This window comes from Engystomops pustulosus, chromosome 4 (genome assembly GCF_040894005.1).
Source record: "Engystomops pustulosus chromosome 4, aEngPut4.maternal, whole genome shotgun sequence".
NCBI classification, from domain to species: Eukaryota; Metazoa; Chordata; class Amphibia; order Anura; family Leptodactylidae; genus Engystomops; species Engystomops pustulosus.
In genome coordinates, this window is record NC_092414.1 from 24402866 (window position 1) to 24474954 (window position 72089).

The 72089-nt window shown below is 44.2% G+C and overlaps 1 protein-coding gene across 2 annotated transcripts; it reads left to right on the forward strand.

Moving 5' to 3' along the window:
* The first annotated feature begins 5254 nt into the window (after nt 1-5254).
* LOC140126279 (LON peptidase N-terminal domain and RING finger protein 1-like) lies at nt 5255-37810 on the forward strand. Of its 2 annotated transcripts, none has more exons than XM_072145533.1 (11): nt 5255-5820; nt 12653-12771; nt 14163-14285; nt 14805-14963; nt 20518-20665; nt 23916-24018; nt 26249-26363; nt 26455-26576; nt 29457-29615; nt 31070-31382; nt 37569-37810. In XM_072145533.1, the coding sequence occupies exons 1-11, from the start codon at nt 5520-5522 to the stop codon at nt 37722-37724; spliced, it is 1818 nt and encodes a 605-aa protein (XP_072001634.1). In that variant the 5' UTR covers nt 5255-5519; the 3' UTR covers nt 37725-37810. The 2 variants fall into 2 exon arrangements, with proteins under 2 accessions (XP_072001634.1, XP_072001635.1); XM_072145534.1 differs by having other exon boundaries at nt 5257-5820; nt 20518-20644.
* Nucleotides 37811-72089: the final 34279 nt, after the last annotated feature.

Below are 72089 nucleotides of genomic sequence, written 5' to 3' on the forward strand. Positions count from 1 at the left end.
GCCAAAATATAAGGAAGGATGAAGGACAGGAGACCACAATATGAAGGGAATGGAGGTCCATGGCCATAAAATGAGATGGGGGAGAGGGGGGGGGGAGGAGTACAGAAATCTAGGGCATTATGAGTTTGGGGAGATATATAAAAGTGGGGAAAAAAGTAAAAAGAGGATCAAATTAAAGAGGGGGTTATATGTTGCTGAGTTGCATTAGGGGTATTATATATGTCCTTAGGGAGGCTGGCCACAGGAAGGAGGCATTGTACTATGTGTGGGAAATTATATTATGTTTGGGGGTGGTGCAAAGGGAGACAATTGGTGTGGTTCAGGAAAATAGAAGGGACATTTTGTCCCTCTAGCCCAAAAGTTGAAAGGTATATACAATGGGGCTCATTTACTAAGGGTCCGTGGACCGCACAAACGTCGGATATTCCGACGATTACCAATTTGCGCCGATCAGATTTTGGCGCAATTGCATAGGCTTTCATACGATACATGCGATCGGGGGGCGGGCCGTCGGACGATCTGACGCATTCGGACTGAGCGCGGGATTTAATATTTAAATTGTGTCACAAGATTGTGTTGCAAGACAATGCACTTACATGCACCAGGAAGAAGGTGAACTCCGGCGGACCTGAGCAGGGAAGCAACGCATGCAGGAAATCGGGCGAGTAATCTTAGGGAATCGTACCGGAGTCCATGATCATCAGACAACGCTCAGCGGGGATTGCGTCAGGACCGGGTAAGTAAATGTACCCCAATGTCTGCGCCATAGTATACTAGACACTGCACAGTATGTCCTCACTGTAAAATTCATAGCGGCCCACATTGATAAAAAAAACACTGCAAAGTGCACCCATTCTTCATGAATCTGGCGCCCCCTGCACTGCTCTGACAGAGGGCACTAACCTTTTTTGGTGCACCTTTAACATAGGGAGTGTGACACACTTCTGTCATACACTGCTTGATAAATGTGTTGCATGATCCGACTGCGCACCTGAACGCCCCTTTCAGGGGCATTGGGTATAATGCAGCCATTACATAAAACTCGAACACTTCATTAATACATGTACAAGCACTTTGCACGTGTAATATGTGCAAAATATGGCAGAAAACTGTCGCTGTGGCCCAGTATGTCCTCACAGTATTACAGCAAGGAACACAAACTGCCCCACATTTAATTAAGCTCTTGCACCATTTTTTTTGTCTAACTTTGTGCGTTCATTTTAGTGCAAACTGCTTGCATATGTATTTATAAAGTGTCCATGCCACATATGTGTCGCGGCTGTACTATACCCAACGTAACACAAAATTCTGCACTGAAAGGGGCATTCTGGAGCACCGTCAGATTGTTTATCATGCAATGTCCGACAGAATTATGTTGCATGCTACATGAAAAACATGCACCAAAAAAAGAAGTACACCCCGGCACTTGCCTTTACTTACCGTTAAGATTTTGATGGATTGGCAAACTCTACAGCGTCAGACAGCATCTTTCAGGTTTCGATGCAACTGCTATCTATAATTCTACAGCTTTTCAGATTCTGATGGAACGGCAAAGTATACTGATATTGTGCCTTTAAGACAGTATTATCAGAATTTACAGCATCATCCATCCTCAGTAGCTCAGTGCAATTCTTCACAGAGCCCTAAGAAGGGCACTTATTTCCGATTTCCACCTGTCATTTATCATAGCAGCCCCCTGCCTCTAAGTGCCCTGAAAAGGGAAATTGTATCATAGTATCATAGTATATAAGGCTGGAAAAAGACGCAAGTCCATCAAGTCCAACCTTTAAGAATTAAATAAATGTTTTATCCCCATAAGCGGTGATATTTTCTCTCTCCAGAAAGGCATCCAGGCCTCTCTTGAACATGTACATAGAGTCCGCCATAACAACCTCCTGCGGCAGAGAGTTCCATAGTCTCACTGCTCTTACAGTAAAGAACCTTTGTCTATGTTGACGGTAGAATCACCTCTCCTCTAGGCGCAGAGGATGCCCCCTTGTCCTGGTCACAGGCCGAGGTATAAAAAGATCTTCCGCGAGATCCTTGTACACAGGTATTTGTACATTGTAAAGAAGTCTCCCCTGTCAGTCTAATCCCCCATTCCCCTAATAATCCTGGTTGCTCTCCTCTGCACCCGTTCCAGCTCTACTATATCCTTTTTATACACTGGTGCCCAAAACTGTACACAATATTCCATGTGTGGTCTGACCAGGGATTTGTATAAGGGCAAAACTATGTCTTTATCATGAGAATCTATTCCTCTCTTGATACATCCCATAATTTTATTTGCTTTAGCAGCAGCCGCCTGGCTCTGGTCACTAAAATTAAGTTTACCATCCACCAATACCCCCAAGTCCTTTTCAGCTTCAGTTTTACTAAGTAATTGACCGTTTAGAACATAATTATACTTTGTGTTTCCATGGCCCAAGTGCATAACTTTACATTTATCTACATTAAACCTCATCAACCATTTCTCTGCCCACTCCTCAAGCTTCCACAAATCTCTCTGTAATGCTAAACTATCGACCTAAGTATTTATTACTTTACACAGCTTAGTATCATCTGCAAATATTGAAACTTGACTGTGTAAACCCACTACAAGGTCATTAATAAAAATATTAAAAAGAAGTGGCCCCAATACTGACCCCTGTGGCACTCCACTGGTAACGTCAACCCAATCTGATAATGTGCCATTAATGACCACCCTCTGTTTTCTATCACTAAGCCAATTACTTACCCAGATACACAGATTTTCTCCTATTCCCAGCAGTCTCATTTTATATACCAACCTTTTATGTGGCACGGTGTCAAATGCTTTTGAAAAGTCCAGATATACAACATCCACAGTGTCCCCCAGATCCAGTCTTGAACTTACCTCCTCGTAGAAACCAATCAGATTTGTCTGACAGGACCGATCTCTCATAAACCCATGCTGACGCTGGGTTATAAGGTTATGCACAGTGAGATACTCCAGGATAGCATCTCTAACAAACCCCTCAAATATTTTCCCCACCAAAGAAGTTAGACTCACAGGTCTGTAGTTTCCAGGATCGCTTTTTGATCCCTTTTTGTATATTGGTACCACATTTGCTATGCGCCAGTCCTTTGGAACATAACCAGTCCTCAGTGAATCTTCAAATATTAGAAATAACGGTCTGTCTACCGCGGTACATAGTTCATGCAGAACCCGGGGGTGTATGCCATCTGGCCCAGGTGATTTATCTATCTTAGTGGTTGCGAGGTGGCGCCGTACCTCTTCCTATTGTTGGTATTTAAAAAGGTCATGCCTATCTGACTGACACTATGAACAGCAGCAACCCTTTCGCTTGCACTGTATCGTTTGCATTATGACATGCTAAGTCATAAGAGTCACATGCTAGCCAGTCACAGAGAGGTGCACCAGCCGTGAGGCTATCTGAGAAAAGTGTGCAACTTGTTCCTTCACGAGCAGCCATCTTATAGACCACACTCTACACTGTGGTCATAACTGGAGCTGAACTGGCATCAGTTGTAATGTAACACCCGTGGCCGTAGTGCGACACGACCGCAACATTTAAATTCCAGCATGGAGATTCTTGGTCCCCCAAAGTATTGACATGGGGCGCCAATCATAGCTATGGCAACCCTGAGGTCTGATCTAAGACCCAAGGGCTGTCCATAGCAAATGCCTCAAGGGTCCTATCACAGACAGGTGACTGCATAGGAGTTTGCTAATAACATGCAATACTTCAGTATTGCAGTGTATTGTACTGAGCAGACAATCAAATGATCGCGTGTTTGTGTCGAAAAGTAAAAAGAAAAAAAGTTTTTTTTTTTTAAATTTAAACTAATAAATTATTAAAAATTACCTCCAAAGCATTTAAATCTGCATAACACAAAATAAGTGAAAATCACCATACAAACCCCACATACCAGCCTGATAAAAGCAAATAAAAACTACAGGTCCCCATACAACCACACTAACAAAAAAAATGTCAAAAGTTTTTTTCCCCCAAAAGAATTTCATGATACAAACGAAGGTCACTTAAAAAAAAAAAAAGATATGAATTTGGTATAGCTTAGGTATAGATTAGGTTCCCTAATAAATGCAGACTTTTTTATTAGAAAAAAAAAACATATTGGATTTGCCTTTTTTCGGATAAATTGCAAAGAAATTGCTAATAAAACAATAATGAAACCAAAAATTGTGCAATGAAAAACTACAGTGAAAAAAAAAAACTAAACAAAAAAAACACCCTATACAGATCTAGTAACCGGAAAATAAACAAAAAGTTACAGCTTGTTGAAGGCATTGACGAAAAAAACCACTCTGAAATATAGGGGCTCATTTACTAAGGGTCTGCGGACCGCATTTTCGTTGGGTTTCCCGATTTCTGCGTTACGCCACATTTAACAGAGGTTTTTGGGGCACGCGATTGGATTTTGGCGCAATCTTTCATGCGCCGCAAATCGGGGGGCGTGGCCGTCGGACAACCTGATGGATTCGGACAACGCGCGGGATTTAAAATTCTAATTGTGTCGCACTTACAAGCCCTGGGAATAAGAAGGTGAACTCCGGCGGACCTCAGCAACCCTCCGGATCGGGGATCGTGACAGGACCGGGTAAGCAAATGTGCCCCATAGTCTGGACAATAATGTGAAAAAGAGGTGCGGGATAAGGGGTTAAAAAAACTACTTTTTTATGAACTCATCTTAGGATATAGTCACCTATGATTACACAATGACCTTGACAATTAGGAAATATTGTGTTTCCCCATTTTGATCTTGTGTGTGTGTATATAAATATATATATATATACTGTATATATAATATATGCACTGTCCTTCTCCATAGTGGGGACAGAGGCTCAATCAGATTTTGGGTCTTTAACCCCTGTGGGAAGAGGCCACAGCATTGAAATACTTTGGTATCTACCAAACACAGCGCTGTGCATTGTATAGTGGCCACACCTAGTATTGCAGCCTTATGTAATAGATGAATGGATGCTGTTGGACCACCGTAGATTTCATATTGCTGATCACTGATTATAAAAAATTAAAATTTTTTGATCACCCAGCTTTCCCATGAAGGGATATGAATGAATCACATGACCTCCTACACCTGTATAGACGTGTATGTAATGGGGTTATTTTATTTTACGGGCGGGTGTGGTGACAGAGAGAGGAGGTAACTCGAGTGACAGGTCCCGATATGTCACGATAGACCCGGTTATGTGACCATTATGAAACACAGGCTGTTTCACAACAAGGGCAGGGAGTCCCCGCCGCAGCCAATGGGAGGGCGTCGGGCGCGTCATGTGACCGCTGGCTTTATGTAATGCAGCTCCACATGTTATATCACATCCATTGCTTTGTGTGGTGCAGGAGCTGCTATTATACTGGTACCCTATGGGGCACAGCAGGTATAACCCTGCTGCCCAGTCCTGCCCACACCTCTCCTCTGTACTACATGCCAGCTGCTGCACCCAGACTAAGGATATCATCCATTAAAGGGATTGGTGCCTTAAAGGAATCCTCATTATGGAGCTGCTGAGCTGCCCCTCCTGCCAGCAGACCCTCTGGGAGCCCATCACTCTCGCCTGTGGGCACACATTCTGTAAGATCTGCCTGAAAGCCGCTCGCAGGTGCCAAATCTGCAAACAAAGACTAAAGATCAGCGGCGCCCAGGAGCTCAGGTGTAACACGCTGCTCTCCAACCTGCTGGACAAGTGCCTGGACCTGGACACCAAAGTGAAGAGGATCACAAGGGACCTGGAGGACTTGGTCACCGCCCGGCAGTACGAGGAAGCGGCCAAGGTAGCCTGCAAGGGAATAGTCATGGGTAAGGAACAGTCACAAGTTGTGGAATTATGAAAGGGTTAAAGGGAGACGGTCAAAAAAAGTGATGTCGGGTAACTAAAAATCCATGTTTATGCTCACAAGTGCCCCGGAGGCGGTCCTTTTGTGTGCACTGATCACTGGCCCCTCCTTTTTTTGAGCTGAATGACAGTGGCAGTTCACACAACTCCGCCTCCTGGACACTTGAACAATTTGAAACACTAATTTTTTCGGCGAAGCAAGGTGGTCCACTATCACTCCAGGTACGTTCACCCAAGACCCGATACCAGAGGTGCAGAGATCCCCCTCTATATCTGGGATTCTGTCCCCATTGTGCCCGGAATGTTGGTAAACAATGAAAAATCTATGAATTCTTTGGTATTTCTTATGTAAATTGTAGCCCGATTGTGCGGCATAGATGCCTGTAGATGTGGGGGCACTATGTAGGCATCATGGAAGTAATATGACTTATGTTTTAGCTTTTTCATTCGGAATCTGTATATTGATAGGTAGAAACATGTAAAAGCGTCGCAGTAGTAGAATCACAAAGAAATAGTAACTCCACCAGCAGCGTCATGCTGACAGTTTCCATGTCCAATGTCATTGTCATTTTGCCATTGTCCATGTCATTGAAGTGAAAATATACAGATTTACTGACTGTTCGTCCAAAAGTTGGAGCTTAAATGTAAAGGGGTTTACAAAGTTTGGATGAGTATAAAAAACAGATTAGTGGGGGTTCGACTGCTGGTATCCCCACCGATCACGATGGAGGGGGTAGGTTAAGTGTCCTTACTGCCGCTCCATTCAGTTATATAGAAATTGTTGAGCTCAGCGCTCCAGTATCTTCAGCACTTTCATTTATTGTCTACGAGAACCCCGAGCGCTATGCTCAGCAATTTCCCATACTCCTAATCAGTAACATACTGGGGTGCCTTGGGCCCAAGTGTAAAATCTTTTATCCTAGCCTGCTTTTTAGCCATTGCCTTGGACTGTTATGGTCTTAGGAGCCCTGTCATTAACCTGCTGACTGGTTTTTGCCTTCAACTTCTTACCTCTGTAAACCAGAATTATATGCCCATAGCTCAGGGGTCCATCTGCTCATTGTATTGAATGGGGCAACAGTAGGGATGCTCGACCTACTGCTCCACCACTTAATGAGAATGTGACTCCCATTGGTGGTTGGTGTCGCTCCAGCAGGACCCCCCCCCCCCCATTCTTGTGATTGGTTGGAGTCCTGTTCTTGTGATCGGTTAAAGGAAATCTACCACCAGGATGAAGGTTTGTAAACCAAGCACACTTACTAGTTACCACTACTCACTACTTTTACCAAACAAGGCTTAACAATTTTGCAAATGAGCCTGAAGGGCCTCTGGGCTCCATAGCTGTCATTTAGGCTCCGAGCCCCTGAGGCTCGATTGCATAATTTTTTTCAACATGGGCATAAGAAGTTAAAATACGAGTGGCTCCTGCCAGAGAGGGCACACACCAGTATGTCAGTGTGCTTGGTTTACAATCCTTCATCCTTGTGGTAGATTTCCTTCAAGGTCTCAGCAGTTGTTTCCCCACCAATCAGATTGTTTTCAACAAGTAGATAATCAAACTTGGTTCATCCCCCCTCCCCTTAAAGGGAACCTCTCAGACAGTTTGGGTTCCTGAACCCTCTGTATGGAAAAGTACTATGGGTCTGGTGATATGATCCATACATGTGAAGTTGAGGGTAACACACATTGCTTCACTCACGTAGAACATATGACACAAGGGGGGTAAAATAAATAACCTTTAATTATTTTCGAGCCATGGTCGGGCATGTACATGCAGCTGACACTCACCTTGTGAAACCTTCCTATGTAGTAGATCACATCTCATTGATTGCTTCCCAGACATTGTTATGACTGACCGTATCTATTTTATAATAGCCTAGGAGCAGTGGCTGCCAAATCCTAATTTCACCGCTTATCTTGATGGGAGGACATTCAACGAAATCAGCCCTTGCTGAACCTGTCAGTACATGTTATGATATGCCTTTAAGTCTCCACCAACCCTTTAAGATCAGTGCGATCTTTAACCTGAGCACATAGTTACTGCAGTTCTGTCTATGTGTTATGAAACAACTTGACTCCATGAGGAAGCCGTCACCAGAAGTTTGAGACAGGGCCTTGCACCCCCTACTGGTGGTGGTGAATGTGTATGGAGGTAGAAAAAGTAATGGCTGTATGTAATAATAATAATTCCTTTATTTATATAGCGGACACAGATTACGCAGCGCTGCACAGAACTTGCCAAATCGCTCCCTGTCCCCAATGGGGCTCACAATCCAATCAACTACCAGTGTGTTTTGGATTGTGGGAGGAAACCGGAGGACCGGGAGGAAACCCCCACAAACACAGAGAGAACATACAAACTCTTTGCAGATGTTGATGTAGCTTGTGAAAGTCTGTAGGCACCTGGAGAACCTGCCATTAAGATTAATCCACCCAAAATAAATACGCTGTAAAAATTTATGATTAAAAATCACCGCTCTTATCCCTAAATGTTTCCTTTCTACGGCTGCAATGTTAAAAAATCACTTTGTAAACCTATATGCAACTTACCTTATGTGAGTCCATTGACGTGGCCTGAAAAGGCTCTAATAACCGGGGAATTTTAGCGAATTTTTTTATTTTTGGAGCGTTTATTTGGGGGGTGGGGGGGAGGGGCACATAGAACTTGTTAAAAAGAAATAAAAGTTTGAAGATTTTTTTTTTTTTTTTTTCCTTCATTTATAGTATTCATTGGGGTTAAAAGTGGAAAAGGAGCTTTTTTTTGGTAATTTAACAAAAAATGCACATTTTTAATGAATTCCCTATGTATGTTTTGGATAAAGAGCACATTCTTTTTCTATTCTAGGACAGGAGATATTTGGTGGCCCTCAGGGGTCTCGCATATTGATAGCCTTCTATAGAAAAGTCCTGCATGTGTTATGTGTGATAGGAGTCTCTAATTGCTCAGAGCTGTGGGACTCCTCCGCTTTCATCTTTCGACTCGTCTCTGAGACTTGTCACAACATCACCATTAATGGCTGACGGATGTTCTTTCCTGTCAGACAGTTGTAGTCGGCCATTTCTTTCTCCTCAGGTCATGGCTGTCCTCAGAAGTGGTTGTCGACATTTTCTTCTCTACTGAATGAAATATAGGCCTAGTTTGGCCGCATTCACACGACCGTAGGGGGACGTATGTATGGCCACAAACTTGAGGCCGTACATATGTCCCCCATAGACGGCAATGGCCGCACGGAGCGATATGGTGCCACACAGGCGCTTCACCATACTGCTCCGTACATGGGGAAAAGATAGGACATGTCCTATCTGTGCTCGTGTTACGGCCTGTACACTGTGCATTGCGATGGAGAGGTGACGGGTCACCCATCCTCCTCTCCATGGAGGCGGACGTATGCCCTCCCAACCATAACCAGGCGGGAATACGTCACAGTGAATTCGGCCTTGCATAGCAACACTAATAAAAAAAAAATTTTGGCAAATAATTTTTCTCATCTTTTGTGGAATGTCAGGTTCTGGAATGTTTTAATCTACCTTCCGCCTTCCTCCATAATTTGTCTTGAAGTGGGTTACCACTGTACACAGGGGTCAGCTGAGTTTTACCTCATATTGGGACCCTATTACCTATAATATATCTAATTAGGGGTATTGAGGACTAGCTGGGATATCAAGATGAAGACCCTTATTGGGTCCACCATCTCTTTGGTGAAGTGAAGAGAATTGTGAGGCTTTTTACACTGGTTATTTCGTTTTTATTTTAGGTGAATAGTATAGGAAGGAAAAAAAATCTTAAAGGGAACCTGTCAGCAGAAATTTACCTAGTAAACCACTGCCTGTATGTCATCAAGCAGCTGTACACCTTCTAGATCATGTCTAATTCCATGGTCCGGTGCGATGGCATTGTCCAGAAAATCTTCTTTGAAGTGATTTCGTTGTATAAAGTCAAGGAGGTGGAGAGTTTAACACTGAAGTCAAGCTCTCCTCACTTCAGAATGCCCTCTTCACTGTAATTGATGGTCCTGTATCCAGACGCAACAGAAACATGATAAGGAAAGTGTTAAGCTGCTTTACAACATACCGGTAACGGTTAATTAGGTCAATTTCTGAAATGATGCAGCCTCCAAAAGTGACTCCTCCCAGGGAAAAAAATGTCTCCTCTCAGCAAATTTGCATATGAATTTAGTGGAGGTTTTTTTTTTGTATTGTAAACAAGGGAAAGTTTCAACAGAAGAGAGAGGGTATTTTTATTACCATACCTGAGGACACTCTTGTAAAATCTGCTGACAGTGTCCCTTTGAGGGAACCTGTCAGTAAAGCCACCATGTTGCTGATGACCATGCACTAGACTCAGTCCTGTTACCATAGAGTTTTATCGATCTTTAGGTTTGAATCCCCTCCTGTATACTTGCTAATCCAACCCCAAATTCTTGGATTGTGTTTTTTTGTCACCTCAGAGGGTTACTGTTTAGATACTGTAGATTTTTTTTTTTTTTTTTATGCTTTATTTTAGTTGTCCCAGTTTTAGCTAGTTATGCTACAGTAATAGGGGTGATTGGGCAAGTAATTCATACACAGTAGTGAACTCTGGCGAGGCCTATCCATAGGTAGAATGTGGAACAGAAACAAAGACTTTGCTAAGAAGGCTTGTCACAAACGTCATCAGAAAACGTTAAGAAAAGGAAGGGTATTATTTAATTTTTTTTCCTTGGGCCTCTGGAAGTCAGAGTTAACCGCGGTGCAGACTTTGTACCTGAAATCAACAGTAAATTGATTGATTTACTATGGATACCCCTTGAAAGAGAACCTGTGACCACATTGTACCCCACTAAACTACTATCCCCCTCAAAGTCGGGCAAATATGACTCTTCTCATCCCATTTTCACAAGAGATGAGTCAAGTTTAGTGGTTTCAGCGGTAGTGTCAATTCAGAAGCACCTCTTTTCTTTTCTGTAGCACCTAGAAACCTGCTACTGGTGTCATATTAAAGATAAGTATCTAATCTTTCAGACCCCCAGTGGGATTTGGGTTCTGTAATCTACATATCTGGACCTACAGGCAGTTAAATATTAGGCAGGAACTGGGTGTTACCTTTCCATCCATGTCTTTAGCTGCCCGTATCTCTGCTGCTGTAGCCCACAAAGTGATAAGTTCTTTATATTTTAATATGACCCCAGTAGCATGTTTTTAGGTCCTACTGTACAAACCAAAACATGTGATGAGCTGTGGGTTTGTTGTGTGTGTGCATTGCTCGAGGGATCATGTACAAAACGTCGTCGTCAGCTGTTGTAGGACACGTTGTTTTCTTCCACACGTCGAACTGGTTTTATGCAAATATAGTTTTGGCGTATAACGAAGTTCTGCGAAAGTACTCGTAATACTTGGTGTTAGTTTCTTGTTTTCGGTGTCAACACATTTGTTACATCCATATTATATGAAAACTTGTACAGTCCTTGTTTTTGCGCACAGTCCTTAAAATTTGGCAGGATTGTTGAGGGACAAGCTTGGTCAGTTTTTTCCCCCGTTGGCTGGGGCATAATATCGGAATTTAACCACTAGCTATCACTGCACCACACCCATTTACATCCTAATTATTGGACCCTTTAAGATGTGAATAGGCAGCATGATTTGGGGGGTGAATCTACTCATACCCACTCCCTACGCTGGCATTGCAACCATGACTCCTAAATGAGTCACATTGTGGAGGTAAGTGCTTTAGATATCTATGCCCGCCCCCTTGGCCTGATTGTTTTGCTGTGCAAAGGAAGATATTAAAGATGAACAATGATAAAAAGATGCACCACAAAATGGTATCATCAAAAACTGCAAGTTATCCCCATCGGCAGAAAAATAACATTTGTATGAGTCTGGAGATGTGGTGACATGAGTATTTAAAGACATAGGGTTCAGAATTGTTACTAAACTCTTGTGACTTTTATAAGAGTCTTGGGGGTGGAGCTGCTCCACTGACGGGACTTCTCCCACGGGTCAGTTGTACCCGCAAGCTTACTTTTGTGGCAACCAAAGCCTTTGCATTAGCATGTGGGATATCAATGCAAAATACCAAGAGTGCAGTTGCCCATTGTGACTCCATGACTCCACCCCCATGACTCTTTACAATTCATATAAATAGTATGCAGTGTTTTCAAGTTCTTTTTGTTTCCCAAGGGTTGTGGGGTTTTTTTCTTTTCTTTTTTTTTTTTTTTTTTTTTAAAAAAGGTAAAATTTAGCAATTTTTCTGGGAAAAAACAAATCGGGGGTCATTTACTAAGGGCCCGATTCACGTTTTCCCGACGTGTTACCCGAATATTTCCGATTTGCGCCGATTTCCCCTGAATTGACCTGGGATTTTGGCGCACGCGATCGGATTGTGGCGCATCGGCGCTGGCATGCACGCAAACGGAAATCGGGGGCGTGGCTGAACGAAAACCCGACGGATTCGGAAAAACCGCCGCATTTAAAACAAAAAATCTGTCGCGGAGCTTGCACTTACCTTCACTCAGCCCGAGCCGGTGAACTCCAGCGCGTTCCGATGCTTTTCAGCGCAGCAGCGCCACCTGGTGGACGGCGGAGGGACTACCTTAATGAATCCCGGCCGGACCCGAATCCAGCGCAGAGAACGCGCCACTGGATCGCGAATGGACCTGGTAAGTAAATCTGCCCCATGGTGTCCACTTAAATAGAAGGTAAAGGTGGCTTTTGGGATAAACACCCCCCCCCCCCCCCAAAAAAAAATTATGGATTCTGTTTTCTTTTAAGTATTCAGCCGTTCTCACAGTATTATATAAAAAATGTATTTTTCAGCTCCGGAGGCCGTTCCCTTGAGGATCCTGCGCTCCCAGGTGTATCTGTGTTTAAAGCAATTTCCCGAATCCTTGCGGGAAGCGGAGATAATCTGTGATCTGCAGCCACAAGACCCGGAGGTGAGATACATCCGTCTGTACATTGTCCTAGTTTAACATGGGGACGTGTTGCTGGGTCTGGAGAAGAATGGGGAAGACAATGAGCAACTAAGTGGGACAGAATTGCTAATAATATCTTAAAGGGAACCTGTCACCAGACTTTACCCCATTAAAGTTCTAACTCTCTATGGTAGGGAATGAAATGTCTTCTCTAGAATTCCCTCTTTTGTCTGAAATGTCACCTGTTTTACCTATAAAGAAAAATCTCCTCTGAACTCATATGCAAATGAGCAGAGAAGAGTCACTTTTTGCCGGAAATGAGTCGCTTTTAGTGACACATTAAAGATAAGGATCTCATCTTTCAGATCACATCTCGTGGTTCCATGAGCTGTTAAAAATCCAATTGTTTCGCCTTTTTCTTGATCTTCATCTCACATCTGGCTGTATCTCTGTATCTTCTGTAGGACATATACGCTGCCTTTCCTTGTGCTGTAACTGATGAAACTTGATGATAAATCTCCCCCATTGTCTTTCACGCTTCCAAGTCTTATTTTAGGATTCTTTTGTCAGCTCTTGGCTGCTCCTTCTGTCCCGAAGTCCAAACTTGCTGATGTCTCCCTTCTTTTATGGGTCTGGGACACTGTGAGAGTTCAGTAATGAGCGGCAATAAACTAATGAATGGGGGAAGTGTTAGTGTTATCCTGGTGGATTAACCGGACTCATCGTGACAGGACGGAATGAAGTCCTATAGTAATCCTTTAAGAAGACCCTCCAGTTATTCCGATATATCTACTTTATACTTGTTTACTGAGAACTTTTTTCTTTGTGCTGACCCTCAGTTATGCTTCCAGTAAATTTATGAGTTAATGTCGCACATTTTTAAAGAAAAAACTCCCATCCAAATCCACCACGATAAACCAGGGACATTACTCATAGATCCAGTCACCAGGACTGTGGTATTCTTCTTATATTTGTTATCCTTCCTTCTTAAATCAACTTGAACCAAAAGGGCTCTGGGGGGCTGTTACCAGAGCCCCTCTGTGCTGTAGCTTCACAGGATGTTACACTGTGCAGGATCGCTTCTCCCTCCCACTGTGTGAGATTACATGAGGCAGAGGGAGGGCGGAAGTGCTGATGGATCTACAGGCTGTTACTGTAACCGCCTGTAAAACTACAGCATGGATGGGCTCTGATAACACCCTCCAGAGCCCTACAGGCTCATTATCATAATTGTAATAATTGATTATAGGACATTTCAGACAGTACCCCAGTCACAGTGATCTATGAGTAAGTGTCCCTGGTTTATCATGATGTATTTTGATGGGAGATTTCCTTTAAGATTGAGACCCCCTGTGGACCCTCTTATGTTCTTTTTCCAATGTTCTGATTTCCCATGGTGCTCTATTCTTCAGGGATACTACAGAAAGGGAACAGCTCTCCTCCATATGGAAAAGAAGGAAGAAGCTCTTAAGGAATATGGCCGATGCTTGGCCTTGAATCCACGTTTTGCCGCAGCCCGTTATGAGATGGAACAGGTAGGTGGGTTACAGGCCATTAGGCCTGAACTCTATAGATGCACAGTATGAACACCGGCTCTTAAAGGGAAGGTTTTCTGCTAGATATTTATGACATAAACTTATGTCTGATCCATGAAAATCTAGCACCAAGTGCCTTCCACTGATCATATTGGGAGCCACGGCCTCTGGCAAAAGCACAAAGTATGGAGGCGGAAGTAGACTCCCTACACTGTATAGTGGTTGTACTGGGGTACTGCATCTTGGCTCTCATTGACCAATAATTATGTCTTCAGATCCCAATGATCTGTTGCGATGGGACAAGTCTGATCCCCACCTGTCTTAATAAAGGATCCCTACTCTACTGATGTGGGATTCGGACCCACATTTTTTTTCCCCACAGTCCTGCTGCTACCAACACCACACACAGATCCGGTTCCACAGATCTCCAAGAACGATTCCTAACTATCTGCAGCTTTGTTTGATTAGAACCGCTGACCGTTTCCTTATCTGACTGTGTTGGACCATTATTTCTCTTAGATACTGCAGGACCTGCGCTGTTCTGTGCCTTCATCACTGAAGGAGTTAATGGATGAGGCGACTCGCATCTCGGATCGGACCACAATAGACACCACCGCCCTGATAGCGCCATTTGAAGCTGCAACCATCGGGTCACAAGATTGCGGCGCCAGCAATAAGGTAAGATGCCTTCGCTGTCTGTTATACGTGAGGAGATCCGAGTAAAAAGTGATCCTGGAAGAAAATAGTGCAATTAGCACAAGACCCTGAGCTGCCATTGCCATAATACATCTATATACAGCCCCCCCCCTAGTTATACATCCATATACAGCCCCCCCCTAGTAATACATCCATATACAGCCCCCCCCTAGTAATACATCCATATACAGCCCCCCCTAGTAATACATCCATATACAGCCCCCCCTAGTAATACATCCATATACAGCCCCCCCCCTAGTAATGCATCCATATACAGCCCCCCCCTAGTAATACATCCATATACAGCCCCCCCCCCTAGTAATACATCCATATACAGCCCCCCCCCTAGTAATACATCCATATACAGCCCCCCCCCTAGTAATACATCCATATACAGCCCCCCCCCTAGTAATACATCCATATACAGCCCCCCCTAGTAATACATCCATATACAGCCCCCCCCTAGTAATACATCCATATACAGCCCTCCCCCTAGTAATACATCCATATACAGCCCCCCCTAGTAATACATCCATATACAGCCCCCCCCTAGTAATACATCCATATACAGCCCCCCCCCCCTAGTAATACATCCATATACAGCCCCCCCCCCCTAGTAATACATCCATATACAGCCCCCCCCCTAGTAATACATCCATATACAGCCCCCCCTAGTTACACATCCATATACACCACAATAGACACCACCGCCCTGATAGCGCCATTTGAAACTGCAACCATTGGGTCACAAGATTGCGGCGCCAGCAATAAGGTAAGATGCCTTCGCTGTCTATGTTATATGTGAGGAGATCCGAGTAAAAAGTGATCCTAAAAGAAAATAGTGCAATTAGCATAAGGTCCTGAGCTGCCATTGCCATAATACATCCATATACAGCCCCCCCTAGTAATACATCCATATACAGCCCCCCCTGGTAATACATCTATATACAGCCCCCTATAGTAAAAACATCTATATACAGCCCCCAACCACTAATACATCTATATACTGCCCCCCCTAATAATACATCTATCTACAGAACTCCCAACCAGTAACACATGTGTATATACACACCTACATACAGCCACTCCCCCCAGATATACATCTACATACAGCCCCCAGTAATACATATATATTCAGCCCCCCCCCCCAGTAAAACATAGCCTCCTACCCCCCTCCCAGTAATACATCTATAAATACTGCCCCATTTAAAATAATTACATTGTACCTTCCAGTTGGCACCAGGCCGAAAGCCAAAGAAGAACATATGGTGGGCGATTCGGTGGCCACTACGACTGCCCTAACCGCCCACACTTAGAAACCTTGCATCAGAAATGTATCTAATAAACCACAACCGGTATGTTGTGAAGTAGATGAGCACTTCATGTTTTCTTAATGGCCCAGTGTGGTGGCATCATCTAGAAAATGTACTTTGAAGTGAGCACTGAAGTGAGCACAACTTTGAAGTCAAGGAGGCGGAGAGTTTAACACTGAAGTCAAGCTCTTCCCACCTCTGAATGCCTCCTCCTCTGTGATTGACATCATAAACCAGTCTTCAGGAGATCTGGTTAGTGATGTTTCTGGATGCAGGACTATCGATTACAGCATAGGAGGCTTTCTGAGGTGAAAAGAGCTTGACTTCAGTGTTAAACTCTCCGCCTCCTTGACTTCAAAGTTGATTTTCTGGATGATGCCACCGTACTGGGCCATGAAATAGTGGTAGTGGTTTATCCATGGCATTCTGGTAGTGGTTTATTAGGTCACTTTTTGCTGAAAGGGTCCCTCTAAGGGCCAAGTGATGGGGGACCTGGAGTGCACATCACAGAAGAGTAACGGGCTGTCACACTGACAGTCCAATCCTGCAGGTGTTTGGGATCAGAAGCACACGGGAAAAGCTCTGCACTGAGGCAGCTCACAGCTGATTATGTGACCGGAGCATTGGTGGCCTGCAGTGACAGTGCTCTTGTCACATGACCTTCCACCGGGACCACGGATGCAGCAGTTAGGGACATTAAGAGGCTGCAACACTATCCACATGTTACCTTTTTTCAAGAAGTAATATTGCTGATTGTCTATGACGCTTGTACAGGCGTTAATGCGACCATATACGGAGAGGGGAGTAATATATAGGAGACCCTACTGTAGATTTTGTATTGATGGTGGTCCTGTTTGCAAATCAGCCAACATATGACATCACGTGACTGTGATGATGTCACTATGTATGACAAGAGATCGTATTTATATGTGATACAGATTAGTACTATTACTAGTGATTAAATTCCCCTATTTTATCTATGCTAACTCGTTAAACAAACGCATCTCCCTGCTTTATGTGTCTCAAATTTTTTTAATTTTTTTTTTTTTTTTTAATTCACTAATTGCAGATGTTTAAATCCCACAGTAGAACGAGGATTCTTATAAATCGTTTATATGATTTGGCAATCTCAGGGCGCCCCCTAGTGTATAAACTGCGCTACTCCTGTGCTCGCTTCATGCTAATCCGGTGTTAATACAGAGGTTCTCTCTGCACAGTACAGAGTAAATACAGAATGAGGTTAGGGAAAGATTTACGGATCAGATTCCGGATTCTCCGGAGCTTTATGTATACAACGTTGTGTATAATAATGGGAGTCCTGGAGGAGGTTTATCAAAACTGTAATGAGGAAGAAGTGACATGTGCTAGTAATATACACTCACCGGCCACTTTATTAGGTACACCTGTCCAACTGCTCGTTAACACTTAATTTCTAATCAGCCAATCACATGGCGGCAACTCAGTGCATTTAGGCATGTAGACATGGTCAAGACAATCTCCTGCAGTTCAAACCGAGCATCAGTATGGGGAAGAAAGGTGATTTGTGGCCTTTGAACGTGGCATGGTTGTTGGTGCCAGAAGGGCTGGTCTGAGTATTTCAGAAACTGCTGATCTACTGGGATTTTCACGCACAACCATCTCTAGGGTTTACAGAGAATGGTCCGAAAAAGAAAAAACAACCAGTGAGCGGCAGTTCTGTGGGTGGAAATGCCTTGTTGATGCCAGAGGTCAGAGGAGAATGGGCAGACTGGTTCGAACTGATAGAAAGGCAACAGTGACTCAAATCGCCACCCGTTACAACCAAGGTAGGCAGAAGAGCATCTCTGAACGCACAGTACGTCCAACTTTGAGGCAGATGGGCTACAGCAGCAGAAGATCACACCGGGTGCCACTCCTTTCAGCTAAGAACTGGAAACTGAGGCTACAATTTGCACAAGTTCATCGAAATTGGACAGTAGAAGATTGGAAAAACGTTGCCTGGTCTGATGAGTCTCGATTTCTGCTGCGACATTCGGATGGTAGGGTCAGAATTTGGCGTCAACAACATGAAAGCATGGATCCATCCTGCCTTGTATCAACGGTTCAGGCTGGTGGTGGTGGTGTCATGGTGTGGGGAATATTTTCTTGGCACTCTTTGGGCCCCTTGGTACAACGCCACAGCCTACCTGAGTATTGTTGCTGACCATGTCCATCCCTTTATGACCACAATGTACCCTGTAACATCTGATGGCTACTTTCAGCAGGATAATGCACCATGTCATAAAGCTGGAATCATCTCATACTGGTTTCTTGAACATGACAATGAGGTCACTGGACTCAAATGGCCTCCACAGTCACCAGATCTCAATCCAATAGAGCAGTGATGGCGAACCTATGGCACTGGTGCCAGCGGTGGCACTCAGAGCCCTTTCTGTGGGCACTCAGGCCATCAGCCCAGGACAGAGTTCACCAAACAGGACCAAATCCATTAAATTTTCCCACAGTCACAGGCAACTTATAAGATGTTGCTCTCAGCACTATTTTACAGCGACACTTCATTGACTGTTTGGAACTGCTTGAAAAGTGAGAAGGTGTTGACAGAACTCCTTATCTTTGGAGCTCATCCTGCTGGACCTAACATTCTTCCTGTACAGAGATACCCAGGAGGGAAGCTACAATGATAGTCTGAATTTGCCCTCCTTCTTTCAACTGTATTGGCGGCCGATACAATTAAAGAAGTGGAAGAACAGGTAGCAATAAGTTACTGCTTAAAATGGCACGTTGGCACTTCACGGTAAATAACTGGACTTTGGTTGTAGTTTGGGCAATCTGTCTCTAAAAGGTTCGCCATCACTGCAATAGAGCATCTTTGGGATGTGGTGGAACGGGAGATTCGCATCATGGATGTGCAGCCGACAAATCTGTGGCAACTGTGTGATGCCATCATGTCAATATGGACCAAAATCTCTGAGGAGCTTCCAGCACCTAGTTGTATCTATGCCACGAAGAATTGAAACAGTTCTGAAGGCAAAAGGGGGTCCAACCCGTTACCAGCATGGTGTACCTAATAAAGTGGTCGGTGAGTGTAGACCAGCTCACCCTATACCTCTAATGCATCAACATGAGCCCCAGCCCCTGGATTGAAGAGTGGCATGTAAAATTGGGAATATTCTGCACTCATAGGGCCAAATCCAAAGCTTTTATCATGGATGCAACCTCCAAGTTAAAGGAAATCTATCATCAAAATCCCTCATGATAAACCAGGGGCACTTAGTTATCCATGGCCTACTTCCTTGTGACATCAACTTTTAAAATGATTCTAATAAGCCTGAGGGGCTACCCTAGCCCCTGTGTCATCAGACTTTACACTGTCTTACCTTGCAACCGTGATGAGGGAGATGTGCTCCTTGCACAGTGTAACAGCCTGTGATGCTGCAATATGGAGGGGCTCTTGTAACACCATCCAGAGCACTCATGGCTCATTAGCATAATTTTTAAAGTTGATTTTAGATGGAATGAAGGTCATGGATAACACATATAAGAAGATTACCACAGTCACGGTGCCTGGGTCTATGAGTAAGTGTCCCTGGTTTATCATTGTGATGGGAGATTTCCTTTTAGGATTAGTTAATGCAGCATTTGTTTGGGGTGTCGATTTTTTTTTTTTTTTTCGGCGGGGGCTCAGAATCCACCTCCATGTGAAATGAACGGCACATTGCTTCTAGTCGCAAGGTTTTATTTTCCATGTGTAATTTTTGTTTTTGGCATAAACTATACTTGCAAAAACATCCATTTATGAATAGCAACTCAAGGTCCACTGGATACCTGAATCACAAAATATTTTCTTTATAGGGGTTTACCACGTTTGATTGTTATCCCCTAGCCTGTGCATAGTAGATAATGAGCTAATCAGTGGGGGTCCGACTACTGGGATATTGAGAACAGGTTAAGTTTGTCGCTCCATTCACTACTAAGGGAGTGCTGTAATTGCTGAGCACAGCGCTCTGGTATCACCGTCACTCACATAGACCTTGAAGGGGAGTGCCGGCGCTGTGTCTGGCAATTTCTGATATTTTTTTTGTATTGAGTGGAGCAGCAGGCACATGCCCTCACCTTAATGAGTGAGAGTGGGACCCCCACCAATCATATTGTTATCCCTTATCCTTAATGGTGTGTAATCTATTCAGGGGTTATATGATGACCTAATCATTTTGTTGATATATTTTTGATTGCTTCTTCATCAGATTGATGGAGACCAGAAGATTCCTTCATTGGTCCAGCCTTCTGATGGGTCACACACTGCCTTAAACCCAGAGCCACGGAAGAGGAAGGATATGGATGAGGCGGACCCCCCAGACAAAGAAAGACTAAGTAAGCATTTAAGATTGACAGGTCAGTAATAGATATAGGGGTATGTATTGATAAGAGTGTGGTGTAGAACTGATGAGGGGTACTACTATTACTAGTACAGGGGCATCACTATGAGGGTAGCTGAAGTCTCCAGGCCCCGGTGTCTTTGGGGGTCCACAGGCCTCACTTCTATACAATGAGACACCACTATTATACTTGTCACATGTTAGATTTGGGACTTCAGTGCTTTGACTACAACTTCCATAATTGCCAACCAACCCAATTTGCGTATGGTTTTTAGAGATCAAACCACATTTTCACCAAAGTGGTCATTTTTGGAAGAGAAGACCTCCATCGGTCCCACAAAAGTAAGCAAGTCCCGCAGGAGTGCCTCACGTAGAGGGGTGAGGCCTGGACATCAGGTTTTCCCCTTAACCCTGCACCAAAAAGCTGACATATATCTGAACTTGAGTGCCAAAATGAGAGCCATACGTAAGCACAGGGCAAATTTTATCAAAAGCCTCTCAAAGTGTGCGATTTTTGCTCTGAGACTCCGCCCCTAATAGGACACCACACCCCTTTGTCGTACTAGATGTATAAGTGTCTGAAACCTTTAATTAATGTGGTTCAAGGCCTTTTAGACGCCATCATAAGCATTTTTGCATCATACCAATGCCTGTACATCACTGTCGTTTTTTTTTTTGTAGTTTTATATAAATAACTTATTATATGACAAAAAGCATTTGTTTAATTACGTTCTTAGTGAATTGTATTACTCATTATCCTGTCCTGATGTTGTCCAGCTTCCAGAGATGTGCCTGAGGACATAAGGAAATACTGTATTTGGGCATTAAAATGTGCCTTACCATAAAACGCACACCGTCCAATGCTACATCCACTTCCTCACACACAGCCCTGCTGCATCCATGTCCTCACACACACAGCCCTGCTGCATCCATGTCCTCGCACACACAGCCCTGCTGCATCCATGTCCTCGCACACACAGCCCTGCTGCATCCATGTCCTCGCACACACAGCCCTGCTGCATCCATGTCCTCGCACACACAGCCCTGCTGCATCCATGTCCTCACACACACAGCCCTGCTGCATCCATGTCCTCACACACACAGCCCTGCTGCATCCATGTCCTCACACACACAGCCCTGCTGCATCCATGTCCTCACACACACGGCCCTGCTGCATCCATGTCCTCACACACACGGCCCTGCTGCATCCATGTCCTCACACACACGGCCCTGCTGCATCCATGTCCTCACACACACGGCCCTGCTGCATCCATGTCCTCACACACACGGCCCTGCTGCATCCATGTCCTCACACACACGGCCCTGCTGCATCCATGTCCTCACACACACGGCCCTGCTGCATCCATGTCCTCACACACACGGCCCTGCTGCATCCATGTCCTCACACACACGGCCCTGCTGCATCCATGTCCTCACACACACGGCCCTGCTGCATCCATTCACTCACACACACGGCCCTGCTGCATCCATTCACTCACACACATTGCTCTTCTTCTCTGGCACTTCCCCCTATCTCCAGGACAGTGAACAGTGTGGTCTGGCAGTGCTGGATCCTCCTGACCTTCGGACTATAAGACACAGGGACTTAATAGCAAGACTTTTTCTTAAAGTCTGAAAAATATGGTAATCAGGACAAGATTTTAGTCTATGGGGGAAAAAAAACAACTGAATCAGTTCACTGATAGCAAGCCCAGATCTTGAAAACGGTCTTAAAACAAGATGGTCTATGCTGCCCATAGCAACCAATTACTTTGCAGCTTCCAAATTTTGAAAAGAATTCAAAATGAAAACTGCACTCTGATTGGTGGCTACAAAACTTTTTTGATTTCTTTCAGGCAGTTAATACATATTATTTTTCCTATGTTTTATTAGAAATTTTTTTAGACTATTCACTAGAAAACCCATTAAGGAGCGATGTTTAGCATGTGGAGGTTCTATAGGTAAAAGTTAAAGCACCTAAAAATAAACCCCTCGACTACAACGGAAATGAGCAAGATGGGACTTCAGACTAATGGAGGAGTCTATGTAGTCCAACTCTTGAGGGACATTATTATGGCCGCACCAAATCCTCTCTTGCCCTCTTGAAAACCTATTAGCTCCATATCTCTTACTGTAATCCCCCCCCCTTACCACACTCATCCCTGTCTGTAGATGCATAGAGATGGGAATCATGGAGGGTCTTCACCTGCTCCTTGGCCATTAATAGATCCTGTGTACAAGATGTTCTCCTAAATATAACATATCCTCAATGAATGTGAACAGGCAGCCATTTTACCAAAACCAGGCACAAATACAATTTTTGGGGCCATTTATTGCCATTTATGGTCATTCTGGTTGCCCAAATCATTGTGTTAGTTCCTAGTGCTATTACCACATCTTTTTTGTAACTGGGTGGGAGTTACAGTGGTCTAATATCTACTGATAGGACACAGGATTGTCACTATTGTCCCTCTCTTATCCGCCAAGTATATCAAAATAACCTTCAATGTTCATTTACTACAGGCTGTAAAGCGAGATTTTACACACTGTGTGTGTGTGTGTGTTAGCTGTTGTGCTGACATCTAGTGGGCAAACTTAGAAACTGCAGTATCTCAAATTTTACTTTGACATTGAACTAAAAATCAACAAGCTGTTTGGTTTATTCAGTTTCCTCATTAAAGGGGTTGTCCACTTTAAGAAAATAAGTGATATTGTTTGTGTGATGACAAGTTATACAATTTTCCAATTAACTTTCTGTATCAATTCCTCACAGTTTTCCAGATCTCTGCTTGCTGTCATGCTATGGAAAGCTTCTGTGTTTACTACTAGTGGATAGAAATGTGTCCATGGTCATGGGATGTCACACAGGCGCAAGAGTCGTTATAACACACGGCTCTGACTACTCTCCCTGCGATACTAACGCCTCGTGCACCTGTGTGACATCACATGACCATGAACAGGTTTCTATCCACTGGAAGTAAACACAGAAGCTTTCTGTAGCAGGACAGCAAGCGGAGATCTAGAAAACCAAGAGGAATTGATACAGAAAGTATATTGGAAAATTGTTTAACTTTTCATTGCGCAAACAATATCAATTACTTGCTGAAAGTGGACAACCCCTTTAACCCCCAGACCACAGAAATCACACATAATTGAGTATTTTGGGTTACATTTTGATTATATATAAATTTTCAATGCAGCTAGAACTTTATTCAGAGGCTTCTGGTAGATATAGAGGACGTCATGTCTTGTAATATGTCTTACAGACTCTGAGGAGGATAAGGAGAATCACAAGGATCACCTCACACCTCATCCTCCGCTGAAAGACTCCTTGAGCCTCTCCGATGTGGAATGTTCCTTGTGTATTCGGTGAGTTAGAAACAGATTAAAATCATGTATTTTATTCAGAAACTAAAGGGCTAATGACTTATTTGTTACCCCAGCAGGTAATGGATGTGGGGCCTATCTTTAGGCTATATCCTGAACATGGCTGCCATCTTGAAAGTCGCCATATTGGATCAAGGGCAAGGAAGGTGGTCGTGTAACTTTGCATAGAAGAGAAGAATTGTCTCAGAAACCAATCTCCACAAACAGATCTGTGATATCTCTTTCGCTTCAAAATTTTTTACCTCAGAGATTCTCCATGGATTCTCTTGTGGCTTCATTACTCCATGTTTATCGCCATCATCGACATCATATAGCTGTGTGAACCGTCCCTGTGCTTGATAACTTTTGAACTATAAGAGATATCGCAAATGTGATTGTGACAATTTCTGAGACCATTCTGATCTTCTGTAATGTTCCACATGACCACCTTACCATTGTAAAAACCAGTCCTAGATGCAATATGGCGGCTTTCAAGATGGCGGCCAGGTTCTAGACATAACTGAAAAGATCAACCCTGTCACCCATTACTTGCTTCAGCATCAGATATGTCATTTTCCCAATATTTAACTAAATAAAATGGAGTCCTGGAACTTTTGACTCCCCCTGAACACATGACCCTTGTGACCAGTTACAAATTATTAACCCCAAATATGGAGGAACACGTGATACCCGTGTTACGATGTTTGGACCCTTGTCATACTTGGTGACAGGTACCTATTAATAAAACCAAATTCTATAAATTTTGGCTAATCTGCGAATGTGATTCATGTAATCCCAGTTATGTGCAGAGCCACAGAATATGTCGCTGCTATATAAACCCTGGCAAATAATTGAGTTAATTCAGACGGTTGCAGCATTTCGGGGGTTAATAAAGTCCCAAGTTTCCATCGTCTTTATTTTTTTTTACACAATGTTCTCTGCCGTCTCTACTGAGCAGCATGACAGTCCTTCAGTCTATTTAGAGACCCATTTAGTGGGATTTGGAGAGGCTGACATGTTTCCCTGGAAACTGGATGCAGAAAGGAGTCTCATCGTTTCACAAAAAAAACAACCAGAACCCATGCAAAAAGCATAAAACGCAGAGACCGTGTCCTTGTAGAATGAAAGAGATCACTGATATGTCTTGTACATAACGTCACAGCCCAAACGACGCCTCTGCTATGTACTGTGGAGTCTCCCCCCGCAGGCGTCCTGAGTGCAGAGAAGTACAAGGTGCACAACGAAAGGGACAATAACATCTAATAACAACAGTGTCGTGCTGCTAAACTTAAAGTTGCCATAACCCTAGATGTTCCAACAAACACAAAAAGCCACCCCAGAAATTATAGTTTCCTCAGTACAGCAATAAATACAAACCCAAGCGACCAAATACTGCATTCGGATGAATACTAATATAGACCCCAAACCAGGCAATAAATAATAGTATAAACCCCAGAACAGGCAATAAGTAATAATATAAACCGATGACCAGGCCATAAATGATAATATAGACCCCAGACCAGGCCATAAATGATAATATAGACCCCAGACCAGGCCATAAAAGATAATATAGACTCCAGACCAAGCAATACATAATAATAATATAGACCTCTGACCAGGCAATAAATAATAATATAGTCCCAAAACTAGACAATAATATATATACACATATGGCTTGCGCCAGGAGCTGGTGCAGCAGGAGACGACCTGGGAGTGGTGAGTACTTATATGTACTCCCTGCTTCCTAGCTACCTGCAGCAAGGAGCGCTTTCATCTGTGACGGGATGTGCACCCTTTCTATATTGATTTATTCTCTACTGGCAACCATTAAAGTATATACCATAAAGCAAGTAATATATCTTATCAGAGCAAAGTGCTTCCTTCTCTACTTTGGCACTCTCTGCTTAATCCCATCTTGCTAGTTATAATTGTCAGATTACATAAAGGTTCTATGGAGAGGGGATGGAGGAGCTGAGTCACAGCAGCTAGGTCTCCTTCCACCAGCTCAGTGTCTATTGCATATTTACACACACAAAGTACATATGGGAAACACTTTTAATTTCCCAAGATCCCTCTGGTTGGTTACCCATTTACCATGTACAACATGCCCAACAGAAGTTTCTAATCGAGATTACATGTGAATAGATCATCAATTTTTACTCACTGGAAAGCCTTTTTTAAGTTTGGGTTGTATTTAACTGTGTTTTTTTTTTTCAATTTTGTGTACTGGCAGGATGTTTTTGGAGCCGGTGACCACCCCTTGTGGACACACCTTCTGCAAGGAATGCTTGGAGCGTTGCATGGACCATCAGCCATATTGCCCACTATGCAAGCAGTGCTTACGGGAGGTAATCTGAACACTTCACTTCATAGTCCTTCTTGTCCTACCGGCTATAAACCATTAGTTAATGATTTTATGGCGGGTTGTCTTCTTTTCAGTACCTGAGGGTGGGATCTTATCCAATCACGGCTGTGCTGCAGGATCTCATGATGGCCATATTTCCTACGGAAATGGATGAAAGGAAGCGGATTCATCTGACAGAAATTGCAGCGATGTCCAAGTAAGTCGTCAATCCATGAAATGGTCCAAAATTAGCGCTTTGAGTGAGCAGTTTGTTCAGTCCTTAGTATAAATCATCGTGGGGTGCAGCCCAACCATTCAGCTATTAGGGACCTATCCTACCCTCAGGTAATGAGCACCAACCAGAACACACTGGGGGCCCGATTCGCGGTTTCCCGACGTGTTACCCGAATATTTCCGATTTGCACAGATTTTCCCTGTATTGCCCCGGGATTTTGGCGCACGCAATCGGATTGTGGCGCATCCGTGCCGGCATGCACGTGACGGAAATCGGGGGGCGTGGCCGAACGAAAACCCAACTGATTCGGAAAAGCCGCCGCATTATGAAAAAAAAAAAAAAAGTGTTGCGGAACTCGCGCTTACCTTCACCAGGAATAGGCCGGTGAACTTGAGTGCATTCCAGCGGGCCTCGGCGGACTTCAGCGCAGCAGCGCCACCTGGTGGACGTCGGAGGAACTACCTTAGTGAATCCCGGCCGGACCCGAATCCACCACAGAGAACGTGCCGCCGGATCGCGAATGGACCAGGTAAGTAAATCTGCCCCACTGTATAAGTGAAAAAACCAATCTCTGCCAGAGATAACTAGCCCCAAGGAGGTTTTATAATAGGCTAATTGTGTACCTAAAACAACTGAGCAAAACTACTCAAGATTTTAAGAAAAAAACAGATGTAGATAAAACTGGAAGACTCTACACCATCTGGTTTTTGGGTGAGTTGCCTAAGATCACTTTCAGAAGTACAGGAGAGACAATGGCCTCAAGATTCAAACAGCGAAGAAGAAAAATCCTCCAGCACTTGAACAAATATAAAAAAACATATTCCTTTAAATTTTTGTTTTATGCAAATAAGTTTCTTAGTGCACTGGAGGCGGGGCACCTGTTAATATTAAATCTTCTAGGGGCCATATCTCTGAAATCGTTGGACAGATTTTTAAAAAATGAACACCAAATTGATCAGGAGCTCCGCGGTGACGCAGTGAGGTGCGTCTCTCAGCGTTTCGGTGAAATTTTTACCTCAGATATTGCATCATAAATTTTACAGCCCGACAAACATAAAACTGTCTGCCATGTTGATCTGCGACTGCTTTGACGATCTTCATAGTGAAGAAAGGATAATTACTATAGCAGGAGCAGGTTAACGGGATCACAAAGATCACTAATTGTGGCCCCCTCAGTAATTACTCTGCCGCAGGTGGAATTAGAAATCTGCCCTTAGAAATTCTGCTGTAATGAATGCACCTGTCATGACCGTCTGCTGACTTCAAGGCCCGAAAATGATGTTTCCTCTACCTGGGTGTAATTTACTTCCCCCTCACATCTGCGGTGAGGTGTAATCCTGCGCTCGCATGACAGACTTGCAGCTATATCGTCTTACGCCAATGTACATTTTGTACTACTACTTTTGTAATATAAATAAACATTTACAAAGCTAATTAGAAATTATCATCCTACATCGTTAAAATTTGTTTGACTTATTGTCAGTTATAATTGTCTGGTCATCCTTTCTGACTTCACCAAAGCTTTGATTGATTAAAAAAAAATGGTATCCTCAAAAAAAAAACCCTTAAGGCTGCGGTCACACGTGGCTTTTTGAACCAGTTTTTGCCCCGTTTTTAAAGGCGTTATCCGGGTTTAAAAATTTTTTTTATGGCCGGGCTGGGGAGGGCTAGTTAAACATAATAAACATGTACTTACCACCTCTGGCGCCGCTGATGTCCCGCGCCGCGGTCCCTTCGATCCGTGCCCCTGTTTGTTTATAGGGGCACGGAAGCCGCGCACAGGGAGCTTCCGGTCCGCGATGTGGACGGCTCCTCCCATCCGTCCCTATCTCTCAGCGTTGTAAGCTCTGGGAGATGGTGCGCATGGGAGCATCCGGCCGGCCGGAAGCTCCCTGTGTGCCGGTGTAATGAAACCGGCGCACCGAGAAGACCGGCCGCGGCGCGGGACATCGGCAGCACCGGAGGAGGTAAGTACATGTTTACTGTGTTTAAATAGCCCTCCCCAGCCCGGCCAGAAGAAATTTTTTAAACCCGGATAACCCCTTTAAGCAGTCCGTTAAAAACCTTTAAAAAAAAAAACAGATCTGTTTTTTGACAGGTTTTACCAATTATCTTAATTAAAACTGGTCAAAAATGGATGCGTTTTCAAAAAACGCATGCGGTTTTTAACGCATTCGTTTTTTGGTGGACTGCTTAAAAATGGGCCAAAAACGGGTTCAAAACGCCACGTGTGACCGCAGCCTTAGGAGTATGAGCACAGGCTTTGATTCTGGAGCATACGGAATCACAAACCTGATGCGATCTAAAAGGTGAGATTCTTAATTTTCAATATGACATTGGAAAAATGCTTCAATGTATTAAAGAACCAATAGGGGTTTTTTGAATGTCACTCCACCTGCAGCCTCCGAACTTCACTCATCTCAGACCAAATATGACTCCTCTCTGCTCATTTTCACTCATTTCACATATCATCTACCCCATTCACTCCTCCCTCAGGAATTCTCTTCAGCAGGTCACACAACTAGCGTCTCATTCCTGAGGGAGGAGGGAAAGAGGTGGAGGCGGCGGCTGAGCTAGGAAAACATGAATATGCTGGACTTCACTCAATGAAAAGACAATGAGTCATATGAGGTCTTTGCAAAAGTTGGTGATTCAGCTTTACATGCAGACTGTAACTTGGGGCATGGGGAATAACAATATAGGGATAGTTGTACTGCTGTATAATAGCAGTTTTCATAGATATGTTTAGTTACTGTGTGTTAGTTTAACTCACAGGTTCTCTTTAAATCTAGCACATAACACCCTGTATTATAAAGTCTATATAAAGGTTCCTGAATTATTGTTCATTTTGCTTTATTTCAGCCTGGTTAGCAATGTGCCAATCTTTGTCTGCACTGTGGCCTTCCCCGGAGTCCCCTGTCCTCTCCATGTGTTCGAACCACGTTATCGACTCATGATGCGTCGCTGTCTTGAAACCGGGACTAAGAGCTTTGGGATGTGTCTGTATGAGAGCGGCAAGAGGTACTGATCACACACCATGTCAAGTCATAGTCATATTTCTCTGAGACTTATTCCTACACACCCTTCTATATACACACTCGGCTCTGCCAAGCATCTGTGTCTTCTCAATGAAGGATTGCACAGACCACCACTTGTAGGAATGAAGGGGTGCAATGCTTACTTCCCACCTGTGGTGGCGATACAGGAAAACTGAATGCTCATTTTTGCCCTCAGATTTCACAGCATCTTGTGATTGGCTTGCTGTAAAGCAGGGGTGCACAATTATTTCTGGTACGAGGTCCTCGCTGTCATACCTCTCAATTTCAAGGGACCACACCAGAACCCTAGATGCAACAACAACCACAATACAACATAAAAAGCTGCCTCAAAATTACAAATATCACCTTGAAGCCATATATACCACCCCAGAAACCAAATACTGCATTCAGATAATAACTAACCAGACAAGGCAATAAATAATAATACAGACCCAAGAATAGCCAATAAATATAGCAATCAACTGAGAAAATTAATAATAGAGACCCCAGACAGATAAAGAATAATACTGGAGACCCCAGAGCAGACAATACTAGAGACAACATAGCAGATAATAATACTGGAGACCCCCTGAGTTGACAATAAAAATGGAGCCCCCCACCCAAGAGCAAACATTGATAATAAAGCGCATCCAAATACTGGAGAATCCAGAGCAGACAATAATAAAAATGGAGGTCCCAAGAGCTGCGTTATAACCTGTCCTGGCTCCACATACACCCTCCCTCCCCCCGTGCGTACTCTGCAGCTCCTATTCGGGGTACTGACGCTGGTTCTATGTATCGGCATCAGGACCCAGAGCAGAGCAGCGCCCCGAGCAGTAGAGGACCCGGAAAATATACTCCCTGCCCTAGGTCTTCTCCTGCTGCTCTGGATTCTAATGCTGGTTGTATATATCAACATCAGGACCCGGAGCGGTGCTGAATGCAGCCCGACCTCCTGCACCAGTTATCGCTTCCATCACTATTGAAGGCGCTCATCGGTCTCGGCCAGGCAGGGGGTGCTGGTCACCCCTGCTGTAAAGGTACTTGCCCCTCTCTGACTCCCAGTTCCCAGGGTTTTTGCAGGACCCGATTCATCCAATGACCTGGTCCCGTTGTACATCACTTCCGGTTTCTAGTGGACTTCACTTGTGTTGTCCCTTGGTCTGGGGAGGCCACTCAATGGATCCTGTGACCACCCTGGAACTCCAGATCTGGTGCAAGGTCTTAAAGTGGAAGTTCCGGAACATCACAGAATAGTGATGGTTAGGGAACTGCACCATAAAAGTGCATGGAGCATCTGGAGCTAAAGAAGGGACTTTTCACCCGCCCCCCCCTCCATGCCAATCACTTGACAGCCGATGAGTAATTAGTAGATAAGTTACTTCCTCCTGGCAACCCATTGGATCATTCATGATTTGTGATTGTTGATTTGTTCAGCTTTGCAGACTACGGGTGCATGCTGGAGATCCTGCACTTGGACTATCTACCCGATGGTCGGTCACTGGTGGAGACGATGGGTAAAAGACGTTTCCGGGTACTTAAGAGGGGCCTTCTAGATGGATACCACATAGCAGAGATTGAATACCTGGTGGACAAGAAGCTGGAGGGAGAGGAATTACAAGAAGTGCAGAGATTACATGACATGGTGTATCAGCAGCTGGAGGAGTGCTTCTCGCAACACAGAGGAAGCCTCCCCCGACGCGTCTTCATGCATCACGTCAGCCCACCTCCGAAAGACGACGACATACAGGTCAGTATTACCAGGAAGGCCTGCAGGTTTTATCATTGAAGATTACTGACTCCGAATTTCCCCTTTTAAAAGAATCTAAAGGAACTTTTCTGCCATATCCCTCTGTTATTCCCCTTGGAAGCCTATGAATACATTGATATCATGTTTTTTCTATTACCCTTGTCGATAGATTATGTCTTAAAATAGCCAAACTATGCTGACCGCGTCATTTTGGCTGAGCGGATACCTCATATTTCAACAAAACTTGCAAAAATCATGGTTTTTATGTGACTTGTCACTTTCTATGTCTGTGAATTTACAGCTAGTGAGTAGAGATAAGCAGACTCAAGGTTCAGGGTTCGGCCACGCGACCCGGACATCTTGCTGGTCAATCACAGTCATGGCTAGTTGCTAGGGGTGTCAATTTACCGGATTGGCTGGTCAGCCTTTAACACAGCAATATGTTCGGATCAAGTGGCCGGACATGAATGTAGAGTCCGCTCTTCTCTACTAGTGAGTGGAGAACTAGCTGCTGTGACTCACTTCTCCCCCTCCCCTCTCCATAGACTATATGTAATCTGACATTACAGTAAGAATCTGTCTTGCTAGCAGGAGTGGAAATAAGATTATGAAGAAAGATAATTGGAGCTAAGGAAAGTGGAGAAGGAAGCACTTTGCTCTTCTAAGTTCCTTGTAAGCACTATTGAGCGTGCAAACTTTGTTGAGTATTTGGTGACCATTAAAGGGGTAAATTAATCACCTATACATACAGATACGTCACACAAGGGGCACAAACAGCTTAAAGCTACACTACATTACAGTAACCTGCCCCCGGATCTACATTAGTAAGTAGATCCGTGATGGTAGGTTTCCTTTAAAAGTCGACTACAGAATTTTCTTGTCACTCTCCAAAAACTACAAGCCTCATTTATTCCAAAAATGAGCTCCTCACAAGCAGAAAACACACAGTTGTTCGGAATAATGTCAATGTTGCTCCAGACTGTTTTTATTAAATTACACTGGTAACGAGCCGACGCTGTAATGAGATTTGGGGGGGGGGGGGTGACGGAGCGGCCGGTTTTGCATCGCTGTTATCAGTGTGATTTTAAAGATTTCTAGTTATCTTTCACCCTCCTCTTCATAGCGGCCCGGTGACATCAATTTTGGTTGCTTCAGGGTTAACATAATGAATCTGGGATGAGAGATCAGGAAGCAGCACTTTTACATAGCGCTTTACATAGACCCTGACCCACACAGTATGTGATCAGTTGTAAACAGCGGGCAGCCACTTAGGGGGCTGGGTGTCTCCGGTACTGCAACATGAATCCCGCCCCCTCAGTCACATGATGCTATAATGTATTGTGACCTGGGGTCAGAGTGTCATGGTAAAGGCACTGCTTCCTGGTCCCTCAGACCCAGGGGCTTAACAAGGAGAGCCTGGGCCCCATAGCAGATTTCTGAATTGGGTCCCCCCTTCCCTCTTAAAAAAAGTAAAAAATTTTACACCCCTATAAGCTAACATTAATATACTTATATATACAGTATATAGATATATAGATATACAGCATAAACATATATACAGTATACACACCATATATACATACAATACCATATATACACATACATACAGTAATATAGTACCATATACACCCATGCAACATACACACAATACCATATACACACATACACACAATACCATATACACACATACACACAATACCATATACACACATACACACAATACCATATACACACATACACACAATACCATATACACACATACACACAATACCATATACACACATACACACAATACCATATACACACATACACACAATACCATATACACACATACACACAATACCATATACACACATACACACAATACCATATACACACAATACACACAATACCATATACACACAATACCATATACACACAATACCAGATACACACAATACACACAATACCATATACACACAATACACACAATACCATATACACACAATACCATATACACACAATACACACAATACCATATACACACAATACCATATACACACAATACACACAATACCATATACACACAATACCATATACACACAATACACACAATACCATATACACACAATAGCATATACACACAATACCATATACACACAATACACACAATACCATATACACACAATACCATATACACACAATACACACAATGCCATATACACACAATACACACAATGCCATATACACACAATGCCATATACACACAATACACACAATGCCATATACACACAATGCCATATACACACAATACACACAATGCCATATACACACAATACACACAATGCCATATACACACAATACACACAATGCCATATACACACAATACACACAATGCCATATACACACAATACACACAATGCCATATACACACAATGCCATATACACACAATGCCATATACACACAATGCCATATACACACAATACACACAATGCCATATACACACAATGCCATATACACACAATGCCATATACACACAATGCCATATACACACAATGCCATATACACACAATACACACAATGCCATATACACACATAAATAATATACAGCATAGACCCAATACATACTGAATACCCCAGATGCAGGGGCCCCCCTATTTCATCATTGTACCACAAGGTTTTAAGACTTGCATGACAAAAGAGGAGGAGCCTAACTGATGAGGGTGTGTCTTACCCTGAAAGGGGCTGTGGCATTTGTAGAAAATAAATGCTCCAAAATTTTATAAACTTTGTCTTAGGCCTCATGCACACGACTGCATTATGCGGAGGTCGTGAACTGGCTATAAAATTTGCTGCCAGATCACGGCCCCCATAGAGGTCTATGGCATCCGGAGTTAACCCTTCCTGCTCTCTCCCTGGCTGTAGTATGCTATGAGCACTATAACTATATTCCAACACACTTTTTTTTTTTTTGTGGGTCGCCTTTTCCCCAGCACGAGGCAGCGTCATCCATCCGATAATAAATTTCCACAGCGAGAGATGCCATAATACGAGGGGATGGTGGCTGTATGTAGCGTCAGGCAGGTGGATACAGGAACTTAAATCAGTATAATTACCGACACGTGTTATGGGACGAGGTATCGGATGGCGTTATTCTATTATTCATATCCATCACATTATCCGAGCTCCCAGCGGGGGGGAAGTAATTGCTGTGCTGTAAATCCCTACCTTTGTTTGGCAGGACTACACCGCAGCTGAAATCCCCGGGTAAGAGGGTCCGGGATTCTCGGAGTTAATATCCTGGTGTTTGTGAGCTCCGAGATATTATTCTACTGTACATCCTTCACTAAAAGACGTCCGTTTTATCATCTCTGTGTTTGTTGTTCCCTGTTATCAGCTGAACAGAAATGCCCCTTAAATTAGGGCGGTGCCCCAACTTATTGCCCCTGGCAACACAACACATAGAGACTCCCTTGATTTGCTCGTAACAGTGACATCCAATAGTCCTCATAAAGGTGGCACTGACAGTAACAGACCCACCTAAAGGTGATCCCTGCTGTGGGCCCATAATGGTGACCCCCCCCTTCCACGCTCATAATGGTTCTCCTTGCCCCAACTGCCACCATAACGGTGACCTCTGCAGTGCCCGCCCCAACTGCCACCATAACGCTGACCTCTGCAGTGCCCGCCCCAACCATCACCATAACGGTGACCTCTGCAGTGCCCCCTCCAACCACCGCCATAACGGTGACCTCTACAGCGCCCCCTCCAACCACCACCATAACGGTGACCTCTGCAGCGCCCCCTCCAACCACCACCATAACGGTGACCTCTGCAGCGCCCCCTCCAACCACTACCATAACGGTGACCTCTGCAGCGCCCCCTCCAACCGCCACCATAACGGTGACCTCTGCAGTGCCCCCTCCAACCGCCACCATAACGGTGACCTCTGCAGTGCCCCCTCCAACCGCCACCATAACGGTGACCTCTGCAGCGCCCCCTCCAACCACTACCATAACGGTGACCTCTGCAGCGCCGCCTCCAATCGCCACCATAACGGTGACCTCTGCAGCGCCCCCTCCAACCACCACCATAACGGTGACCTCTGCAGCGCCCCCTCCAACCACCACCATAATGGTGACCTCTGCAGTGCCCCCTGCAAACAAAACCATAACAGTGACCTCTGCTGAGCCCCCTCCAACCACCACCATAATGGTGACCTCTGCAGCGCCCCCTCCAACCACTACCATAACGGTGACCTCTGCAGCGCCCCCTCCAACCACCACCATAACGGTGACCTCTGCAGTGCCCCCTCCAACCGCCACCATAACGGTGACCTCTGCAGTGCCCCCTCCAACCGCCACCATAACGGTGACCTCTGCAGCGCCCCCTCCAACCGCCACCATAACGGTGACCTCTGCAGCGCCGCCTCCAACCACTACCATAACGGTGACCTCTGCAGCGCCGCCTCCAACCGCCACCATAACGGTGACCTCTGCAGCGCCCCCTGCAAACAAAACCATAACAGTGACCTCTGCTGAGCCCCCTCCAACCACCACCATAATGGTGACCTCTGCAGTTCTCTCCCCCCCCCAAACGTCACCATAACGGTGTCCTCCGCAATAGGGCCCCCGCATAACCGTGACCTCTACCACCACCGTGCATATGTGGACTGCACTATATCATAAAACCATCAACAAATATGCAAATCGAGGTGTCTATGAAGAGTTGGAAAAGTCCACCCCATGGGGCATTGCAGGGGGCCGGCGTGTATAATTTATTAGGTGTAAACATCCAAAGGTGATCTCTACATCTTGGTTGGGTCTAGATAATATGACTGTATATACTTGCTGTATAGCATCGTGACAGTCTATGAGGTGGCATAGAAGAGGTTAAAGGCAGTCGTTAGTGGACTGCACCGAGTCGTTCCCCCTGCCCGCGCCCCGCAGCTCCTCTCCTTGCCCACACCGCCGGCGTCTGAAGCGAGATTGATGCTGCTGTCCATTAAAAAGCCGCCAGGTGCTCGCAAGCAAATGACTGGAAAATGTTCTTCAAACCAAAATAGCTGATATAAAGACTCCGAGGGGACTCCTCCACCTAAACGGGGGGTTATAAATGACTGGTTTAGGAACAGGTTGTTTTTTTTTTTGTTTCCTTAATATTCCTGATTTAGAGAACTTACTTCACAGGTGGACGTCTGATCCCATATCTTAGGTTCTAGAATTAGAACACCAGACAGAGATGTGATTAGTGGAGGTCAGGCACCCGTACCCCGCACCCTGCACCAATCCGGTTGTTCTAGGTAAACAATACATTGGATGCAGATGGGAGCCATATTCGAGAGCTGTAGCTCTGTCCTACTTACAGTCCTACCAGAAGTTGACTCCCACCAATCTGATGCCGATTACCTATCCTGAGAGCCAACCAGAATCGAAAATGGCTCACCATTCAGAAAACCCCTTTTAAAGGGAACCTGTCATCAGGTTTTCACCGTGAAAGCGGTTCTCCGAGACCAAGTGATAAAAAAGAGGTGGCCAAGGGTGGGCTGCATAAAAAAACTAACTACTACTTACCTCGTCTGTCGCTCCCGGTGTCCCTCACCACGCTGATACATGATGATGGGCGGGTGTGCCGGCCGACTGGAAGCTGCAAGAGCGGAGCTTCCAAGCTCCTGTAAACAAACAGATGTTGACTGTGTGACTAATGAAGAGAGTTATTGAGGGGGGGGGTGATGAGGGAGGCGTTGACTGTGTATGACTCTGCCGATGAAAGTTAATGAGGGAGGGGGGATTAGGGAGAAGATGTAGATGTTGACTGTGTGACTTGGCTGAAGAGAATTATTGAAGGGTATCGATGAGGGAGACATTGACTGTATGTGACTTGGATGAAGAGAAATTTTGAGGGAGATGTTGGCCGAGTCATACCATGAAATGGCCACATAGGACACGCCCCTTGTGACTCGGATACTCTGCCAGCAAGGTGCTAGCTAATTTTTATTTAATTGATTTTAGCTGAATATGAACTATGCATGTTTATACAAAAATAAAATAAGGCACCACATAGAGGTTAGTGTAGGATCCTGTCATTAGGTTTAATGGTGAAAATCTGATGACGGGTTCCCTTCAACTCTTTGCAACCTCAACATAGAGGCCCATTATGGTGACGGCACACTTTGAGTTTTCTAAAACTTTTTTTTTCTCTTCCAGGCATCTCCAGATGGTCCTAACTGGTGCTGGTGGCTCTTGTCCGTCTTACCGTTGGATCCGACGTACCAGATGCAGATCCTTTCCATGACCTCATTAAAAGAAAGGCTCTCTCACTTGAAGCACATTCTGTCCGTGTTCCTCCAGAACAGAACTTAGGAATCTTCAACAATTGTCCCTTTAAGAAACAAAAAAAAACCTCCGTCCAGTATAAAAATTAGGGATTATGTTGTTACTGGACTGAATGGGTAACCTACCAGTAGGGAGTAGTGACATCTATTCATTATGGATCTTTAAATTCTTTAAAAAAATATTGTGAAAATTTAACTTTTTTTTTTGGATTTATGAATTTTTTTTGAAATGGTCCAAGGTCCCGGACATTGTTTGGGGTTAAGGTTATTCTCAATCTCGTTGGACTTCAAATCAGTGGCCAAACTTCTGCAGAATGATTGTACTATACTTTTATGCTGACTTTTTCTCAGATATTTATTCTTGACTCATTTTCCAAGATTTCATTTCCAGTAGAAGGGAATGGATATTAATGAAGCTTGGGATAAAAAAAAAAAAAAACTGAGCTACTCTCATGTCCCCACAGTAGTGTCCAGCAGGAACTCTTGCACTTTATGTAAAGTTTTCAACTATGGATATATATATATTTTTTTTTTTTTCTTGGTTTGAAATGTATTTGAAAAAACAAATCCGACAATGTTCAGCCGAGTCAACTAATGACTCAATAAGCTCCTTCATTCACCCCTCCCTCAGGAATTCTCTTCAGCCAAGTCAACCAACGTCTCCCTCAACCCTCTCAATCCCCCCTTAAGGAATTCTCTTCAGCCGAGTCAACCAACGTCCCCCTCAATCCCCCCTTATTAAGGAATTCTGTTCAGCCGAGTCAACCAACGTCTCCCTCAACCCCCTCAATCCCCCCTTCTTAAGGAATTCTCTTCAGCTGAGTCAACCAACGCCCCCCTCAATCCCCCCTTCTTAAGGAATTCTCTTCAGCCGAGTCAACCAACGTCCCCCTCAATCCCCCCTTATTAAGGAATTCTGTTCAGCCGAGTCAACCAACGTCTCCCTCAACCCCCTCAATCCCCCCTTCTTAAGGAATTCTCTTCAGCTGAGTCAACCAACGCCCCCCTCAATCCCCCCTTCTTAAGGAATTCTCTTCAGCCGAGTCAACCAACGTCCCCCTCAATCCCCCCTTATTAAGGAATTCTGTTCAGCCGAGTCAACCAACGTCTCCCTCAACCCCCTCAATCCCCCCTTCTTAAGGAATTCTCTTCAGCCGAGTCAACCAACATCTCACTTGGCTCCCTTATTCACCTTCAGAAATGAGGGATGGAGAATGAGGGAGTCCGGGAGACATTGGCTAGCTTAAACTATTCCTGGTAGTTGTATTTGGCCTTCAGTATTCAAGTTTAAGTATAGACTGACTTAGGTTGATAACTTTTTTTGATTTTTAATTCTTATTTCAATAGTACAAAGTTGGGAAAAAGTTATCAAAAAGAAAAGATTGTCTCTTCTTGTACTCCGTCTCTTCACTCCAAATTTACTGATACAATCTGTACGTTTACAGTTGCTGTCCATAAAATCCCAATGCTGTATTGAGTTATACTGCTCACTACTGCTGTATAATGTGCTCCATGCTGCTTCGGAGGGCGAGGTAGAGGAAGCGGATAAAATTCTCTTCCTGCACTCCGCCTCTTCACTCCGAATTTACTGATACAATCTTTACGTTTACAGTTGCAGCCCATAGAATCCCAGTGCTGTATTGAGTTATACCGCTCACTACTGCTGTATAATGTGCTCCATGCTGCTTCTGAGGGTGAGGCAGAGGAAGTGGAATTTTCCTTCCGTGCTTAGTGTATGGAAGACATTATTAGCAGCTCTGGAACCGAGCTCAGGAAAAATGGAGAATTGGAGATGGAGATGCTGGAAAAGAGTCATGTATGATCATGTATAAAGATTATTATGAAAAATCACTTAAGACTTGGACAAAAATTTTGCCTAAGTTGAATTATGGTTGCCCTGTAAATGGCTATGGAATGTGCTTATTATTTTTGATGTTTTTGTGTTGGCTTATTGGCACAGTACCAATAAAGCTTTCAACAATCAAATTTCGGCTGGGATAAACGTCCTCAGATCCAAAGCAACCAGTCTGTCTTGGATACTTACGTATAAATCATATTTGTCACCAATAATGGCTGAAATTTTCCGGTGCTTACTTTTCCCTCTATTTTCTTATCCTCCATCCATTTGGAAGTATTACACTCCCCTTTTTCTAACATGGGCACATCACACCCCTTTAATGGAATGGTACCAGCCCATAAAGTGCCCATGTCAGATAAGAAAGAAATAAAACCCGGTAGGTACGGCGATAACTAAAATTAAAGGGGTTTTCCACTTTCAGCAAATAATTGTTTGTGTAATTAAAAATTGTACAATTCCAATTCCAATATACTTTCTGTCTCATTTCTTCATGTTTTTTTAGATCTCTGCTTGCTGTCCATCTGTAGGAAGCTGCAATGGTTACTTCCTGGGGATAAACACCGGTCACTAGTCATGTGATGTCACACAGGTGCAGGGCTCGTTATATCCCTGGTCATGTGATGTCACACAGGTGCAGGGCTCGTTATATCCCTGGTCATGTGATGTCACACAGGTGAACGGCTCATTATTTCACACAACTCTGATTACTGTCTGTGATATAACAAGCCTCGCACCTATGTGACATCACATGACCAGGGATATAATAAACTGTGCACTTGTGTGACATCACATGACCTAAGATATAACAAGCTGTGCACCTGTGTGACCTCACATGACCAGGGATATAACCAGCCCTGCACCTGTGTGGCATCACATGACCAGTGACGTATTGAGCCGTGCAACTGTGTGACATCACATGACGCAGGACATAACCTGTGCACCTGCGTGACATCACATGACCCGAGATATAACAAGCTGTGCAGCTGTGTGATGACATCACATGACCAGGGATATGAGCCGTGCACCTGTGTGCTATCACATGACCAGGGATATAAGAAGCCGTGCACATGTGTGACATCACAGGACCAGGGATAAATCGTGCACCTGTGTGACATCACAGGACCAGGGATAAAACGTGCACCTGTGTGACATCACAGTACCAGGGATAAAACGTGCACATGTGTGACATCACAGGACCAGGGATATAACGTGCACCTGTGTGACATCACATAACCAGGGATTGATTTATTTCCACAGGAAGTAAACACTGAAGCTCCCTATAGAATAAAAGCAAGCAGAGATCTAGAGAACAGTGAGGAATTGATACAGAAAGTATATTTGCTTTCAGCAGGACTGTATCCTGTTACCCAGGCTGACAAATCCTGATAGGGCTCATCCTACATGACTTGGGTAGATACTTAGTAGATCTATGGATCTTAATGTACGGGCGTAGATTTTACTTGACTACCGCTTCTGTTTTACTTCTATTTATTGTACACCAGTCTCACCTTTCCACTGACTCAGTATCAGAACACACAGGGTGCAATAAAAAAGAATTAAAGGTTTGATACGAGGCCCAAGTGACGTCCCTCTTTAAGCTCTAGCTATGGGGATTGGGGTCAGGTTGGCTGCTGTTGACAGATCCTTTTTTGTAGCTTTTGACTACAGAAGTGTTTACTGTGCAGTTTGGTTAGTGGGTTTGATCTACCTCGGGCCCCCACGTTCCGTCAGCTGGGGCTGTTGGGCCAGTAGTCCTGAGGATCACAGGATCCATTTTGGCTAATCACTTCTGACCTTCACCTACTCACAAGTGATCTCCCGTGGTATGTTGCGGCCATTGATTGGCAAAGTGGATCCCCAACACTCCCTGTCAAAATATCCGTGCCAAAAACCGTCACAACATGGGAGCCAAGTAAGTTTTTTTGCCACCCTGTCCACAAGGGAGGCTTCCAAGATTCCTGGAAAGCTCCTTTAATATGTCCAAACTCATATTCCCTAATTTACCATAAACTTGTTGCCTTATCAAGAAGACATCAGGACATACACCATCTTCTACCTGGCTCATGTAACCAATGCTAGACATCATGCCTTAGCAGGGCAAAGGAAAAAGGGTTGTCCCAGTGAGACAACCCCTTTAATAAGCCATACCTTAGGTATTTGTGTGTTTTTTCTACTCCTGTAGCTTATACAGCCCTCACGTTAAGCCCTGTCCCCAATAGAGTCTGGACACATAAATTGGATCCCTGAATCCAGATGTAATCCTTGGTCGTTATGCGTTAGTATACTATTATTAATTTGCTTTTCCCACCACTTATGTGTATCTCATCCATAGATTAGAGGGGTTGTCCTTTAATCATAGAGTAGGGGATAATTTGATGATTGTTAGGGGTCCATCGTAACCCAAATGAACAGAGTAGATGATGGCACATGCACCCTGCTGCTCAATTCATCTCTGACACTGATGGAGATGGCCTAGGTCCATCCTCAGATATATTCATCATTCTTTAGATAGTGAATGAGGAAGCCGTGCACATGTCCGAACTTGTGATCTGTTGGGGCAACATCCTTAGGATCCCTAAGTAATTACAAGATAGGGGATAACTTGTTTTGACTGGACAATCCCTTTTACGGGGTATGTGTTTGCGCTGGGGTCCAACCGGTGGTGTCCCCAATGAGCATAAGAACGTGGGGCTGCAAGTGACCTCAAAGTGTTCTATTAGTTTCTATAGGAATTCTATGAGGTTCCATAGACCAAGTCATATGAAGCAATAGGGGACCTAGTACTCCCCCATTATAATAAGCATTAAAGGGTTTGGCCACGTTACCTCATGATTTTTGTATTGTGTATATAATTTACCAATATACATCTATTAATAGTTCTGCTCCGCTTTCTTGATATGTAAAGTGAAGCCTCCTGTCTTTTACCTCATCAGCCAGACATTCCTGACCATAAAATGGCCGCAGATGGAGGGTCATGTGATCTCTATCTGTCCATGACAGAAACTTGATCTTATATTCATAAATACTATCATAAAGTCCTGTCAGGACGATTGCTCATGGTGAGTTAGAGATTACATGACCCTCTATCTGCCGCCATTTTACGGTCAGGAATGTCTGGCCGATGAGGTAAAATCCAGCTTCACTTTACATATCAATAGATCTATTCCCTGTTCTATTTGCGTTCACTGACAACATTTGATTAGTGAAAAATAACTGATAATTTACACACAGATTACAAAAAACGTGAGGTAAAAAGGCCAACACCTTTAAGTTTCTCAACACTCAACAATCAGACACAGATCTCTGGTTAGGGGTAAAATATATATGGCAGGCAGCCTCTTTATATACGTCACTATTTAGGAATCTGTAATGTGTATTAAAGGGGTTTTCCCACAAAGCAATGTTAGGCCCTATCTATTGGATAGGGCCTAACTTGCTGATTAGTGGAGGTCTCAGTGCTGAAACTCCTGCAGTTCCTGAAAAAGAAGGGTCCGTTGAACCCCATGCCGCTCCTCAGACTAATGGAGCAGATGGCTGCTCGTGAACGTTCTGCCCCATTAATCTCTATGGAGCTGATGGAAATCGGTGAGCGCCGTGCTCGGCAATTTCCTTCAGCTCCATAGAGATTAATGGAGCAGAACAGTCATGCGCAGCCGTCTGCTCCATTTCTCTTATGGAGCGATGAGGGGTGGGATGGAGCCCTTGTTCTCGCGATCAGCATTGAGACCCCCACTGATCAATAAAAGTGGAATATTCATTTATAAAAGTCATCCTAGTAGCACTTGGGTTTTTTTTTTAGTTTTTTTTAAGATAGTGTATAGTAAATTACTATACACTATATTAGTTTTTAGTGTGGACATCCCGATTTTCTCAAACCCTTTGCAAGTTTTACAATCCTGAGTCATAAGAATGACCGCAATTCTGATTCTCCTTGAAAAATCAGCATGGCAGTAGCATTTTTCTCTCAAGTGAATGCAGCCTAAAAGAGATAAAAACGTGTCGGACAGTGGTATTGTCCCCCCAAAAATGTTCTCTCTAATGTTCATCTCTATTATTCACATCCTGTGCTATAACCCCACAGTATGTGCTGATTTCAACACCTGACTGCTTCCCCCTCCCCTCTGCATAATATACAAAGCAGTAAATAGAGGTGAGGTGGGTCACAGCAGCTAGGTCTCCACCTACCAAAATAGGGAATAGCAAATTCACAAACTGAGACTCCAGGGAGAAGAGATTCTAGAAACTAAAGATGTTTCTGGTCATCAGGTGACTAGCTATTTCCCATATGCCTACTGAACTACTGATCTCTGCAAAGTTTGTTTAAAGGAGCAGTACGCTCAAAGGGGTTGGCCACTCTTTCACATCCATGTGCCTTTACTACCTTGTAGATGATCCCTGATTGTTCAAGTGATTCAGCAGTCGTAATACTTACTTTAGTACTGTGTGCAGACTCTTTGGGGGAGATTTATCAGAAGTCTCTTAGAGCAGGACTGTGCTATTGCCCAACTTCTGACTTCGGGTTGGGCCGTCATTTTGGATGAGATCGTGCAGATGAGAGTTACTCTCTCTGATTACTTCCTGCCAAAAGATTGTGAGCTGAGAGAGAGAGAGAGGCTGCAAACTACAAGGAGATAAGTGATCTGGGGGAGGGGGAGGCAGGCCCATATGTGTGAGATGTAGCAGAGCTCACAGTGTAACATTGTAATGGTCTATCAACCTCTGTGTAATCATCTCATTCATCTCTGATCTGTCTCATCTCTCTTTCTATGTGTCAGAGTGTTATTAAAATGTCTGAAGCCAGATGAAAGTGTATTTACACATGTACTCTGATAATGTAACCACATTGTCACCCCACAGAACTAGATGGATCATAATAGGTTTGCTTAGAGAGGCCCTGCCCACACCCTGGGATCATGCACTGAGCTGCCTAGGGAGTGATAGGAGCTAAAACAGCAATAAAACTGAGTAAAATTGTAAAGTAAAGGGTTACAATGATCTTTATTGTATTAAAATCACTAGGGGATTGAGATGTGAGAATTTTCTTTCGTGGGAAAACCCCTTTAACATGCTCCTCTTGTGGTGCATGATGTAGAGGATGGTCTCACTTGAATTGACTGACAGCGATCCCTTTAAGTGGGAGATCTCTCCGGGTAACTGAATGACACAAAAAGTCACCACATAAAAGCAATGGTATAACCTAAAGAACTCTGAGATTTTGTCTACTAATATGTTAGCAATTAGAATTATACAAAGATTTACACAATTACCATATATACTCAAGTATAAGCCTAGTTTTTCAGCACAAAAAATGTGCTGAAAACCAAAGCTCGGCTTATACTCGAGTAGGGTAGGGTGGGGCAGGGTCCGGCAGGCTTATATACTGGGGAGACTGTGACCAATGCATTTCCCACCCTCGGCTTATACTTGACTCAATAGGTTTTCCCAGGTTTTTGTGGTAAAATTAGGGGACTCGGCTTATACTTGGGTCGGCTTATACTCGAGTATATACAGTATTGTACGGAATTGTGACATTTCCTGAGCATAGTCATTCCCTGATTCCAGTTGCACTATTTCTGTTTTCTAAAAAAATATCACCTTGTAAATTTCTAACTGCTGTTCAAATTCTGTCAACTTTTAGATCTTTAATAAACACTATTCAGATTTTCTTACTTCTGGGTCTTGTTTTATGATCTGTAATTGACAGCTCATAATTTTGGACTTGAAAACTGTCTTTACTTTACTATTGCAATAAAATATGTCTATATGTTACATCATGTTCATTACTTAGACATTAGGCCCGTGTTCACACTGGCGGCCATGGGAACATTAGCGCTGATGTTGGTTTAGTAGGTCAATATTAACCTCTATTCTTGCACATCTAAACCAGCCAAAATTCGGTGGGTCATGCTGTGTCTCGTCTGCGTGTTTCTTTACATGTCTCCTGTGGCAATAATAGGAATACTACAGGTTTACCCATTGGGGGTCATTTACTAAGGGCCCGAATCACGTTTTTACATCGGGTTGCCCGTATTTTACCACTTTGCGCCGATTTTTCCTGAATTGCCCCGGGATTTTGGCGCACACGATCGGATTGCGGCGCATCGGGGAGGGGGGGCGTGGTCGTCGGAAAACCCATCAGATTCGGAGGACACCCCCTTCCATGCATCCGGCCTGGCTTGGTGTACTTCAGTGCACTTCGACGAACTTCAGCGCAGCAGCGACACCTGCTGGACGTCGGAGGAACTGCCTTAGTGAATACAGGCAGAACCCGAATCCTCCGCAGAGAACGCGCTGCTGGATTGCGAATGGACCGGGTAAGTAAATCTACCCCATTGTATTTATTACCCGAAGCCTAAAGAGGGAGTTCCAAAATTTTACATCTACTACCTTATAGGTAATCATCTGCTCCATCAGGAAGTGGACTGTTTTACAATTTCGGCCACGGATTTTCTCTGCTAAGTTCACAATCAAACGTCTTCAGCTCCATGCAACACAACTCCACACAGCGCCTCTAAAAATACCACAGTCACTTACAGTATAATGGAGCATGTTCCTGATATATATTATCCACACAACATGACTGAACACACTATTCCCCACATAAAACATCCTTTATATAGTCACCAAAATTATAGTATATACCGCACCCACAATTTATGAAACGCCGTAATTTAGCCTCCCCCAGCATCACACAGCCTCCCTAAGTAATGAACACTCTTTCCACCGCCTGTATACACAGCTTCCTTCTGTATACACACCCTTTCCTCCCCCTGTATACACAACATCTCCCCCTGTATACACAGCCTCTTCCGCCTGTATACACAGCTTTAACCCCCATATGCAAACCCACCTCCCTGTATACACTGGCCCCCTTCAGCCCCGGCGGTCCCCTTCAGCTCCCTCATCTTCTCCCGCCGGCAGCCGATATGTCTGTGAGGGGACACAGTCTGGCACGTGTGACGCACAGGCGCAGTGTTCTGCACTGCTCTGCCTTAAAGGTGCCGATGTCATTTATTTTTCAGGTAGCACGGCAAGTTCGTGCTACTAGTGGTGAAATGCCGCTCCTCAAAGGGGTCCGCAATCTTCACCCCGCCTCATGGCAGATGCAGCCCTGCACATGGGCACTACCATATTTGCTCAGAGCCTTAGGAGGCCCCTTTGCAATGAACTCACGTGGCAGCATTCAGCAGTTTCCTGTTCCCTAAAATATCCCCTAGTTTATCATCCCAAACAGCCCCCTCACGGATATTTTATATAAGCCCCCCTCACACCTTATGGAATCATTAGATACAGCCCCCTTCATCCCCATGGATTCCTCATGTACAGCCTTATGTGCCCCCCCCCCCCCACCACCGGGCCCGGGCACTTGTGATGTCATCAAGGAGAGACTATCTCTAACCATGATGGCTTGGATTATGAGCAGTGAGTCACAGCAGCTACATCTATACCTGAAATAGATACTTGTCACACAATGACCAGAGGCGGTGTTATTCCTTATGAGCAGTGAGTTACAGCAGCTAGATCTCCACCCAAAATGATGAATACTTGACACACACAATGGTCAGTAGCAGTGTTATTCCTTATGAGCAGTGAGTTACAGCAGCTAGATCTCCACCCAAAATGATGAATACTTGAAACACACAATGGTCAGTAGCAGTGTTATTCCTTATGAGCAGTGAGTTACAGCAGCTAGATCTCCACCCAAAATGATGAATACTTGACACACACAATGGTCAGTAGCAGTGTTATTGCTTATGAGCAGTGAGTTACAGCAGCTAGATCTCCACGCAAAATGACCAGATGCAGTGTTATTCCTTATGTACACACACCAGACTACTGATTTCTGCAAAGATTGTTGAAAGGAGAGGTTTGGTTTATGAATATCTTCACCTTTATGGGGACAGTGAAGTTTTACCTTTAAGTTGGCTGGGTGACATAAAGATCACAGGATTTCTGCAAAAGATTTTGCCGTTGTGTTTGTGCAACACCCTCGCCGATGCAATGGCGAGTGGGTGCTTGCGAATAAGCCCCATAACAATGTCACCACATCACAAAGGGAAATTGCAATGGTTAATCCTGCCTGGCAAGGCAGAAGTTAAATCTGTATATGATGTAAAAGTCCAGTATCCAATGATTTGTGTTACATCCTGTCTCTGTGAACTGAGAGGTAATTGGAGGAGCAGCCACCACCTGACCAAAGGGAGGTGATAAAACCCCCTGGCCAGGAATGTTCTAGAGGAGAAAGAGAGAAGTCTCTCTCAGGAGAGAGAGGAGAGCAGTCTCTCCCAGAAGGGAGAAGAGACCGGTCCTAGTCAGGCCCTCTGGGTCTGCAGGACGCATGCAGAGAGTAGTTAGCTGAGCAGCAGCTCAGAGTCTCTAGCACACCAGACCAGTGCAGGAAGAGCCTAGCCCCTGCCTGAAGTGGAAGATAAGACTAGAGCTAGTGTAGTGAGGAAAGGGGTATCATCCTACCTTCAAGGGTGATACCTGAAGAGATCCAGGACCGAGCTGAAGCCTCCTCTAAGGACCCAGCTGCCTCCCAGCCTGCCCTATACATCCAGGCTGGTGAACTACATCCTGTGGCTCCCTCCAAATACCTCTCCAGTACTCCACCATCTTGTTAAAGGCACGTTGCTGATGTTCCTGTCGGTTCCAATAAAGAACTGTAAGTGTTTCTGTTCAACCTCTGCCTCCGTCTGGTCCCTGCTACTACCCCTGCCTCCATCACCGGCACCCTGTCCATCACCCAGAGACTCACACTCGGGACATTAAGGGGTTGCCCCAGGGAGATCCGCTATAGCAGCCGCTCCCTCATCATTTCTTGCCAACACCACCCTGCTGGAGACCTGCCAGGCTGTAGGACAGCCCTCCGGTTCCCCCGTACCAAGCACCGTGACAATAGCGTGCTCAGGCCGCAACCGCCAGCCACTCCGGTACCGCGGGCCCCGGCTGTCTCCAGGCCTCACCTCAAGGGCTAGGCCCCGGTGGGGGATGTTGCATTTGGACAACCCTTCCATAGAATCAGAGGATCCTCCGTTGGGCCCAGGCTCTTCTAACCTAATACTTGGCTCCATAGACACAGCAGGATATTTCCTAATTTGAATGCTGGTCGGGTAGAAGTGCTCCCCCAGGATAATTTAATCTGGATGACCACATGACATCCCCGATGCTTTAGTTACACATAACCCAGGATATCCTGTTAATAAGCCTTAGCTTAGTCTTCAATGATAACTCCAATACAAAGTCTTTTTCCCTTCCGTAGAGAATCTTTGGATGTTTGAGGGGCTTCTTGTCCATGTCCATCCCATTTTATACCCCTCACAGCATCTGACAGGAATGTAGACACAAGCTTTATCCTGACGCTGCCCAACCATTTTATCTTGTTCCATCAGTTAGAAAACCCGGAATCCCCAGATCATTCCCCGTCCACTAGATGTCAATACAGAACCTTCCGAGCCGGCGATACACAAGGACTTCAGTCACCAGACTCCCGGGAGACGCAGTGATTCATAACAGTTATGTCACAAGTTAAAAGAGCAGAACGAACCCTTTAAGGAGCTCATGTCTTTACTTATTGTCCTTTAAGCACAATCCCCTAACAATTCCATGAAGCACAGAAATGGGATAAGTGGTTTTCTGACTTGTGTTCCGAAATGTATTGGAAATATCTACAACTAGTCATCGGGTCATAACCACCAGAGTCGTCATCTTCGCAGGGGCCACAACTGCGGGGCCAGTCACAGGAGTGTGGGACCTGTATTGTTATATCTGTTAAACCTGCTAAAATGCTGTGACCCCCATGAACTGGATAGTTCGGTTTGGGTACTGCACTGTATTTTGGTGCAACATCCCCCACCGGGGCCTGGCCTTTTCTTGGGGCCTGGAGGCAGCCGGGGCCCAGAATACCGGAGTGGCTGGCGATTGTGGCCTAGGGCACGCTGATGTCACTTTGCTTGGTATGGGTATCGGAGGGCTGTCCTACAGCAGCTCTGGGTTAGAGTCTCCTGACTCAGTTCCTGGGATTGGTATCTGTGACAGCACTAAAGGTGTGTTACACACTAACTCTCTCTTCACTCTGACAGCTGATCTGACTCTCTGCTGTGTGGAAAGACCATGAGGTCTGGACCATGTGCTCCCACTGTACAGGGGTTTTATACTCCCCCTGGTCAGGTGGTAGCACCTCTCCAATCACACTTCAGTTTACAATACAGCCACATAATGGCCTTTCCAGGCAGAGTCTACAGCTGCAATTTCATAATCTCCAAGTGTTAGAAACTTAGTAGAGGGTTCATGACTTGAGATTGTGCTATTCGCAACTACCAACCTGCCTATACGTTGGCAGGGGTGTTGCATTGGCATTATTTGAGCACCGTATGCCGATATGGGCATTGTTTGGCTCTATGGGTGCTTCAGGCAATGGCTCTGGCCTCCTGATGTATATGTCGGGCTGCGCAGTTCTACATGATTAACCAGTGACTGTCCAGCTTGAAGGTCACTGCCTGTAGCGAGTGCGCTCCCCCCGTCCCGCCCCTCCACACCAACTTGCTGGGAGCTGCCGTAAAGGGGGTAATAATCGCAATAAATGAACCACAATGCACATACATTGCAAATTCTTGTATTCTTTCAACGACACACAGTATAAAAACACTGTATCAACAATATATAAATCTTCTGCAAATGTACATAAAAGGCCATAATTCATAAATAGAGAAAGGGATTCCTCACTGAGACAGGTTTACAGGATGGTATTGAATCAAGTGCCAGGTCAACTAAACTTACTGAAGAATCGAGAGCCTTATACCATGATCAGGAGATTGTTTGACTTTTTTGGAACTCCAGAACATAAAAAAACCTCTTTGAACCTCTCCACACACATCTCCAGGACTTCTCCCGAGCTGCACTAATTCTCTGGAATGCCCTTCCCCAGACTATCAGACTGATACGCACCCTCCAAACCTTCTCTTAAAACCCATGTCTTTAGGAAGCCTTAGTTACCACCTTATTCTCATAGACGGTAAGTTCTTGTGTCACCCCCTCATCCTCATAGACTGTAAGCTCTGGTGTCACCACCTCATCCTCATAGACTGTAAGCTCTTGTGTCACCCCCTCATCCTCATAGACTGTAAGCTCTTGTGTCACCCCCTCATCCTCATAGACTGTAAGCTCTTGTGTCACCCCCTCATCCTCATAGACTGTAAGTTCTTGTGCCCCCCCTCATCCTCATAGACTGTAAGCTCTTGTGTCACCCCCTCATCCTCATAGACTGTAAGCTCTTGTGTCACCCTCTCATCCTCATAGACTGTAAGCTCTTGTGCCACCTCCTCATCCTCATAGACTGCAAGCTCTTGTGTCACCCCATCATCCTCATAGACTGTAAGCTCTTGTGTCACCCCCTCATCCTCATAGACTATAAGCTCTTGTGTCACCCCCCATCCTCCTAGACTGTAAGCTCTTGTGTCACCCCCTCATCCTCATAGACTGTAAGCTCTTGTGTCACCCCCTCATCCTCATAGACTGTAAGCTTTTGTGTCACCCCATCATCCTCATAGACTGTAAGCTCTGGTGTCACCACCTCATCCTCATAGACTGTAAGCTCTTGTGTCACCCCCTCATCCTCATAGACTGTAAGCTCTTGTGTCACCCCCTCATCCTCATAGACTGTAAGCTCTTGTGTCACCCCCTCATCCTCATAGACTGTAAGTTCTTGTGCCCCCCCTCATCCTCATAGACTGTAAGCTCTTGTGTCACCCCCTCATCCTCATAGACTGTAAGCTCTTGTGTCACCCTCTCATCCTCATAGACTGTAAGCTCTTGTGCCACCTCCTCATCCTCATAGACTGCAAGCTCTTGTGTCACCCCATCATCCTCATAGACTGTAAGCTCTTGTGTCACCCCTCATCCTCATAGATTGTAAGCTCTTGTGTCACCCCCCATCCTCATAGACTGTAAGCTCTTGTGTCACCCCCTCATCCTCATAAACTGTAAGCTCTTGTGTCACCCCCTCATCCTCATAGACTATAAGCTCTTGTGTCACCCCCCATCCTCATAGACTGTAAGCTCTTGTGTCACCCCCTCATCCTCATAGACTGTAAGCTCTTGTGTCACCCCCTCATCCTCATAGACTGTAAGCTTTTGTGTCACCCCATCATCCTCATAGACTGTAAGCTCTTGTGTCACCCTCTCATCCTCATAGACTATAAGCTCTTGTGTCACCCCCCATCCCCATAGACTGTAAGCTCTTGTGTCACCCCCTCATCCTCATAGACTGAAAGCTCCTCGAGCAGGGTCCTCACTCCTTTTTTTCCATATGACTGTATTTTTATATGTCCCTTATGATCTGTAAAACGCTACAGAATATGATGGTGCTATATAAAGATCATTACAGGCGGCCCCCTACTTAAGGACACCCGACTTACAGACAACCCATAGTTACAGACAGACCCCTCTGACCTCTGGTGAAGCTCCCTGGATGTTACTATAGTCCCAGACTGCAATGATCAGCTGTAAGGTGTCTGTAATGAAGATTTATTGATAATCCTTGGTCCCATTACAGCAAAAAATTTTGAAACTCCAATTGTCACTGGGGCAAAAAATAAAAATGTCTAGAACTACAATTATAAAATCTACATTTTCGACTTACATACGAAATAAAACTTAAGAACAAACCTATGGACCCGGGGACTGCCTGTATTATAGTATTATTATTATTATATCTGTTAACACAAATAGTATTTCCTTTTTTTTGTGATTTAAGTAGTAATACCTTAAAATTTAGATAAATATGATTTTGCTGTCTTTGTTGTCAACCTTTCCACTCTAACCATGCCATAAAATAAAAAGATTTCATTGAAGGATTATTTCACTTTTTTTTTTTAACTACAGCTCTGGAGCTCCCTCTAGTGGTGTCTGTTTTCCTTTTTTTTTCTTTAGCTTTATTACTATATATATATATATATCAGAAAAATGTAGCTCCAACCATACAGTAAGATTTTAATCTACACAAAATAGGAGTTTTTTACACAAAAAAAAAAAATCGCCAATCCTTCTTGAAACCCTCCAGGTATACAGCACATTATTGTAGATCACGATTATCTCACCTGGAAATAAGTTTTAGTCCTACGGCTGGTGACCTTTCCAGAATTTCTTTCCTCCCACACTCGGTTCTGACCTCTCCTTTCTAGAATTTCACCTTTCACTAGAATGAGTGAGAAAACATCTGAACCTGTGAGAATACAATGGAGAATCGTCTCCCACACAATCCTGCAACAATATTCACACTGCTGAGCTGCCTCTAATAACACTGCAGGCTTGATTGGTTATCTATAATTACTCCGCTCCCGCTGGGTGCACATCCGGGTGCCCCCCACACATGGCACTGTGTTATGTATTCTCCGAGCGGATTACATAAGAGGTGGAATACGTGTAGTCAGATGTGTGCTCGGAATATGCACCTGTCTCATGCAGACTTCCTCACTCGTAACAACACAAATCAAGACATTTTTTCATTAAAAATCTATTTCCACCCAAACAATACCTGGATTCACCCGATATTAAAGTCAATAAGGTGAAAATTTGGAAAATTTTGGAAAACCTGGTAGTAGGTTGATCTCAGGATCCTCCGCGGTTGTGATCTGCTCCTATCAAAGTTTTAAGTTTTACATTTCCAAACAGCACACCCGCAGGCGGCATGAGGCATTACAGACCAGTCATTTAAAGGGAACCTGTCATCAGCAATACACCTACACAAAAACACTACAAGAATTTTGTCAAGCAGCGTAACGGGTTCTAGTTCTTGTTTATTTCATGGCCCAGTATGGTGGCATCATACAACTGTGAAGTGAGCTGTAAATTAGTTGTATAAAGTCAAGAAGGTGGAGAGATAAACACTGAAGTCAAGGTGGGGAGCTCTGAAAACCACCTTCTCTGTGCATTGGGCTTCAGGAGATCTGGTTAGTGATGCCTCTGGGTGTAGGACCATCAATTACATGGAAAGGGGCTTTCTGAGGAAGAAAGAGCTTGACTTCAGTCTTAAAGTCTCCGCCTCCTTGACTTTATACAACTAAATTACATCTCACTTTAACACCTTCGTACTTCCATACACAGCGGGTGACGGCTGTATAACACAGCTGACGCCTGCCTGTTACTGGCGCGTTAACTTACCGTTACATGGGCGCCGCCATCTTGAATGACAAAAAAAAATGACACCTCCCACAGCTCTGTGCACTGAAGTATGAAAAAGTTATTAGTGCCAGAACATGGCAAAATGAAGAATTTTTTTTTTTTGTACAGAAGGTTTTAATTATTTTAAATGTATGAAAACATTTTAAAACCTATACGAATTTGGTATCCTTGTGATCGTATTGAACCAAAGAAAAAAATAAAAATGTGATTTGGGGCGCTCGGTGAAAGCTGTAAAATCTAAGCCCAAAAGAATATGGCGCAAATGCGTTTTTTCATTTTCACTGCATTTGGAATTTTTTTCCCGCTTTCTAGTACACAACATGGGATATTAAATACCATCACTATGAAGTGCAATTTGTTATGCAGAAAACAAGCCATCACACAGCTCTTTACATGGAAAAATTTAAAAGTTACAAATTTTTGAAGGTGGGGAGTGAAAAATGAAAATGCAAAAACGAAAAAAGGGCCACGTCCCTAAGGGGTTAAAGTTGATTTTCCGGATGATGCCACCACTCTGAGTCATGAAAGAAACACCATCTGGAAGGTGTTCAGCTGCTTCACAAGATGTTGATAGTAGTTTATTATGTCAATTTCTGCTGACAGGTTCCCTTTAAATCAAGAGGCTGTTTATGTGGTGTATGAGTGCTCAAAATATGGCATTGTCATTTTTTAGGGTTTTGAATTGGAACCCCTTCTATAAATTAGAATGTAGGAATTGGAATTAAGAACCTGAGACATATGAATCTTGAAGCCCTGAGATGGTGGCGGAAATAACTTCGGAAGTGCCCCGCATTGTGTGCCAAGGTTGTTACTACCAAGTTGGTTGCCTGCCTAGGAGGTGTGTCTACTTAAAGGGGGTTTACAGTTTTTCTGTATTGATGACCCATTTAATATATCCTTCTACCCCTCCAGGCAGTAGGTTGCCAAAACCAGTGGAGACACTAAATAATCACGCAGTAGATAGAGCTTCCTGGTTGTGGTCATGAGCTGACACATTGGGGCAGATTTACCTACCCGGTCCATTCGCGATCCAGCGGCGCGTTCTCTGCGATGGATTCGGGTCCGGACGGGATTTATTAAGCTAGTTCTTCCGCCGTCCACCAGGTGGCGCTGCTGCGCTGAAAAGCATCGGAACGCGCTGGAGTTCACCGAACCGGCCTGAGTGCAGGTAAGTGCAAGCTCCGCGACAGATTTTTTTTAAAAAATGCGGCGGTTTTTCCGAATCTGTCGTGTTTTCGTTCGGCCATGCCCCCCGATTTCCGTCGCGTGCATGCCAGCGCGATTCGCCACAATCCGATCGCGTGCGCCAAAATACCGGGGCAATTCAGGGGAAATTGGCGCAAATCGGAAATATTCGGGTAACACGTCGGGAAAACGCAAATCGGGCCCTTAGTAAATGACCCCCAATGTACAAATCCCATAGTAGTGGACATATGTGTATGTATTACCAAATAAAGATGAAGATCAGACAGACCATAGTCAGGAACAGGATCGGTGACCAACTACAAAGCCATAAACCAAAGCAGATGTCCACTAGATTATCCACTCAGGACAAAGTCTCTGTGCAGAGTAAAAATTTTCATTGTGGCCACAAAGGACTCAACTTGAATTGGACTTGATCAAAGTTTTCACTTCTGGGAAGGCTTTCTACAAAAATATGGAGCGTAAATTTTTTATATTTTTGAGGTCAGATATTTTAGAGGAGAACTCCTCTCCATCCTAGTTCATCCCAAAGTCATTCAATGGTTGAGGTGAGGACTTTGTGTGGTCAGTCCAAACTCAACTATCCATGCCTTTATGGACCTGGCCTTGTGTACTGGAGAACACTTATGCTGGAACAGGAAAGGGTCTTCCCTCAACTGTTCCGAAAATGATGGAAGTTTATAGTTATCTAAAATGTCTACAAAATGCTGAAGCATGGAGATACCCTCTGCCTGGATGTAGAGAGCCCCGAAAAACCCTGAAAAACACTACCTCCTGCACCGCTGGCATCATCTTTAGTAAATAATCCAGGTTCTGCTTGGGTCAGGTCAATGGTCCACTACGTTTCAGCCTATGTACTATGACACACAGCTCCCGGTGGGGTTATCTGGGGGCCAACATATATGACTTGTCGGCAGTGTTGGGCTGGGTTGATCAGTAAAATCCGTTCTTTTGGCTCACCACTGTACAGCTACATGAAATTATTCCCTGATTACCTAAAACATGGCCTACATGAAGCCCTTGCCTCAAACTGTTATGGTCTTCAAAGTGGCCGGCAGGTATGACGTGATGATGTCACAGTGCCTGCTGGCTTTAAAATAAAAAATAAGAGGAGAGGGCTGCTGCTGGGAAAGGTGAGTATTTTTTATTTTCTTTTTTTGGGGAGGGGTATAACAAAAAAAAGGGAATGATGAACCTGCAGGCTTCAAAAAATTGGTTTTATAGATGGGGTGGAACAAGAAAGGGGGCATAAATTGGGGACTACACAAAATGGGACATTTTAGATTGGTGTGCTAGAGAAAAGGAGGCATTCTAAGGAGGGGCCTAGAGGAAAGGCAGTATTCTCAGGAGTGACCTTCAGAAAATAGGGGCACTCTAAGGAGAAGCATAGAGAAAAGGGGGCATTCTAAGGAGGGGCCTAGAGGAAACACAGCATTCTAAGGAGTACCCCAGAGAAAAGGGGGCACTGTAATGAGAAGCATAGAGAAAAGGGGGCATTCTAAGGAGGAACCTAGAGGAAACGCATCATTCTAATGAGTGACATAGAGAGAAGGGGGCATTCTAAGGAGGGGCCCAGAGAAATGGGGTATTCTAAGGAGTGACATAGAGAAAAGGGGGCATTCTAAGTAGGGGCCTAGAGGAAAGCCAGCATTCTAAGGAGTGACCTACAGAAAAAAGGTGCACTCTAAGGAGAAGCATAGAGAAAAGGGGGCATTCTTAGGAGGGGCCTAGAGGAAAGGGGGCATTCTAAGGAGGGACCTAGAGGAAACGCATCATTCTAACAAGTGACATAGAGAGAAAGGGGCATTCTAAGGAGGGACCTTGAGGAAAAGCAGCATTCTAAGGAGTGACACAGAGAGAAAGGGGCATTCTAAGGAGGGGCCTAGAGGAAAGGCAGCATTCCAAGGAGAGACCTACAGAAAACAGGGGCACTCTAAGGAGGAGCATAGAGAAAAAGGGGCATTCTAAGGAGGGGCCTAGAGGAAACGAATCATTCTAAGAAGAGACCCAGAGAAAAGGGGACACTCTAAGGAGAAGCATAGAGAATAGGGGGCATTCTAAGGAGGGGCCTAGAGAAAAGGGGGTATTCTAATGAGGGGCCTAGAGCAGGGGTAGGGAACCTACGGCTCGGGAGCCAGATGTGGCTCTTTTGTTGGCTGCATCTGGCTCTCAGGCAGATCTTTAATAAATAGTGATGGCTCATGTGTGTCTCTTAGAATTATTACTGGACACAGGCAGCGATGTTACCGCTGCCTACGTCCTTTGTACGGCCCAGGTGCCATCGCCGCTATCATCTAAGCCTGGGTCAAAGATAAGAGCGTGGGAGCAATGGGGAGCTGGCTGCAGGGAGCGCTGGGAAGTGAATATTCATTTTTTATTACCTATCTACTGGGGGTATATGCTGGGGCTACCTATCTACTGGGAGGCATGTGCTGTGGCTACCTATTTACTTGGGGGCATGTGCTGTGGGACTACCTATTTACTGGGGGTATGTGCTGGGACTACCTATCTATCTACTGCGAGGCATGTGGTGGGTGTCAGGATTTGGAGTAGTGAACCCCCTGGACCGCCATGGACGATGATGTAAGCAGACACCTTGGACCGGAATCTAAGTGGCACCTGGTCTTCACCAGAGCCCGCCGCAAAGTAGGATGGTCTTGCTGCAGTAAGGTACCACCTGGTCGTTCCACAGGTACAGGATGAGGTCGTTCCAAGGTTGAGGTACAGGATCACTAGAAAGTCTTGTGTTCAGGAACAGGCAGGCGGTCAAGGCAGGTGGCAAAGATGCGAGGTAGGGGACGGAGCAAGAGGTCAAGGCTGGCAGATCAGGAACAGGTCTGAGGTCAACGGAAGCTTCCTCATATCCATGAAGAACTAAGATCCAGCGGGGAACCAAGAAAGTGGGTAGCCCCAATCAGCAGAGCGCTGGCCCTTTAAATCTGCGAGTGCTGGCGGTAGCAGTCACATGGAGACGTGAGTGAGCTCGGAAAGGGGCGTTGCCACAGAGAGAGGCACGGGTGTGCCTGCGATCTGAGACGTAGATCGCAGGGGCACCCATGACACTGAGACTACCTATCTCCTCGGGGGCATGTGCATATTGTACGGCTCTTCCGGAATAACATTTTAAAATATGTGGCGTTCATGGCTCTCTCAGCCAAAAAGGTTCCTGACCCCTGGCCTAGAGTGACATAGAAAAAAGGGGGCATTCTAAGAGTTTTGTCTTATACGGTATATATTATTAATAAAGTATCTTTTTTAGACATGGTTGTATTTTTTGGAGTGCTCTCATCTATTGTCGGTAGTTATTCTTTCGCCCTTGGCCTGAATGGGTAGCACGGTGCGTAGAGATGTGTATATATTTGCTGAAGTTTGTATAGGTTAGTATGATGAATGTATGTATGTAGCGTAGTGAGGATACTGTACCACTAATAAGCAGTCTCGGCCCCACATGGCGGGTGGATTTACCCGTTTACCAATGGGCTAGTCCTGGCCTGACAGTCGACCACCCCTAGTGGTGATATGAGGAACAATCACTCTGCATATTACAAATAATACAACTAAACTATATGCATAGCGTGCCATAGTCATAGTAAGGATATTATCACGGCAAATCATATACATATATAAAATTCATGAATATAATCTCTTATCATTGGCTTCTCTACGACACAATACTGCCTTTCCTATTGATGTATTGTTACCAGCACTTACAGAGAACACATCTGACTACCAGACCTTGATAATTCGCCCCTCTCTGCCGAACAAAAATCAGTCGTGCTCCTTCACATAAAATGGAGAACAATCTGTGCTCAGCCTGGGAACAAGCTCATAAATTTTACATTCTGTAAAATACTGTTAAACGTGCAATGATTTCCGCGGTTTCTCCCTGACATTGTTGGATTCCAGTGGAGCTTTCATCTTTATTCATGTGGAAATGGAATTGTTAAAGGTAATCAGTAATATTTTCCCATCCTCCTGCACTGTGTATTTTTTTAGCATCCCCCCCCCCCTGCAGCCCCATCCTTGAAACTCAGCAAGATCTGTGGGTTGTATTAATAATGGATGTACATTGTTGCACCCAGCAGTCAGGGGAAGGGCCATCAGGATTCTTGTAAACGGATCAATGCCGCCACGTTGCCATATATGTATATATACCAGGAGGTAATATTGATAGATGCTACATGGCCTATGTGCTGTGATTTAAAGGGAAAGTCCACTACACCTGAAAAGGATTTCATAAAAACTAAATCTGTGGTGTCCTGCATCATAAGCATGAATTTCTGGAAACAAAGGGGCACATTTACTTACCCGTCCCGTCGCAATCCCCAAGGTGTGTTGTCCGACGAGGATTCGGAGCTGCCGCGATTCACTAAGATTGTGCGCCTGATATCCTGCATGTGTAGCTTCCCCGCTCAGGTCCGTCGGAGTTCACCTTCTTCTTCCCGGTGCATGTTAGTGCTTGGCTTGCGACACAATTTTGAATGTTAAATTCCGCGCTTAGTCCTAATCAGTTGGGTTGTCCGACGGCCAATCTCCCCGATTTGTGTTGCATGAAAGTCAGCGCGATTGCGTGCCAAAAATCCGACCGCGTGGGCCAAAAAACCCAGTTAAATGTGGCGCAAACCGGAAAAAGTCGGGAAACCCGACGAAAATGCGGTGTGCGGACCCTTAGTAAATGTGCCCCATTATGCAAAGAAAAGTTCATTTTTATCAACATGTGAATTTGCACCATGGGTGGGGCTATGTGTGGTGCACCCTCTCCTGTCCAGTTCCACCACCCAGCTCCTTTCCCATTGTCCTGCTTTTCCTGTGAAATTGGTTTTGCATCATCCTGAGATGCAGGCTGGTGAAGAATCTAGCTGGCTATACGGTATAAATATCCCTTAAGCACTGCTCCTGAGCCCATGCCATCACCGCACCAGAAATGAATAGTGGTTCACTGGAATTAAACTTTAAGTGTAGGGGTTGCAGTAGTTGCTGCTGCACCCGAACCATAAACCAAGGGGACCCCACAAACTTTTGTACATTTTGATTTACTTTGACATCTAACAATTTAATCATTGTAAATCCATTAACCTTACTCTGTGCAGAGTGTCCCCTCTCCCATTAGGGGATCATTTACTTTTCAATGTCAGAACTAGCAGTTAGGCAGCATATAGTAGGTTATACAGAGGCTATAGAGAGATATATGTTCTTCTTTTACTCTATTTATACTAATTATATGTCACTGTATATAACTGGAATGTAATGATTGCTTTCACCCCTGACATTATATAGGCTTGTACCTTACAAAGACTTTAGCTGCTGTGATGGTCAGTGGCGTAACTAGAAGCTGATGTGCCCCAGTGCAAAGTCTGTGCCAGGGCCCCGACTATAATGTATGGTTTATAGTAATAGTCTTCTCATACGGGAAAGTGACACCCTATGGGCCCCCTAAGCCTCTTGGGTACAACAGCACCCTCTGCACACCCTCAAGTTACGCCCCTGGTGATGGTGCTTAATGTGATGGGGGAAACTGTTGTGTGTTGTTCTTAATCTAAGGTCATTATTTCATTGGTTGTTAGTTTTTCACCAGAGTTTTCCTTGAACTGTTTTAGAATTTTTTTTTAATATTTTATTTCACCCAAAAAAATGAGTTGAATTGGGTAAATGTGAGAAACGATTGGGTGTTAATAATTAAATGGACGCATTTCCACAATAAAAATAAGACAATGATTATGAGATGAGACAGAATGCAGCTGTTACCGAAGGAGATAAAACAAGAAAACTCTCCGGAGGTCTTCTCCATCCTGAGACGGTAACGACATCTAACATCTACACACGGTCATTAACCACATGTAACAAATTAGTAAGGAATGTAAAGTAATTAATAATACAACTACACAATATTTGATGGAGAGAAATCTAAAATATCTTGTCTATTTCCATGAATTCTGAAATGTTCCGAATATTACTTTGAAGACTTATACAGCGACGAACAAGGGGAAGAAAGCGATTGCTAAGAGTCAAGGACGCCAGGAACTGGGGCAACAATATTAAAAGTGGTGGTTACCTCTTAACCTTTCCTCCGACATGGAGGGAATTTATTAACTGACTTGCGCCACAATTCTGGCGGTTCTGCGCCAAAAAAAACAGTGTCAAAAGCCTTACACCACATTTATCAAGGTTTTTAGACCTGTTTTTAGCCTTTTTCTGACTTGTCCGACTGAGGGGGCGTGGCCTTCGAGAAAGGGCGTGGCTTGGTCTAAAAGGGGGCGTGGTTTGTTCGAATGTTCCGTGCGCCAAAAATTGTGATGCAGAGTTTAGACCACTTTAAAGTCGGTCTAAACTGGAAACCGACAGTCTGATCCTGCACCAGATTCATTAACACAGTGATAAATCTGGCGCAGAAAATGACTAGGGTTTTCTTCCACTAAACTGCCGGAACCTGGGACACATTGATAAATCCCCCCCTATGTCTGTCTTAGAAAACTGCTGGGATCCCCACTCAAGACCCTGGAACCCTCTTTCTTCATATTGCTGGGGGTCCTGTTCCCACTAATGGATACATGCATAACTAGGAGAGGGTGGGCCTCATAGCAGATTTCTGAATGGGGCCCCCTTCCACCTTAAAAAATATACATATTTGTATACTCACATATGTGAGTGGCAGTCACAAACATTTATATACTCCTATACACACACACACATTTATATACTTATATATAGACATACTGTATATACACACCATATACACACATAGAGCATAACATACATACAGCATAAACACACCACATATACATACATGCAGCATATACACATATATATACAGTACCATATACACCCATGCAGCATATACACATCACATAGCAAATACAAACATACATAAAATACCATATACAGACATAAAGTATATACACCCACAAACAGTATATACACACCATACACATACAGCATATACACACCCAGTACCCCAGATGCAACAACATTAAAAGTGGGCCCCATAGTGTTGCTATGGCTCATACCCCTGTAGTTGGGCCCCTGGAGGCATGTTTTTCCTGGGGCTCCATGAATTGTATGGGGGTGTAGGAAATTGCAGAGCCCTCCAGTATATCCTGTATTCCCATACAAGAGCACATGAGATACCCTAGGGCTGAGCTCAGCTATATCTGACACTCCCATACTAGTGAATGGTGAGGCGGGACAAATGCTCAGAATGTGTCCACCGTTGTCCATATTGGTTGGGGTCCCGTTCTTGTGATTGGTGGTGATCTCAGTAGTTGAACCCTCACCGATCAACTTGCTATCACCCATCCACATAACTTAAATAGTTGGTATAACCCCTTAAAAACATAAATATATTTGTAATCTTGGACAGCCTCTTTAACTCTTTAATGCTTCAGCCCTACCCTTCCGTTTTTTCCATGTCCCGAAAACCCATCTGATGCCATAATCAGTGGTGATGTCAACCAACGATGAAGCTCTAATGAAGACCTTGGGGCATGAGGTTTTTTCCAGACCTTCATAACTTTTGTGATGTCACTTTTAACCCTTTCTTCTTTATGATGGATTAATTAAAGCAGCAGGCCACGTAAAATTTTTCATGGTCCCTTTTGGACAGATGGTCATAGGGACATTGCGGCTTTGACGTAAACACTATTGTTGGGTGGCTTCATCCATACATACTGCTGTCAATTCCCAAATGTGTGACTGTCATATACTGTAACTTTCTCCTCTAACTTCCGATATATAGAGGCAAGTTGTCTGTTTCCACATTCCATGTAGAGGCTGTTCACATAGCGCATCACTGCATTGACTGGCAGAATGTTGGCACAGTAAATAATTACTAGCTTTAGTAGGCCAGCTTGTGTGGGTGGGTGGAAGATATGCACTGCTGAACTTATCGGGAAGTATAATTCTGCTTGGCAGGCAGTGGGATTTTCAAGGGTTCTCTTTAAAATGGCAACGCTCGCTTCTCAAGATTTGAGAGACAGCACATAAACTAAAATATTGATACGGGTTATAATAAGAAGACAGAAGGAACCGTAAGGAACTGAGGCTGGAAACATACAATGAGCCTCAAGTAACAAGGCACAATGCAGGTGTATGAAGCTACAGATCAGTGAGTGTGACTATATAAACGCTCTGGGGTCTACATTACCCTTGGGTATTAGGGACTCTCTCACTGAAGAGGTGTTTCTTGAAGGTGGACCTTTTACCACTTCCAATTTTTTGCATCCATTAATAGGTGTCAGCTCAGATTGTGGTCCAGTTGGAATTTGTTCTCCAGCCTCAACCATTCATGAGGATCAGGCAGTAGACAGTCCTGGTCCACCTTACTGTCTGTAAAGAGCATAATTATCAAATTTTCGGTGCAGATTCTAACTGCACATTTTCTTGAGGAACGGTGGGGGCTGGGGAAAATTTTTTGACCAGTATGGAAACTCTGGTATAAAAAGTTGGTGTAGATGGTGGAAGTTCCCATTCAAGCTCTAGTGACAAAGTTCCTTCTACTGAGTCAGAAGGACAATTCGGCACCAAATAAAAGTTGGCACATGTGTTTAACCACAACCCATTCAAAGTTGAAGCTGGTGGAGATGCTGAATTTGAAAGGTCCCCTTTAAACTCCTAGGCCAAGGTTCCTCCAACTAATTTTATGGTACAAGTAACACCAAATAAATGTAGGCACATGTGTTTAACCATAACCCATCCAAAGTTGAAGCTGGTGGAGATACTGAAAGGTCCCCTTTAAGCTCCTGGACCAAGGTTCCGCCAACTAATTTTATGGTACAAGTAACACCAAATAAATGTTGGCACATGTGTTTAACCATCACCCATCCAAAGTTGAAGCTGGTGGAGATGCTGAAAGGTCCCTTTTAAGCTCCTGGGCCAAGGTTCCTCCAACTAATTTTATGGTACAAGTAACACCAAATAAATGTTGGCACATGTGTTTAACCATAACCCATCCAAAGTTGAAGCTGGTGGAGATGCTGAAAGGTCCCTTTTAAGCTTCTGGGCCAAGGTTCCTCCAACTAATTTTATGGTACAAGTAACACCAAATAAATGTTGGCACATGTGTTTAACCATAACCCATCCAAAGTTGAAGCTGGTGGAGATGCTGAAAGGTCCCTTTTAAGCTTCTGGGCCAAGGTTCCTCCAACTAATTTTATGGTACAAGTAACACCAAATAAATGTTGGCACATGTGTTTAACCATAACCCATCCAAAGTTGAAGCTGGTGGAGATGCTGAAAGGTCCCCTTTAAGCTCCTGTGCCAAAGTTCCTCCAACTAATTTTATGGTACAAGTAACATCTTTGGAGTCTTCAGATATATGTCCTCTATCGTTGTTGAACTTCTAAGTAGGACGTTTTAGTAGACTTGTACGACTAATGGTCTAATGTTTTTATAAATAACTTTTCCCAGAGAAACACTAGCCCATTGATAAGGAGAACCTTCAGACTATGTCCCGATGTTGTGTTGGTTGGATTCAACCAATTGGAAATCTTTGCAAAATCTTAGTCATTTATATTGCCTTTGTGATGGTCAACAGGCTAAATTTCTTTCATTTCTTTTTGTGGAGTAAATTTTTCAAGAACCGTTCCAAGTCTTTGGGAGGATGAACATATCTTTCCAATTTGACACAGTTTAGTCTTTTAACCAGGGGCAGAATGGGAATTTTAAAGTGGTCCTGAAAAAATTTGGACAGCTTTAAAATGTTCTGCTACATTTTGCCGAATCCATGGCCAAAGCAATTGGGAATGGTCAAGATGTATATGATGTTGAATTTTGCTGGCCTATACTGGGGGAGTAGAAAATTATTTTCATGACATATGGAAGTCCCATGTACTCCCCCGCTGCTATTGTCTTCTCCTCCTCTTCTGCCATCACGTCTTCTTTGTGAGGACATATGTGATGACATATGTGTCATGCAGAGGGATGCAGCCTGACGGGTCTGTGCTGCACCACTCTGCCTGTCAAGTGCATTGGCGTCTTAAAGACGCAGATGTAATAGATTCTTTTTGCTGGACTTGCCAGCCTTTGACAAGTCTATATTATCGATGATCGATGACAATCTGCATCTGCCACCTGAGGAAGGATGTTCATCCCGCCCAGTATGGAAGCCTCACACTCTTGTTAACTATTGTTGTGAGACAATGGTAAGAGTGGCTCTAGCTATGGTGGACTATCGGTGGTCCGGTAGGAGTCAGACATGTCTCCACAGATCAGGTGTGTTTGGTAATATGATATGATTTGGGCTGTGTGTAGAGCCTGGTCTTGATACCTGCTGGTGTCTTTTCTCTTCTGGATAGAGTGGTTGAATATGTACCCTTCCACTCCATTGAAAATCTAAGTAGCTTGATGCTCTCCTCCAGTCCCATAGAGATTGAATGAGGTGGCAGTGGATTGGTATTAATATCAGCGATTGGATCACTAACACTTATTATTTATCTTATGGGGGTTGTTATTCTTGGAAACCCCTTAATGGGATTCTACCGCAGGTTTTGATCATACAAAGCTGCAGACAGTGTTTGATATTGTCCCTGGAGGTCTGTGTAATCATACACTTGCGTGTGTTATTAGTTATTATTAGTTATTAGTAGAACTTTGAAAAATGCCATTATATTCCATGATTGTAGCTGGACTGAGCGCTGAGATCTAACAGCACAGCCCGTCTGCCCTGATTAAGAGCAGCAGAAAGCTTCTGGTTAGACATTACAGCAGAGGGGCAGGGCTGGAGAAGTTTGAATTTGATGATCAAAGAATGCCGCAGTGTGAGGAACGCCTCTAAGTGCTCCAAGTCCAGCTACAATCCTGGAATATAAATGTATTTACTATATCCCTGCTGCGACAAATACATCATGGATGTACAGATCTACAGGGACAATACCTAACACTGTAGACTCCCTTTAAATCGATGCAGATTTCTCATGAATCTATGGATTCTGGATTTCCTTCAGTTTTAGCGTCCACCTTACCTGGTTGATTATTCTGATGATACATTTTACCCTTGACTGATGTTGTTGTTTTTTTTTTTAGCCTTTTCACAATACAACGAGGGTTTTCAGCGAAATGTTTAACTTTTATCCAGGATTAAATCCTTTATATTTGTGCAAAAAAAAAAAATGATGCGGCATCAGAATAACCGCTGTTCTCAGCCCCGCATTAAGCTGCTATCCACACAGCGCTTCGTGCTTGCTCTTTACAGATAGCAAAAATGTTTAATCCAAAGACCAAATTTAGCCCATACATTGCCTTTCCCAGGCATCTTGATTGAAGTAAGAATATTGGGCTGTTTGAGCTGTGGATTTGCAAGTTTAAACCATCTCTCGGTGGCAGGTGCTTGCAGCGAGATAAGGGAATGTGTGTGCGCAGCCGCATGTTGGTGAGTGGGATAATGGCTGCATTAACATATATAATGTCACTGAATTAAAGTGACAGCGCGCCGCTCCAGCCACTTACCTATTATTAGCATTTAAAGTCTAGGAGGGAGACTTACAGAAACAAAGGGGGTCATTTACTAAGGGCCCGATTCGCGTTTTCCCGACGTGTTACCCGAATATTTCCAATTTGCGCCGATTTCCCCTGAATTGCCCCGGGATTTTGGCGCACACGATCAGATTTTGGCGCATCGGTGCCGGCGTGCACGCAACAGAAATCGGGGGGCGTGGCCGAACGAAAACCCGACGTATTCGGAAAAACCGCCGCATTTAAAAAAAGAAAAGTGTTGCGGAGCTTGCACTTACCTTCACTAGGAATAGGCCGGTGTACTTGAGTGCGTTCAGATGTTCTTCAGCGCAGCAGCGCCACCTGGTGGACGTCGGAGGAACTACCTTAGTAAATCCCGGCCAAACCCGAATCCACCGCAGAGAAGGCGCCGCTGGATCGCGAATGGACCGGGTAAGTAAATCTGCCCCCGATTTCTGCTGCGTGCACGCCGGCACCGATGCGCCAAAATCTGATCGCGTGCGCCAAAATCCCGGGGCAATTCAGGGGAAATCGCCGCAAATTGGAAATATTCGGGTAACACGTCGGGAAAACGCGAATCGGGCCCCCAATATGTCCAAAATGGAATTTCAAAGTCTTGTCCACATTTGGTTATCTAAATCTTGTTGCTCCGGACCATAGGAACTTAGATTAAACTACAACAACATGTAAATACTTACTTAAAAACTGATGGATTCTTTGAGATATTTCGGATCCAATTGATCTGTGGATCTACATTGCATTTTCTGTACCAATTCCATGGACGTATAGGGAACCCTCAACTTAATCTGGAATCAGTAAACCATCAAAATGCTTTTATGGAGGATCCCAATCCCATTTGGTTCACTGTTTACTTTGTGTGTGTTGTTAGTAGCCGTAATACTGTGAAAAAAGGCATTTATATTCCAGGATTGTAGCTGGACACTGAACAGTACAGCCCCTCTGCTTTGACTAAGAACAGCAGAAAGCTTCTGGTTAGATATTACAGCGTGGGCGATTGCAGAGGTTGGAAAACATAAATCAAAAACAGAACAGTGTGAGGACACTCCCCCTGAGCCTCAAGTCCAGCTACAATCCTGAAATATAAATGCATTTTCTCTTCCTTTAAAAAGGCAAACATTGCAGAGAAGTGCAATTGTGAATAATTGGGATCAGTACAGCTTGCTTGACTGAGAAAGTGCCATCTCAGAGCAAGGTGTCTTCACCTTGACTTTTCCAGGTTCATAGTGCATGCACAAGAGGAGTGAGGATCGCTCAGATGAGAAGACCCCTGGCATGTTTCCCCTCTATTATCTCTAATGGCCACCCTGGCCATGACGAGCGGCCGGAAATGATAGAGCAGGTCCTGTAAATCAGAAGTCTAGGGTCTGGCAGGACAGATTATTCTCCTGTCTTGCTGCATCGGCCCCTTGCATCTCAAGACAAACTCACAGACACTTCCTGCCATCAAGCAACAGTATTAGGAGACTTACTCTACAATCTACAGATAAGGTCTTTATCCAGAGGAGCGAGGCCCAGCAGAGCGGACAGTGTACATTATAGGAGAGATATAGCAAAGCTGAAAATGTCATGTGTTATACGCATCTCATATATCTCACCATCTCTTATCCCTGATTTGTCAGATACTTGTGAATGTTCAGAAGCTAAACCCTGATAATATAAGCACATTGTCAGCTTACAGAACTAGAGGAATCATGAAGTGTCTGCTTAGAGAGTCCCCACCCACACTCTGGAATCTTACACTTCTTCCATTGGCAAACCTCTTTAAAGCCTCCAGGATACTGAAACAAGTTAGTACCTAACGTAGATTTCATTACAGAACCAGAGCCTCTCAGTAATACTAACGTGTTGTGCGCTGGTACAGGGAGTATTAAGAATAGCACGGGGCCCCAGATATATAAACTAAAAGACATTGGCCACTTAGTATATCTAGGCAGAGCCGGCGTCAGCACTGAGGATACCTGGGCAAGTGCTGGGGCCCAGAGCTGCAGGGGGGCCCACATGAGGCCAAACATAAGGAATTCATGTAAGTGAGGGGGTCTGTATTTATTGAATCTGTGGGTGATGAGAGGGCTGTATATAAAATAACCATGAGGGGGCTGTATATAATATAACCATGAGGGGCTGTATATAATATAACCATGAGGGGGCTGTATATAATATAACCATGAGGGGCTGTATATAATATAACCATGAGGGGGCTGTATATAATATAACCATGAGGGGGCTGTATATAAAATAACCATGAGGGGGCTGAATATAAAATAACCATGAGGGGGCTATATATAATATAACCATTAGGGGGCTATATATAAAATAACAATGAGGGGGCTATAAATAATATAACCATGAGGGGGGGCTATATATAAAATAACCATGAGGGGGGCTATATATAAAATAATCATGAGGGGGCTGTATATAAAATAACCATGAGGGGCTGTATATAAAATAACCATGAGGGGCTGTATATAAAATAACCATGAGGGGGCTGAATATAAAATAACCATGAGGGTGCTGTATATAATATAACCATGAGGGTGCTGTATATAAAATAACCATGAGGGGGCTGTATATAATATAACCATGAGGGGGCTGTATATAAAATAACCATGAGGGGCTGTATATAAAATAACCATGAGGGGGCTGTATATAAAATACCCATGAGGGGGCTGTATATAATATAACCATAAGGGGCTGTATATAAAATAACCATGAGGGGGCTGTATATAAAATAACCATGAGGGGGCTGTATATAATATAACCATGAGGGGGCTGTGTATAAAATACCCATGAGGGGGGCTGTATATAAAATAACCATTAGGGGGCAGTATATAATATAACCATGAGGGGGCTGTATATAAAATAACCATGAGGGGCTGTATATAAAATAACCATGAGGGGCTGTATATAAAATAACCATGAGGGGCTGTATATAAAATAACCATGAGGGGCTGTATATAAAATAACCATCAGGGGGCTGAATATAAAATAACCATGAGGGTGCTGTATATAATATAACCATGAGGGTGCTGTATATAATATAACCATGAGGGGGCTGTATATAATATAACCATGAGGGGGCTGTATATAAAATAACCATGAGGGGCTGTATATAAAATAACCATGAGGGGGCTGTATATAAAATACCCATGAGGGGGCTGTATATAATATAACCATAAGGGGCTGTATATAAAATAACCATGAGGGGGCTGTATATACTATAACCATGAGGGGGCTGTATATAAAATAACCATGAGGGGGCTGTATATAATATAACCATGAGGGGGCTGTGTATAAAATACCCATGAGGGGGGCTGTATATAAAATAACCATTAGGGGGCAGTGTATAATATAACCATGAGGGGGCTGTATATAAAATAACCATGAGGGGGGCTGTATATTATATAACCATGAGGGGGCTATATATGTTTGGTATGATAAACTAGGGCAGTGGTGGCGAACCTATGGCACTGGTGCCAGAGGCGGCACTCTGAGCCCTCTCTGTGGGCACCCAGGCCATCGCCCCAGCATCACCAGACAGCACTCAAAGAATCTTCCTGCAGAATCGTCCTACAATGATAGGTGAATTTGCCCTCCTCCTTTCAACTGCATTGGGGTCTTTAGGAGGCTGAATGATTGAAAGTTGTCAAAGAACAAGGAGATATGAATTACTGCTTAAATTGCTGCGCTGGCACTTTGCAATAAATAAGTGGCTTTTGGTTGAAGTTTGGGCACTCGGGCTCCAAAAGGTTGGCCATCACTGATCTAGGGAATATTTTAGGGAACAGGAGACTGTTTTAGTTTCTGAATTTTTAATGCCACCACATGAGTTCACTGCAAAGAATCCTACTAAGGCTCTGTCGCCCAGGGGTCTACTGATACCTGGAGCCGACCTTGTATCTAGGGCAAGATTGTGCACTTATTCAGGCCCAGGCTCTAGTGCAATTCTCCGCCAGGCCCTGTCTGATGTAGAATTGCCCCAGGGGTGTAACAGCCCACTCAACCCTCTGAAAACTTTAACTATTTCCCTCTTCCGATGAACATTCCCATGCATCTATGTGAGTCACGTCGGATTAGCTCGCTCTAGAAGTGAAAATAGAAATGATGTTTTCTGTGATTTTCCTACGGAAAAAAAACCTGAATTTGGAACAATTCTTCCATAGAAGCGAATGGAGTAAATAGGATATGACAATACGAGAAGGCAGCGCCTGTAAATCTTCAGGCACAATATGTTCATGATTGCAGGGAATAAGGAGGGGAGGCTGTAGGCCGCAGATGGTTGCCATGGAGACAGGATTTGTGATGGTGCTTTTTACCATCCCGGCAATAAAACGCCCTTCAAACTTGAGATTCCCAGCGGAAATCAGAATGGGAACCAATTCACCCGGCGATTAAGATTAAAGAACTTTTTATCTGCAGCTTTTTAATGATTGTAATGAAATATAACAGCGTCTGGTAAACAGGCGGATCATTTGGTTAACGGCAAAGTGTAAACAATCTTTATGGTAATTCTCGAGCATGGAAACGCGCTTATCTCCCGGATTCCACCCGCGCTCCCATCCTACTGAAGATCGGACCCTGCGTCCTATAGAAGATGATAATACGCAGGGGCGTAACCTGAGGGGGGCAGGGGGTGCAGACGTGACCGGGCCCAAAAGGCTTAGGGGGCCCTTATTGTGTCACTTTCCCATATGAGAAGACTATTACTATAAACCATACATTATAGTCGGGGCCCTGGCATAGACTTTGCACTGGGGCCCATCAGCTTCTAGTTACGCCACTCATAATACGGGACCATAGGACAATGGGGGGATTGTGTAAAGGCCGTTATGCGCGGCGTCAACCCTGTAAAATTACGGTAAGTTTTGATGTTTTTCGTGATTTGTTTGTGATTCATGTCATAGAGTATGATGTCAGAGCGAATAGAAGATCTGCCAGTACAGATGTGATAAAATAAGGTTATAACATACTTATTATTATTAAAGAGGTTTTCCGAAAAAAAAAAAAAATGGTCGACTTAAAAACAAAACAAAAAACCTATGTTTCTCTTATCTCTCTCTTGTCTCTCTGCTTTCTTCCAAAAACAGCTCCACCCCTGACCATGGTTTGTGCCGGTATTGCAAGTTCCATTTATCTCTGTGCAACTGGGTTGTTTATATTGGAACGGATCAGAAGGAAGCAGGTTATGTTTTTCAACCTCCAGACAACCCCTTTAAGAGAAGCTAGGAGGACGAGGAGTTAAATGAGTGTGACACTTCTCCCCCTCGTGACTCCTTATGTTATTTGTATGCAATGTTCAGAGTTCTTTTTCGGCGTAAAAGCAGAATCTCCCGAAATATAGAAGGAGATCATTGTGATCCTGTCGCCGCCCTGGATAAAGTGGCCTAAATCCTCATGACAAATTCCGTTTCACACATTGGTGGACTAAGGGCAAAGTATTTACAGGATCAGAGTAGTGGTGGTAGTAGTACTGTGCTATGTCCATATATACATGATAGGAGTAGTAGTACTGTGCTATGTCCATATATACAGGATAGGAGTAGTAGTACTGTGCTATGTCCATATATACAGGATAGGAGTAGTAGTACTGTGCTATGTCCATATATACAGGATAGGAGTAGTAGTACTGTGCTATGTCCATATATACAGGATAGGAGTAGTAGTACTGTGCTATGTCCATATATACAG

What these genes read in the sequence shown, in the direction of transcription:
- LOC140126279 (XM_072145533.1), top strand. Translation starts at nt 5,520, where the DNA reads ATGGAGCTGCTGAGCTGCCCCTCCTGCCAGCAGACCCTCTGGGAGCCC. An exon ending in GAAATTGCAGCGATGTCCAA is followed by an intron (nt 26,577 to 29,456) that starts GTAAGTCGTCAA and finishes GCTTTATTTCAG; the next exon opens with CCTGGTTAGCAATGTGCCAA. An exon ending in CGAAAGACGACGACATACAG is followed by an intron (nt 31,383 to 37,568) that starts GTCAGTATTACC and finishes TTTCTCTTCCAG; the next exon opens with GCATCTCCAGATGGTCCTAA.